Source organism: Nuphar pumila, chromosome 3, assembly GCF_984573655.1.
Source record: "Nuphar pumila chromosome 3, dmNupPumi1.hap1.1, whole genome shotgun sequence".
NCBI lineage: Eukaryota > Viridiplantae > Streptophyta > Magnoliopsida > Nymphaeales > Nymphaeaceae > Nuphar > Nuphar pumila.
The window spans coordinates 111787207-111859295 of NC_143251.1; the positions used below are offsets into that span (position 1 = coordinate 111787207).

Consider the following 72089-nt stretch of genomic DNA (forward strand, 5'->3'; position numbering starts at 1 on the left):
TGAATGGTGTAAATGGATTAACACACTTTTCGCAACACACTTAACTATGCCACATCACACGTGCGCTACATTGGCCTTGGCATGAGCGCACTATAGAGTGCAGCCCATGCCACTTTGAAGATCCTTAGATTTTTAGAGATTTTTTTTTTTGAAAATATTGCGCAAGCGAAAAAAATCATAAGAGAAAAATAGTTGAAAATTTTGAGCGAGTTACATAATGATCAACAAAAGAAACTTTCCTTCACTATTGATTTACAAAATGAGACCAAATAGGATGTACATCATTTCATTTACAAAAAGGGTTTCCTAAAACAAGGTAGATGCTTTTTTCAACCAACTGCCAAGATCACAAAATTCAAAGTAGGGGTCCAATCCTCCACAGCACATCGGATGATGTGTGACCGTCGTGCTGGGCTGGCCTATTGAATGTAATAGATCCGTGGCATCAGCATAGCCCCCACTTTAAAAGAGCCCTAATGCACGTAAGGAGGTTGGATCAGGAATAAGAATCATTAAAACAAAACATTATGGTGGAGGGGAAAATATTGCCTACTAAAGTATGCTACTCTCTAGCTGAATCTCATAGGTGCAAGCTCATTTCATTAATTTGTCCCACAGATGCATTTAGCATGATCCCTTTACTAGGAAATGCACTTTTGATCGAACAGTCTTGACTAAAAAACTTAATTTTCTCAACCGTGCAATTTTTACACATTACCATTAAATTTTGAAGCCTTAAAAAGGTCTGCCTATACAATGTGTAGTGTGGTTAGTTAGTTTTTTTTCAGAAATTAACTTGTCTAAGAAAACCCAGAGAAATTCTAAACTTGGAAATTCATGGCTGATATCCATTTTATATTTCATGGATTGCTCCCTGAAATCTTAAGGAGAAAAAAGGGAAAATGTTTAAAGAAAACGTATTGATAGGCATGTGAGATTGTGAGGAGATGTAAATGGGTTGGACTCAATTCTGATCTAGGCATTACCGAATCCGAACTAATCGGATACCGATGGAGTTCAACTAAAACCGAGTCTGCATCCAACTAACTTATAATCCAATATTTACATATATTTGGATTAGGATTTTACTCTGATTCGGACTTAGATCTGGATGCAAAACTCGATATCTAGTCTGGATTTATTTATTAATTAGATCTAACTTTGGCTACCCGAATCCGACTAAATGGATTCGGATTCTATCGGATATCTGTCCTGAATCCGAACCATTTACCAAGTGATGCCCGCAAGTTGCAACAGTACAAGTGTACAACTAAAACACACACACACACACAGGGAGTGCGCACATGCAGCACATGCGTGTTTCCAAATACTTTGGGCCAACGTCCTCTCGGGCACATCGACGCCGACCCTACCCTACTCTCTCTCATCACTTTTTTTAAAGTCTTCAAAACACCAACTTCGATCTCCCCTTCCGAGTCCTCATTTTTGCGTTTTTTCTCTCTTAATGTTGTTAGGTATTGCTGCCTCGATTCTCATTGGTTCTTTTTTCTTGGTTTCATGCAAGTTAGATTGGTTTTTAGCATCTGGGCTGCGCGGTTTAATCCACAACTCTTTCAGGTTGGTCGACCAATCGAGTTTTTCGAGGTAACCATTGTGAGATTTTTCACCATGGACGCCGTCCCCGTCTGCAAATCCGTCTACTTGAGCTCTGTAAGTCTGGATCTTTTAGAATTTTTGTGACCATTGTGGGTTTTCTGTTTAATTTTTGGTTTTTCAATGCCAGTATAGGTAATGGGATCTGTTTACAGTGTTAGAGGAGGCCTGGAATTTGATCTAAATGGGTTTTCCCCCCTTAATTTGTGGGAATTTTTGGTTCGAGTAAATGTGGCTGGGTGATTTTTTTTCTTTAGCAGGGTGAAGTTGGTTTTTTGTATACAGTGATTTTTCCTGGGTTTTTGAATGGATCTTCTGGTTGTTTGTTTGAGATAATTGCACAATCATTGGTGATCATGTGCATCTTGTATCAATGCCGCACGGCCAAAATTTACTAAGTTGTTTGCCTGTGACAATGTATCATAAACATCGAAAGAAAAGTAAATGGGGATGACACAACGGGATCTGTTCTTGTATTCTAACTAGAGGCCATAGATCTGCCATAACGTTGTGGAGGATCTCATCTGGTCAAGGGGATCTTGGTGTTGAACTTTTAAAAAAGTGACTGCTTTTCAAGCATAATCTAGCTTTCAATTAGTTATTTCTCTTCTAGGGATGTGTCCTCTCTTCTACATTTCGTTTGTTTTTTTCAGTTTTGGAGGTAGTGAAAACTGGGTCTACTTGTTTTGGTTTTCCATCAGATAGTTAATCCTGAAGTTGTTTAGAGAATGTGGTTTTGTTTATTCTTTGAGTGGTCATATTGTTTTTCTCAATTGTTGTGCTTTTTGTTCAGAAAATCAAATCATGATCTGAATCAGTGATCCAAATTAGTTTTCCACTTTGCGAATCCCGTTAAAATATGAGTAACTTTTATTTTCTTGCATTAGGTTATTTCAGATTATAATTTTCTCGGGCTGTTTTTGTTTTTTGATTTAAAGGATTTGCTTGTCGGAGGAGGAAGAAGGGCTGGCATCTCTTTGTGTACTTCTTTGAGAAGTAACCATATTAGTTTTCTTAGGCATACTTATAAAGGCAGAAGACTCAAGAAAGCTGGGGGAGCACTTAGTGCTACATGCCGGGATGAAAAGATTCTTGTGGCAAATAGGGGTGAAATTGCGGTACGTGTGATTCGAACAGCTCATGAAATGGGAATACCATGTGTTGCTGTTCACTCTACCATTGATCAAGATGCACTCCATGTGCATCTTGCAGATGAGGCTGTATGCATTGGAGAAGCACCAAGCAGCCAATCGTGAGTGATTCTCTCTCTCTCTCTCTCTCTCTCCAGGTATTGTAATTTTTTCTTTAAACTTGGGGGAGGTAACTGCCTTTACTGTTATTTGATGTGCTTCTCTTTAACTTTCATACCTTAATTTGTTAGTTTAAGTGATTATGCATGGGGCCACAGTTTTATGTCTCCCATCCTCCTTTTCTCTCCGTGAATATTCAAATGAAACCTTGTTGGGTACCATAACAACTAGTCATTCTCTCCGAAAAGATGCTAATAAAGCAGTTTCAATACCATACTAACTAGAGTCATCTTTCTCTCTGAAAAGCATATGCTAGTAAAGCAGTTTTAAAAGAATAAATGTAGTACTTCTAAGTTCTAACCTCTCTGTAAATGTTGATAATTGGACCGTCTTCCTATGCATTTTCAGGGTGACCAGGAAATGCATGTCTTTGGTCATTTTTGCTTTTTGTCATGGTTTGGAGCCTTAAGTCCTTCTCTTTCTATTTATGCATCATTACTTTTTAATTAACAGTCTTTTTCTTTCAGAAAAAAAATTGAAGTTCCTTGGCATTTTTTACTAACTTATTTACATCAACAAATAGTCATATTTTTGCCGTTTCACCCTTCTTTAGATTGTTTCCTGTCACATTGTTCACTAGCCTGTGGGGCCCAAACTTTGTGAAATATGGGAAGCTTTAGATATTGATATCATATCCAACAACATGATGGAATAAGGGGTTTCCGATAAAGCATAATATGATTAATCAAATCAACATATGGTGAAAAGGATTGAGAGAACTGGAGCATTTGAAATGGATTTTCTTGAAAAATATAATGTATTGGCTATTCTGAAGATACATAGGAAAAAGAAACCTCGTTATGAAAAGGAAAATTTATGTTTTCTATAAAATTGATTCATTTATGAACATTTTAATTTGGCAATAGAGAAATGTAACTATTATGTGAAGGGCTGCTTAGAAGGGGCAATGATTCAGAGACGATGTGGTGCATATAGATGTCAAAAGACTTGTGAAATCCTTTTTGAAGGTTGTGGTAATTTGGCCTCATGTACTTTAGATATGAATTGCAAAATCAGTGGGTGCATGTCCAATGAAAACTAATTATAAATCACTTTCCAAAGGAGACCTTAAAAATGATGATCTTGATGAATAGGAAGCACCTATGAAGAGCTTAAGATGATATTCTTTAAAACCAAAGTTTGGTAATGACATTATGTATGAATCGTGTAAGGATGGATTGTTCTTGGTTTTATCATGGTACACCACTACACCTGCATATCAGAGTGAACTCATTCCCAAAAAATCTTTCCAGACCTTTGCTTACGATGGTGAACTTTGGTTGGTGAGTCTCCTCAAATCAACATCTTGTAATTGATGACTTGTCAGCAAAAGGGTAATATCGTGTTGTTGGGAGTTTTGCCTTGGAGCTGAGGAATCAATCCAACATGATTCACTTATTGCCCATTCCTTCAAACACTTTATTCTAGCAAGGCTGCATGAGGAGTGTACATCTTCTAAAATTGGAAGTCATGAAGAACATGCATAAGGTGGATGGATTTAGATTTGAGGCAAAATTGTTTCCAATTTGGTGTTTGTTGCTCTTTGTGACATGGATAAAAAGAATGGTGGATGTTCAAAAGCACTTCCCAGCATTATGTCTCCACGCATGCAGGTCTTCAAGAAGATATTTGAAATCGTCAACTACAACAATGCTTGGTGTTGATGAATCGTGGGTTGGATCTTAAATGTGGGATGGGCCTCTCCATGCCTTTCCCATATTCCATTAGTCTCATCCTACTGATCTTGCTATTCTGTTGGATTTCTTCTTTTGATGTTTCCATGGTGCTGACCCGTTGATTTTCCCTGCTTAATATTTTAATAAAGTTCTCTCTTTTTTTTTGATAAAAAAAGATTGTAGTGTAAGTAATCAAATTAAAACCAATTTTCTTACATTATAATTTGTTGTCATTTTAATTCTGAGCATGTTATTGCAATAATGTGTGAGGCGGTAATATTCTCTATCATTGTCTTATTCAAATATTTGACTGTTTGAAGATGAGACTGTGAATGTTCTTCACCTTCTTGAAACATTCTGTTTGCCATTAGTTCATTGATATTTTATTTTCTTTGGTGTTCTGACAGGTATCTATACATACCAAATGTTTTATCTGCTGCTGTGAGTCATGATTGTACCATGTTGCATCCCGGATATGGATTCCTTGCTGAAAATGCCACCTTTGTTGATATATGTAGAGAGCATGGTATCAATTTTATTGGACCAAATGTGAGTAATTATGATTGAGTTGAAAATGATACATGTTAGCTGTTTTTCAGATGAGTATGTCCATACCTTTATATTTTATAGAATGGATTTGACCTCATGTAGTTTGGAATTCCATAGATGATTTCCTATGTGTTTTCACGAGTCATTGTCAAAGGCCTGTTTCTGTCGAGTTTGACGAGGTTTCAGTTAGGAATCCATTTCATTTCACTTCTAATATGAGATCTGTTATGTCTTCTCTGAGCCTTTTGTGTTTTTTCCTCTAATGAGGATCTAGAAACCAAGTGGTGGATTTCGAATAGTGATTAATTGTCGTATCCTTTAGTTTCATTGAGGGCTCAGTGGCATTGCTTCAAGTACAAGAAGATTTTGGACTTACTTTGAATAGGATCTCCAGTAGTGATTATTTGTGATATCTTTAGTTTCACTGACTACTTCAGTTCAGTGTCATAGGTTCAGGTGCAAGGAGAAGATCATGGATTTACTTTTGAGTTTTGAATTCCGTATGACCCTTTTCTTCTGTTATTGCACCAATTACACCATGGACATGTTAATGAGATAAGTGGCAAAGAAGCACTGGCAAAATAAGAAAAACAAAGTGGAATTAGGCGATCTCCTAATACTAAGAATAAAAGAAAAGGATTTCCATTTATTAAGGGTTACCACTCCTAGAATTTGTATACTTTACAAATAACCAAGGGAGTTTGCATAGGTAGTTCTTCCTATAGAACCACACACATTGAAGTACAAAGTAGGAGTAAGTGACCAGTGTACCTGTGATGTGTAATGGAGTAGAATATGGGCCCACACACCTCACAAGAGGCACAAATACAAGCCACAATTGGGCATAATCACAAGAGCCAATAAAGGGCTAACAAAAAGGGCACACAAATGAAAATAAATATTTTTAATAATATTCAAAATGCACATAAAATGCATCGGATTACAAGGGAAAGAGGTCCTATATTTATAAGCAATATGAGAGAGAGAGAGAGACCACATATAGTTGTTGGGGAGCTCCCAACGGCTATAATGGTCAATGAGCATTATGCCCTTGACAAAACTAAAAAGACAAAAAAACAAAAACAAAATTACATTCTAATATAAAAGAAATAAAATATATATTTATAATATACATAACATATATGTATTCATATATATATATATGTGTGTGTGTGTGTATACAAGTATATATATGTACACATGAATATATTTTAACATGATGCACTTAGGTGCTACTATCATTGACAGAGACAAGTGGAATGGTGCTACTCCAGTATTGCAGAAGAGTGATGATGATTTGATGCGTTTATGGAGATTACTCGTTAGTGAGTATATCCTAATTCTTTGAATAGTCCAAATGAAATAAATACCTGACACTTGGGATTGGGTGTTGGGAAACCCATGGGCAACAGGTGGCCTGGGGCAAGATTTTGATGCTTGCAGATCGCTTCTGGCTGTGACCCAGCTTGTCCCTTTAATTGTCTGGGAATGCTCACCCACCAATCTGGAATGGGTAGCATTGTTCCCTCTTTCCCCCTGAATCAGAAAAAAGAAAGCGGTGAGTTATGTACCTTGGTTTAGTCTTTTTAACTTTGACTGGTGTTTCATTTTCTCCCCTTTCACTGGTGCTGTGAAATATTGATTTTTTCCCCTGTGACAATGCTCTTCTGCCAATGGCAATGGCCAAGATGGTCTAAAGTACTGCTGGTTCTCTTCTTAGTATCTCTTTTCTTTTTCTTCCCATCATTTTCTTCTATTCCACCGCAGCCAAGATTCGTGATGGCGATGGCAGATCTTGCTTTTGAACATGGTGTCTATTGCCTAGTAGCAATTATGAGCTTGAATATGGGCATACTGTTTAGGTTTCCCTTATCTTAAGGAGTATGAGATATTTGACATTTTGACCGATCTAGTCACATGTCTAAGTGTAGAATTTCCATCAAATTTACACTGCAGGATGCCTTGACAGCAATATTTGTCCTTATTCCTTAACTCTAAAGAAAAGGACACAAAAGGGTTTTGTCGTTCTGAAGGCTGATTTCATTTATTGATCATCGTGTACTTTTTTTACTAGTTAATTTTGAAGGCGCTAAAAAAAAACTTTTGGCAGCCTGATTGTTTTGCATGAAGATGGATAACATCAGTTCTTTTTCATTGTTATAAGAAGCACATTTTGACAATCATTGAGCAAAAACTTATGTTAAAATCTGCCGTATTTGTTATGCAGATAACTATACTTTATTAAATTTTGTGAATTCATATTGTTTTCTCATGACCCGTGATGGGATCTTTTGCAGCCAGACAGCATCCGTGTAATGGGTGATAAGGCTACTGCCAGGGAAACAATGAAAAAGGCTGGTGTTCCTACTGTGCCTGGAAGTGAGGGGCTTATACAGGTACCTGCAAATGCTTTCCAAGCATTTTTTTTATCTATCACTTTCTTAGGATTAATTTGCACCCTGTCATGAATTACTTTGCATTCACACTACTAATTCTGCAGTCAACAGAGGAGGCTCTTAAGGTTGCCCATGAGATTGGTTTTCCGGTGATGATTAAGGTGCAATTTCTCTCTTGATCTTGGTGATCTTTTCTCTCCTTTTGGAAGTGTTAGTTTGTTGTTTTTAGACCCATTAGCTGTATATAATATTTATAACTCTTCTGAATGTTGATATTCATGAAGAAGTGGCATATAGGTTTTATTTTTATATGGATGCAATTTGCTGAACAAAAAAAAAGAAAAAAGAAAAAGAGGAATTACAAAGAGAGAGGGACAGAAGGATTTGCACAGGATGGTCTTTCAATCTCTCATTATGCATGGAATTTTCTGACCTTGTATGCATTTTTGTCCTCAAATGTCATTTAGATATGCATCTTCTTTACACACATTCATGAAATCTTTCCTAGCAAAGATTCCACGAAACTTCATATTATTCAATGAAAACAGATTGCAAGAGTTGTTAACTTGGACACCTATGTCACATAGGTGCGGGTGCGGCGATGCGTCACTTTAAAAAAACTTGGGTGCGGGGGTGCGGGAGGGTGTATATATATATATATATAATTTTTAAGTTTTTAACACTAATGAAATAAAAACCAATTATCATAATGTCATCAAATCAATTCATCATCATGCATGCAATAAATCAAATTAACAATTTACAATTTTATTCTTCATCATAAAAACTAACACCACAATTAAATCAACCTAAATATATTATAGAAACAATCAAATAAGTAAAACAGAAAAGAAGTAAATTATACAATATACTAATAAAAGAAGCAAACAATGCATAATTAAATACCAAAAGTATATCCTATACAATGTATATGACGATGAGGTAATGAATCATAATAATTTTCTGCTTCATCATCAAATGCATCATAAGAAGGAAGACTAAGCTTAGATAAGTCCATGTTTGTAATATTGAAATCATGCTCTCCCTCTAAGTCACACTCTTCTGGGTTTACATCTCAAAATTTGGATGATCCTTGTTTACATTACAAATCCAATTTGAAAATGTTAAAATACAAGTTTATTTAAATGAAGAAACTAAGAAATAGTCAAATAACTAAGAGAGCAATTAGTACCTGTATTCATTATTGGTTTACGAAAGTAGTCGAAGATTAGAATGAACATATACTAAATCCTCTTCACGCTTGCTGGTGAGTTTGTTTCTCTTCATGTTGTGGATTTGAGAATATGTGCTCTAATTTCTTTCACAGCAGGATGAACTAGAAAGCTGAGATAACAATCTCAATGCAAGACGTTGGAGAAGAGGTGTTTCTTATCCAAACATTGACCACTATGTGATAGGATCTATATTCTCCTCTTCTCTCGCAAGTAATGCCTGTCTATATAATCTCGAAGATGAAAATTTTTCAAACTCTTGTGTGACTTGATTTAGAATATGTGATTCTGGATAAAGTCTTGTCATACACATATTTTTATGCCTTGATAGTTCTGGGTCTAAATTTGGAGGGACAAGACCAATGCCACCTTCATGCACCCTTTTGCATAATATTTTGGATTGAGAGAATGTGCCATGCAATGCAAAGGAGTGTTGTTGTTATCCCATCTTCTGACTAAAATTAAATGAATATGATTAAAAATTTTGAATCATCCAATGCATGATTTTTTCCTTTATGCTCGAAAACTACAACTTATATTTTTTCAATCATATTATCCACCTTTCATAAACTTTGTGAGGCATGAGTTCATCCTTATCAACTTCTCTCAACATTTATCAAATAGGTTGCGTAAATTGAAGGAAGTATACGACTCTATCCCAAAACTCATCATCAACAATGAATTTCTTAATTTATTTAGCCTTGACAGCACGATAGAATGTCCAATTTTCATTAACCAAAGCATTCTTCACTTAATCATTTTCACCATCACAATGATGAACGCAAAACGTGTTTCAGCGACCTTCAACAATTTCTGGTTAGAATGCCTATTAAATATAACATTGACATGACGGTGGTTGACAACGAAATTCTTAATGCTTTTGACATTTTTTTCTAATTCTTCAATCCATGAACATAGCATATGCTGGTGAATTTTCTTCTTCTTTGGGGTTGCATATGCTTTTGAGGGCCAGATTCAAGTTGTGTGCTACACCGGGAGTCAAAAAAATATGAGGATACTTACTCTCCAAACTCAATGTTGCACTTTTACAAACTGGAGTGTTGTCGGTGATGATTTGCACTACTTTCTGATCGCCTACTTCTTTTATTACTTCTATACACAACCCTTTCAAATACTCAACATTTTTATATTGCCCAGATGCATCAATTGCTTTCAAGAATACTAAGTCACTAAGCGAAGAAATAATGAAATTAATCAATATACGCCTTTGAATATTTGTTCACTCATTAGAAACAATGTAAACTCTATTTTGTTTTCATAAAAATTTCTTAATCTTTAGCAATCTCTCAACATTTGCCCTCTCTTCTGCAAGAAGTATGGTTCGTAGTTTTTCTGAGCTTAAAGGTACATAGCCACTCAAGTTACAGTTTATTAGTGAAGTAACTAAATCCTTCTAATAAGGATTTCTAGCTGTATTAAATGAAAATAAACTAAAATAAAAATACCTCCCTACTTTTTTATCCATCTCCTCTCTTCCATATGTATTGAATGATGCTTGTATCGTTTCTTTTTTTTTTTACCTCCTACATCAACTTTTTTTTTTAGCATCTTCTTGGTGGCTTAAAAAAGATATACTAATTACACAAGAATCACTTATTGTTTTCATCTTCTCATATTCATCTTGTATTTGTCTTTGCATTGCCTCATCAACTCTTTTGTATTCTGAAATGCTATGGCCTGGTATCTTCAACAAATGAGCCTTAACTCTTGTGTAAGACCCAACAAAATCTCTTTCACAAAGCTTGCATCAAAATCTCTTGTTTCCACTACCTCTTCCAGTTTTTGCAAGCTTATCCACATGTGCCTATAGTGGCCCCCATCATTATATGTTGCAGCTAACGAACCTAAATCAACACTCCCAATATAACTACCAGCAACACTAGCAGCAAAACTTACATGTGGGGATGAGGTAACGCATGAGGATAACGCAAGCCTTTTCCCTTTATTCATCATTTTTGTCCTAAAAACAAAAATATTATATTAAAATCAATTATATACACAATCAAGATTGATAATATTGAATGCAAGGTTAATAACATATACAATAAGTTTTAAAAAATATAGTAGTAGTACGTAAAATTTTGTGTTGGTTGACAACCAACTAGGGATATAAGTAGTCCGGAGGTGGATCCAACCAATACCTTGTCCAACTAATCTGATAGTACTCGGAGTTAGAGTCTGATTTGGATTTGAGATGAAAAAATCTCATTTTTACCTGAATTCTTACAGATAATTGAATATGGATATCCATCAAATCCAATTATCCATATGAGGTAGCAAATTTCAAAATTGCATCCTAATCCAATTATAATCTAATATAGTTTTGTCTTACCGATTCCGACTAAGTGCAACTGGATTTGGTTGGATGTTGGACAAAATCCAATCTGTTGACAACAATACATCACCATAGTAATTGTCGGAGTTGCAATTTGGGGCTAAGAAACAAGATGAGCAGCGCGTTGTTCCGCTTGGCTAGGATTGTGAAAACTCAGTTTGGCTCATTAATTGGGTTCGGTGAGCTGATCTATGAGCTAGCTTGTTTAGGTAAGGCCAAGTATGAATTGGGAAAGCTCAGTTCGGCTATATATATTATACATAAATATATTATATTTTAAATGTATATTATGTATAATGTTGTATATTATATAGGTTTTATACATGTAAAAACTCTTAAAGATAACTTTTTGAGAAAACGAGCCAGCTCGTGATTAACTCTTAACAAGTCGAGCCCAAGCAGGAATGTATCCTTAATGAGCCAATCCCAAATGGGCCAAGCTCCATTCTCTTACCAGCACTAGCTGCAATCAATTCACATCCTTTTTTTAATGTTTTCTGGTAAATATTTTTTCAAAAATGACATCTGAATGGACCCTAAAATGCCGGCAACCATGGTGTTTTGGATGCCATCCATCGCATGGGTTTAGCCGAGATTGAGAGAGAGAGAGGTACACAGAGGGGAAAGGGGAAAGCGATTGAGAGAGAGAGAGAGAGAGAGAGAGAGAGAGAGAGAGAGAGAGAGAGAGAGAGAGAGAATGATGACATACCTGGGTTGGAGACAGAGAAGAGGCGTTGTCGGAATCTGGGTTGGAGACGGTGAAGAAGCGTCGCCGCATGGGGGTGTTGGAGATAGAGAAGATGGGTCACAGGGTCGGGGTCGGGAGGAGAGGGCAAAAACTTTTTGCCCTAACCCCCCTCCCAGCCCATTTCATCGGGCTTTTTTTTAAGTCCAAAAATTGGACATTTATGACCATGGGTGCATTGACCGCACCCAGGGTCAGTTTGACTGCACCGGGTGCTGCACCCGCACGTGCACCCGCGTCGGTTGCGTCGACGCGGGTGCAGCACCTGGCTGGCTGAATCCCTGTGACATAGTTGGACACTAATAAACCTATAATATCACTAATAACTGATAACTGATTTCATGTGCATGCATCTGCATACACATATGCATGCATGCCAGGAACTCTTAACATGGTTTTGCTGAATTCAATTTTATTAAATGAGAAACCCTATAGAATAATTACATTTTGGGGTCTTTAAGACAGGAATCATATCAGCACTGACAGAATAAATTCATCTAATTTAAATGATTGCCTTTCATTATTTTGGAGATGTTTCTTGCAAGTTACTTATTTGCTGAAATATCATATGCAAGTTTCTGTATTCTGTGTTTTTGAACTTGGTCCATCAATTTATGCTTCCAAGGCAACGGCTGGTGGAGGTGGACGTGGAATGCGTTTGGCTAATGAACCTGAAGAATTTGTGAAGCTGTTACAGGTATGCTGATAAATTTATTTGGCTTCATTTGTGAAACATACATGGGTTATGAAATATGTGTTTGGTCTTAGGGATTCTGCCATGTAAGAAACTTTGTGCTATGGTGATGGTCTGGTTTTGTGATCTTAAAAACATTTTCACTAGCCTTTTACAGACAGTGGACTAGTCGCTTCATAGTTCATACGCTTCATAGTTCATACATATGATGTTCTTGCAGTCAAAACTAGCTCAGTCTATGCATTATACTTATTGGGAGAAATGGTTGCAAATTTGTATCATCTACTAATTTTTATCCTGTAAACATAATCACGAATTTCATTTCAAGATCTAGTTTGTAGATATCAGAGTTTTTTCTGAACATGATTCTTGAGCATATTCTATATGCCAGTAGTAGATACATACTATATATTTCATAAAAGGATTAATATACTTTATAATTCTAGATGCAAAGGGGAAGGTAAAGAAAAAGAGAAAAGAGAGAAAGATATCGAAAAAGCAGATTTTAATTGTATCTTGAAATTAAAATCCTGATTTGGCAGTGAACAGCAGAGGCAGGTCATGCAGTTAAGAAGTCTTATTTCATTCTTTTAACTGAATATATGCTGACCGTTGTCTCCTGAAATCAATGCTACTTTCTTCCACATTCTGTATCCCTAATTAACCTTCCAGAGTCCTGATGATTGCAGTGGAGTCTAAGTTGCCTATCTATTGTACCTTTTGTTGCTTTGGTGGCCCGTACATTTATCATTTCTTAACTCATAAATAGATACATTTTGTCCTCGATCTTATTACGTCAGGAATTCGGTTAAAGTTGATGCTTTTAATATTTATTTTGTCACAAGTGTTACCATGAAAATCTTGCCAATTGAAAATCATTAAATCTTTTGGGTTGGGGTTGTGGAGCTTAAAGAAAAACCCATGATGAAGTGTTCTCATTATGATTGGTACCTGCAGGATGCTGCTACCATTGCATGAACGCTTTTTTTAATTGTTGTAAAATTCCAAACATATTTTATGATTCATTATAATACAGAACTTTTCCGGACAAAAACCGGTATGGTATACCCCTGAAACTAGTTTTGAGGGTGTATCATATGTATATCTTATGTCTTATGTATCTTATGATGCAGATGTGTGTCCAATGGTACACACCAACATGTGGCGTATCTTACATATGGATAATGCCAAAACTTGACATTTTCTAGCAGTACCTTTCTCAATTTTTTTGGAGCCAGCTTTGGTTGGACCTTTTTCACTTACAAGGGTTGTTTTTTACCCAAACACATCCTAAATAATTTTCGTTTTTTGGTTGTGAGAGCTAGAGTTTCCAAGGGTTAGGATTTTCGAGGATTGGGGCATGAATAGGAGGTAGAGTTCAGGTAATTGAGGCAAAGAAGGTGATTTATAAAATCTATAGCACTTTATGTTTGCTTATATAACTTACATTGTGTTATCACACATGGGCATGATTTATTTGGTTTTGATACTTGCACTATTGGATAATTTGTATTTTCCTTATTAGTTATGAATGTCATTAATAACTTACTATCTTACTTCTTGAATGTTCAATGTTCTTTGTGGTTGCCTACTACTTTCTGTGTGATATTTTCGCATTGTTTTCTAGTCAGTAATATTGCTTTTTGCATTATGATTTTTTTAGAATTGTTTCTTATTTTTGAAATTTACTTAGAAATTTTTAAAAAAGATTTTTACGATATGTTATGATATGGTACTTCTTTTTAACATTTCCAATTACGAGTTACGATACACATTTTGCAACCTTGCCTTTTTATTTTTGTTTGTTAAGGCGTAGTTGTTGTTGTTGTTGTATAGAATTGTTTCTTATTTTTGAAATTTACTTAGAAATTTTTAAAAAAGATTTTTACGATATGTTATGATATGGTACTTCTTTTTAACATTTCCAATTACGAGTTACGATACACATTTTGCAACCTTGCCTTTTTATTTTTGTTTGTTAATACTTGTTTATATACAATATAAAAACAGAAGTTCTTGCACATGGTTTGTAGATTTGTTTCTAATAGGATCTCTAATGTTACAGCAAGCCAGAAGTGAGGCTGCTGCTGCATTTGGTAATGATGGAGTTTACTTAGAGAAGTACATAAAAAATCCAAGGCACATTGAGTTCCAGGCAAGTTTTGATAGGACCTATACACGTCGAGTAGTTTCTTTTTCTATTTATTGGATTCAGTTAATTTAGAGTTGCAGAAAAGTTTCACAAACTATACTTTTTTGGTGAATTTATCTTTACAGTCCTTAACAATTTCTAGTGTCTCTTATTGCTTATCTACAGGTTTTGGCGGATAAGTATGGTAATGTTGTTCATTTTGGAGAGCGTGATTGCAGCATTCAGGTTCACTCATAAACTATTCTGATTTAAATTCCTGCTAAGAATAAATTTGGTGCCTTTGAATAACATTTGTATCTACCACTTTTTTTCATCTAGAAATAGCATTTTAGGTTTACTTGTTGGTCATTTCATCACTTTACAGTCATTAAGGTTTGTGGACCTTCAAGTAATGCTTATTGTCCATAGCTCAATTATCCAAGATAGGATTGTTTTGACATAAAAAAAAGAGCAGGTGGTTCATTCAGCATCTTGCTGGGAATGGTCGTGATTCCTGTTCTGGAATTCTCTCAGGCCATTTTTGTTTTTGTCAGTTAAAATTTCTGCCTTGTCACTTTTGCATGCTGTCTTTATTATTTTGTCTGTAGAATGCCACTTTCTTAGACACCCTGAGTTGTGGAGCTTGCTCTATGATGCTCTAACTTCTGATGCCCACTGAACATGACCAGGAAGGGAAAACACTATCCAAGTTTTATGAGATAGTTGCTCATCTGTTTAGACCCCAATCATTTGGCAGTCATTTAGCCAATCACAGTAATTGTTCTGGCCATAGTTGCCAGAACGGGAATAAAAAACGGGAAGCAGTACAGAAATCAGAATTGGGAAGCGGTCAATCCATTTTTTTTGAGGATTTGAGAAGCGGAAAGTGGTAGGGGTAATTGTTCAGGAAACTATAATAAATTATGAGAAATAATGATAAAATGATGGATGTAAGAAGACAACTTTTAAATAATGAAGTTCTTTGAAGAAAAAAGAATTGTCAAAATGAATAATTAAGAAATAACATCCACAATTGACAATTATATCATCTTATTAGAAAACTACCTAAGATCATTTAATAGAATAACTAAATATAAAATGGCTAAAAATGTAAAATCTTTAAAAACTACAAGTTCATAAGTTTTTTTCGGAGTTTGGATGCAAAGCATTGAAATGATAAAAGAATTGTGCAGCAATTGATATGTAACTCATCACCCATATTACAATTATAAGAAACTTCAACTAAGCGTAACAATATAATCATTTATTATATGCTACCTTTAAACAATAAGTATTGTAGAAAAGTGGACAATGTTTATATATATATATATATTTATTTATATATATATATATATTTATATATATATATATATTGTATCATATGTTAACAAAACAACTTCTAACAACAACTAATTATCTATTGCTAATGCTTTCATATTAATGTAGGTATGTGGAGGCATGAATATAGTAATTGTAATATAATAAAGCTGCATATAAGATACATAAAAGCTACTGAGTTGTTGTGCAAAAAGTAATATAAATTAGGTTGATAAGTTATTTCTCCTGTACTCAATAATTCAACAATTTGAAGTTTTGAACATATATAGCTATATTATGAAACAAAGAACAAATGGTTGCAATTAAGAGAGAGCACAACTGTCCAACGTGCGTACAGAAAAACATATCAAACTAAGTATTGTAATTCAAAAAATAAAAAGAACTGTTTTTTCTATCAAAATAATAAGACTAAAGTCAAAAGTCGTGCATTTATATTCTATATACTATGTAAATATTTGAATTTATTTGAGATGAACAAGAGAAAAAATAGAGGTTTGTGGCTACATTAGACAAAATCACACTACACATGGTGAGGAATTGAAATTCCTATATATGAGTATTTGAATTCCTCGACTTGGAAATTAGAATTCCAATGAAAATAAAAACTAAGCCATGGGAATCGGGATTCCTATTCACATCACATGGAAGTCACGATTCCCATACATAGGAAGCGTGATTCCACACCGCTTCCAGTTCCTGCTTCCCGCTTCCTGGGAATCGTGATTCCGACCTTATAGTAGTGCTTCCGGTAACTATGGTTCTGACTATTGTACCTGGGAAAATTTGCTGTATGGCTTTATGATGTTTTGTGATAATGGAGAAAATAGTTTTTTACTATCAACCTTTCTGCATCTGTGTCTAGCATGCAATTTCGTCTTGTCAGTTCTATTTTCTTCTTTAAGCTCTAGCAACCAAACCTTAAAGTCAAATGAGAAGCAAGTGAAATTAAGTTTGAGTTTGTTCGAGTGTCATTATGTGTAACACTACTTGAATTTTTTAGCACTCAATATCTATGAGAATAATTCTTTTATTTCTTACTTTTACAAATTCAAATCGATAGTTCTTCATCATCTATGATTATCATCTTCCCTTCTTTTCTGTTTATTATTCTTCTGATCATGCAAGATAGTCTCTCTTTACTTCATCTTATTTCCCAGTGGTAGATTACTTGGTTGGTTTTATTTCTTCTTATGGTTGCTGTTATAATTATGACAGAGGCGGAACCAAAAGCTTCTAGAGGAAGCCCCCTCTCCTGCATTGACTCCGGAATTGAGGAAAGCTATGGGCGATGCTGCTGTTGCGGCAGCAGCATCTATAGGTTACATTGGTGTTGGAACAGTTGAATTTCTCCTGGATGAAAGCAGCACATTTTATTTTATGGAAATGAACACTCGGATTCAGGTATATTTGTGCAGCTGATGTATTACTTACATTGGAATGAGTAGTAAAATCAGTGTTCTTCCACTGGTCTCTTTTTTTGCAAATACTTATTTTGTTTCCATGAACTTAGGTTGAACATCCAGTTACAGAAATGATCTCCTCCACTGATTTGATTGAGGAACAAATTTGTGTTGCTCTTGGAGAGAAGCTTAAGTATAAGCAGGTAATGTAGGAAAAGCATGCTGATTTTTCTTTCTTCATCATGTGCTGAAATTATTTTTCTTGGTGAATTTTACCATAAGATAACTGGAGCCCTTTATCATAAACAGGATGATATTGTACTCAGGGGGCACTCAATAGAATGCCGCATCAATGCGGAGGATGCTTTCAAAGGATTTCGGCCTGGACCTGGTAGACATTTCTTTTCTACTGAGATTGATATGATAATCATTTATCATAGATATTGTAGTTTCTAGTCAGCTCATGCAAATCTCTATTAACTAAGTTGAGGGTTTTGTGGAATTGAACTTTCCTGGGTATTCATGATGGTTAATTCTCCCAACCATTTCAGGAACGCACCTCAAGTCAGCTGAAGCTCCTTGCACTTGAGCTGGCTCATAGTCTTACTCAAGTTTATTGCCAAATTTGATTGAGTTTCCAATTATTTTTAACAGCATTTGTCATCAATTTTAACTGTTCTTTTTATGCTGGCATACACTATTCCACCAATTCCCTTTTCTGTTAGCTTATTTATCTTTTGCTGGCCTGTGATTCCCATATGTGGTGGAGCTCACTATGTAGATTATCTACAACAGCTTAAACGTACTATGCCAGGGGCAACTACCCATCCACACCCATCAATAAGTTGGGTTAGTTTGTGCTCATCTGGCTCATCTGATGATCCAGTTAAACCCTGGATGGAATCAGTCACTTGGGCATATCGCAGCAAACTCTGGTCCCAGTTGTATATAATCAGTTGACAGAATTGGGTGAAATTTTCCAGCACATGCAAGAGGAGCCAAGTCTTTCTGATCTCAATGAGTGATTGTGCATGCGTTTCTTGGACCTCACCAGGAACATTTCATGCATGAGGTCTTACGTGGACTCAGGCTGCTTAGGTGTATCATTCCTTACCATTGGTTACGACTCATAAGGTTGTAGCTATGATGATTAAATTTGAGTATTGTGTTAATCAGCTTCTGAATAATTGTTTTGTTGGTTTTGTGTGAGACTGCAATCAAAATTGCTACTCTTCTCTAGTAAAAAGCAGCACTTGCATCTTTCATTGTCGCTGCTATACTGCTGCATTGTAGGGATGTTTTTTTTATAACATTCTCATACCTTAAACTAAATTTCTGATACTTTAGGAGCATATTGGTTTCTTATACTATTGGTACATGAGATACCAGCCAACATTTTGCTTTTCGTAATATTCTAGACTTTGGAGGGGATAATACTGTGGTAGCTCTTTTATAACAAGGATGATATTGTGGCTCTTCTTTTATAACAGATTCTTTCAGATTCACACTGAAGAGGAAATGCCTGTGAAGATATTTCTCCGCGCATCTTGATTTTTGTTATGAATAAGATGATCTTACAAATATATTTCATCTCTACTTCGTAATTTATATATCTTAAATTTGTCATAACCAACAGGGAGGATAACATCTTACTTGCCATCTGGGGGGCCATTTGTGAGAATGGACAGTCATATTTATCCAGATTATGTGGTTCCTCCCAGCTATGATTCTCTTCTAGGAAAGGTACTGCCTTCTTTACATATAAAACTGCACCATTTAAGTCAAGCTTGGTCAGCTGCTTTAGATTTTCTTAGGTGAAGCCCTCTTTTTTTTGCTGGTCTGTAGCTCGTTGTCTGGGCCCCAACAAGAGAGAAAGCAATTAAACGGATGAAAAGGGCTCTTGAGGACACAGTAATAACAGGTTAGCATTTATTTATTGTTTCGGATATCTCTTGGGGGGATCAGGATTGGTCATTAACATTTCAGTGTTCTAGTATGGTGGCATAGGGTCTATTATTGACATGTCTTAACTCTGATTACTCCATTGGTTGTAAGGTACTGTATTTCTCTGTTATATCACTATTGTGATGTGTTTTCTCTTGATGAATCTTTTGTTTTTTTTCCCTTTTACAGTCTTATCAGATTGACATTTTTTCCTTTACTGAATGAAACAAACACAGTTGATTATTCAGATACTCTCTGTAGAACGGCGAATGCTGCATTTTCTTTTGGAATCGTCTTTCCTTTTTCACTTGAGAAGTTTGTAAAGTAGAATAAATAATAAAAATGTGACACTGTTTATCGCACCCCTGCAAGGACATTTGTAGTTTTATTTCTTAACATTCTTGAATTTGTACTTTATATTTCTTTACAGTATCAATGATTTGACTTAATGTTGTGAAAGGTGTTGTCACATGTATTGGATGGATATGAGATGCATATTTATTGTACCATATTGTACAATATCGTAAGATAAAGAAAAAAAGAGTTCAGAATATTATTTTTAACATTTAATGAAAGCAAAATTTTTAGAATTTTAATAAGCTTTAAATTCTGAAAAAGAAAAAAGAAAAAGACCATTAAATATTTAAAATTCTATTTAACCACAAAGAAAAAGAAAATAAGCATTTGCAAGCAATATATATGCATGTTGTTTATGTATGGATATGTGTGTCGAGCAAAACTAATTACATCACAATAATAAATAGAACATAAATGGATATGTAGGAACCAATAAGGTGATGTGTTATGTCAATGTTAAAGATAGTCATATTAAATACAATGCAATAGAAATAGATGATTAGTGCTTATAAAGATAGATAAATTTCAAGACAGAGTAACAAACTACACCATGTAAAATTCTAAATAAAGTGCCAATCATTTAAGTATTGGTTTAAGAGGATAGCAAGTTTTAGTTTCCTCAATGTCTCTTATCACTTTTGCCGGTCACGAGAGAAGCAAAAATGAGAAGATAGATATTCTCTAAGATAATTTTCTTCTTCCATCACTTCCCCCTCTATTTTGGTCCTCCATAGTGACTTAAATGAACTAGGGAATTTTTTTCTCTTGTTTTACAAATAGGATTAACCGACCTTCGTAAATACGTAGTTGTTCAAAAAGATCTTGTCAAAATGGAAGGAGATTTTAAAAAATATTCTAATGGCTTGTAATGTATAATAGGAAAGGGAAAATCTCACCATAAAAAAAATATTTTTGGTAAATCTCATCATATATAAATAAATTTAAAAATATAAAAATATTTAAACATAAAAAGTCTTGCATATGGGGGACACCGTTCATATGCACATGCACAAGCACATATAGTAAGTTTAGATTTGGTAATCACTATATCTTGCAGTTTTTTTCATGAACTTATGTTTTTAAGATGACAAATTTATGCTTTTCTTTTTTATATTTGAAATATGAATTATGTTATATGTGTTGTTTTATTTGTATTCCTGCAATATATGTACCGTGTCCAACTGTCATAATTCCTTAAAATTCATGTGTCACGGCTATATCTGTATTGTGTGCTTTACCTGTATCTGTTACATGCTAATGAGATTGTTTTGCTTTGATGTAAACTCCCTGCTTCTCAGTCTAAATTGTTTTCTTATTTGGACAGGGATTCCAACAACCATTGAATACCATAAACTCATCCTTGATATTGAGGTGAAAGTGATTATTCTTTTTTCCTCCCTGTTTTTCTTGTATTTATTTGTAAAATCAAGCATGGAGCTGATGAGGTGGTGATTTTGAAAAGAGATGGTTGTGCAATTAGTATGTTAGAATTCCAATTCCTTCTCCACTGACTTTGCTGATTGAATTGAACTGCAGGACTTTAAAGCAGGCAAGATTGATACTGCTTTCATACCAAAACATGAAAAGGAACTAGCTGCTGTAAGATCTTGATCCTTGTCACTTACTGTCCTTATTTTTCTCAACTAGGGTTATCTTGATCAGATAATATGAGTTTGTTAGTCAAACCAATTCAGACATAGGAAGTAAATCTTGGCTATACAAGTCATTTTCATGCATAAGGATGGGTTTTGCCTGGGGCTAGTAAACAAGCCAAGCTTGGCTTGTTCAAGCACAGCTTATTAAGGTTGAAAGTTGAAACTGAGCTTGAGCTTGCGATGAGCTGAGCCAAACACATGCTCGTAACAAGCTGATCTTGTGCTGGCTTGTTAAGAGATTTTTTTTTCTAAATGATAATAATAGAATTTGAACATCCAACCCCCTTGTTCCAAGCCACACATCCCAACCATATATATATATATATATATATATATATATATATATATATATATATATATATATATATATATATATATATATATATCATGTCATTGCCTGCCATCCTTTGGTCTGTGTTCTAGGCAGTGTCAATCTTCCAGTGCAATAAAGTTGTAATTCACTAATTATTCCTGATGCTCGCCAAATCTGAGAAAATCCAGGGGCTGCTTGCCTTTGGTACTTTAGTAGTATGGCAGTAGTTCTGTAATGCCTTTTTCCTATTGCATGGGAAAGTATTTGGTACCTTCGTGGGTAAGGAACCCCCTAGTTGGAACTCGTAGTGGGATGTTGTTTTGACCAAATCTAACCCCTTGGATGTGTTTAGCATTGTCAAAATAGTAGGAATAGACTTTTGGATCATATTTTTTTGACATAAAAATATGATTTTATGATGGTTGAAAAATTGGTATATTGTAGGCTGTTGGAATAACATGATCCAAACACCGATTTTATACTAACACAAACAAGTCGATCACATCTGGAGGGTCAGTTATGTAAAAAACATTAAAAAAAAAGTATTGCAGTTTTTTACTAGGGGATACCTGCCTGAGCTTCCGACCATGATTAAGGTGTGACTGGATTGGGCCAATACGTGACCCAAACAACTGTGCTATATTCTATGACTGTGCTTATAGCCTTGACTTCAACAGGCCAAACTGCCATTCAACTTAAGCCCGAGTTAGAAATCTGTTGATTGAGGTCACAGTCAGTGTCAAGTTGGACTCATAAGTAGCAACAGGACAGACCCAGGTCTATCTGAAGTTTTGAGCGGGGTATCCCATACAAGATTTAATTTTTCAACTGCATGCACTTCTGTTTTAATTGGTTATGCACATATGTTCATGTAACTAGGTTCTTTGTTAAGACTGTCAAGGAGAGGTGTTGAATATATTGATCTAGTTTGAATTTTTTATTCTAGAAGGGGAAACTTTTCTACTTTTTTTGGGTTTTCAATGGTTCAAGGAAGTTATAATAATTGTTCTCGTGTCTTATTTTCTGAAGTTGCAAAGATTGATTCTCAGCAAGGTCAAGTTTTTATTGTTTTCCCAACAAGAATTTGACTCTCTCTCTCTCTCTCAGCCACAGAAGTTGGTCGTAGCTACAAAATAGATGGTTGGCAATGAGGCTTAGTTGAATCATGAGAAGCTGTTATGGAGGTTAGTGGAATGCATTAACATGTTCATGTTAAGGATCAAAACAATTTTTGACAGATTGAGAATGTTAAGTTATTTTTCGTTCATTCTTTCCCTGTCAAGATCTTTTTCTTGTTGTACATCTTAAGGTTGCATTAATGGCAGGCTATCTTGCATAGCACATGCACAAATACACACACACACGTGCCCAAGATCATCCATGTCGTTCATCTTGGCATGGTTCTGTTAATCAAACATGAATCATTGCTGTAATGGTGCTCTAGTGAGGGGTCAACTGGTAACCCTTCTGCCATTGTCAAACAGATTACCAACTCTATGAACAAAGATACAGCCACGAAGATGCCCCTTTTCGGTTAATTTCATGACATGCTCTCCGGTACTCCCCTGAAGCATGAATTTTTTTTGTCAGAGCTGTAGTTGGTGCTCTGATGAGGGTTGATTGGTAATCCTCTTGCCATCCATGCATTGAGCACCGATATAGAAAGACCAGACTATTGTTGATAAAAATGTATCTGCCAGGGCCATTGTCTCTTGTGGTTTGATTAAGCATTGAAATATTTGGTGTTTGGCCATTCATGCATATCATATCGGAAAAATGGCTAGTAAATGCTACAACTTTTTCAGTAGAATTGAACTATACCCTAACGAAAGGATCTCCGGTTCAAATTCTACTGGGAGATGTTTCCCAGCTTCATTATCCAAAGAGAAAAATGAAAGAAAAAGTATTAGAAAAAGTTGAAACAGTAAAGGGTAGAGGACATGCAAGTTGCATGATGTCACACTTTTCAAATGTCCTTGTATTCTGCAACTTGCATATGAAATCCTGATAATGATGATGTATTTGTAACAAAGTAGTAGACTAGGTTCAATTAAAGACTTGATCCATGATCACTGTTTCAAATGGTCCATCATTGTAACATTTGTTCTATCGACCTGACTGTCCAAAAGAGCTAGAAATCATAGGTGCGGGTCATGCTGACCCAACTGGACCTCAGTTGGATTCATCATGGTGCGAGGACTAGCGATCGACTATTAGATCTTTTTTTGGACAAAAAAACATGGTTTTGTGAGCCAAAAAATGTTGCATATTGTGGGTTATCGATTTTTCAAGGCTCATAAAATCATTGCCTACTCAAGTGCCTATTCTCACTAATCAAACCATGTCAATTACACCTGTAAGGTTAGTTTCACAAAAGTAAAACACAATAAAAAAATGAAAAATATCCCATCATTTGGACGTCACTGTTCTCATTTCCTTTGGGGTTAGGCATCTTGTTTTTTGCTGTATTTGATTGCTCCTGCAGTGCTTTGCTCAAACTCAAGATCGTCATTCATAAATTATCTTTTGTATACCTTTCTCACGCCTGTGTATAACTGTTTAGTTATACATTGCCGGTCCCAAGCCCGGATAAAGGAGGAGGGTTGCGGTAGGCCTGTGACAGCCAGCATAAAAACTTTGTCATATCCTATGAAAATGAACCAATATGAGAATTTCGTTGGGGCGTTCCCTACTGAGCGACGCGCTGTACTCTCTAGGCCCGGAGGCAGTGATAAATGGGCAAGGGTTGCTAGGTCGTCGCCCAGAAGCGACGCGTCACACCGGCGCCCGGGTGTGGTGTCAAATAGGCAAGGGTTCCCTCACTTTGTTGGACGGGTGGGGGTAAAGAAGTTAGTCCAAGACCATAAAATTAGGTTAGCCACTTGGAACATAGGGTCTTTAACTGGTAAGTTGGTAGAGTTAGTAGATGTTATGTGTAGGAGAAAGATTGATATTTTATGTCTTCAAGAGACCAAACGGGTAGGTGAGAAAGCTAAAGTGGTAGAACCTTGGGGATATAAGATTTGGTATACAGGAATAAATAGGAATAGGAATGGAGTAGGGATTGTTATGAGTCATCAATTTATAGATAATGTAGTTGAGGTCCGTAGGAAGGGTGATCGAATTTTACTTATTAAATTAGTATTAGGTACAGATATGATTAATATTATTAGTGTTTATGCACCTCAAGTAGGTTTAGATGATTCCATTAAGCAACAATTTTGGGAAGATTTAGATGGAGTAGTACAAGGGATATCTTATGGAGAAAAGCTTTTCATCGGCGGTGACCTTAATGGACATGTAGGCATTAGTAGGGATGGATTTGAGAGTATCCATGGAGGCTATGGTATAGGAGAAAGAAATGATAGTGGAGAAAGGATTTTAGATTTTTGTTTGTCCTGTGATATGATCTTAGCAAACACTTGGTTTAGGAAGAGGGAGTCTCACCTAGTAACATTTAAAAGTGGGGTTAATACGAGTCAAATAGATTTTTTCATACTTAGAAAGAGAGATAGGGGTTGTTGCATCGATTGTAAGGTTATACCGGGAGAAAGTGTAGCTACACAACATAGAGTCTTAATTTTAGATCTTAGAATTAGACAATGCCGCAAAAGGGATAGACATAGGATAGATCCTAGAATTAAGTGGTGGGCACTGAAAGGAGCTAAACAAGGAATGTTTGTAGAGCAGGTAGTTAAGGAAGCTGATTGGTGTCTCGAGGAGGATTCAGAATCAATGTGGAATAAGATAGCGGGTGGCATGAGAAAAGTGGCTAAGGAGGTATTGGGTGAGTCTAAAGGCGGTGCACCACTAGGTAGGGATACATCATGGTGGAACGATGATGTCAAATTAGCTATTAAGGTTAAAAGAGAGTGTTATAGAAATCTAAGTAAGAGTCGTGATAATGAGAATTTGGAGAAGTATATGATAGCAAAGAAGGAAGCTAAAAAAGTTGTTCGAAACGCGAGGGCTAAGGTATATAAGGAGGTTTATGACAAGTTGGATACCAAAGAAGGCGAGAAGGATATTTATAGGCTTGCAAAGATGAGAGATAGGAAATCGAAGGATTTGGGTATGGTTAGATGTATCAAAGATGAAACGCAAAGGGTTTTAGTCAAAGATTGGGAGATTAAGGAGAGATGGAAAGATTATTATGATAAGCTATTTAATGATAGTTATGCTCAAGATCTTGGAGACTTCTCCATTCCTTTTCATGAGATTAATCGTGACTTCATGCGCAAGATTCAAAAGAAAGAAATTACAGAGGCTTTGAAGAAAATGAAATCAAGAAGGGCAGTTGGCCCAGATGGTATACCTATCGAGGCTTGGAAATGCTTGGGAGAGAAAGGTTTAGAATGGTTGACAAATCTTTTTAACTTGATTTGGCGAACAAATAAGATGCCTAATGAGTGGAGGAAGAGTACTTTGGTGCCTTTATATAAGAATAAGGGTGATATACAAGATTGCACAAACTATCGTGATATAAAACTCATGAGTCATACTATAAAACTTTGGGAGAGGGTGATTGAGTCTAGGTTGAGGAAGGTTGTCATGATATCGGAGAATCAATTTGGTTTTATGCCTGGAAGATCAACTATGGAAGCTATACATCTTCTTAGACAACTTATTGAAAGATATAGAGAGAGGAACAAAGATTTGCATATGGTTTTTATTGATTTAGAGAAGGCATATGATAGAGTACCTAGGGACATTCTCTGGTGGACAATGATGAAGAAAGGTGTTTCTCTCAAGTACATTAGTATAATTAAAGATATGTATGAAGGAGTAGTAACCAATGTCCGCACTTGTGGAGGGGTGACAACCAATTTTCCGATAACGGTTGGGTTACATCAAGGATCTGCTTTAAGCCCTTTCCTATTTGCGATAGTGATGGATGAGCTTACGAGATCAATTCAAGAAAATGTACCGTGGTGTATGTTGTTTGCTGATGATATTGTTTTGATTGATGAGTCTAGAGATGAGGTTAATGCTAAGTTAGAATTATGGAGACAGACATTGGAAGCTAGAGGTTTTAAGTTGAGTAAGAGTAAGACTGAATATATGGAATGCTAGTTTAGTAAGCAACGAAGTAGTGATGGGAGTGTAGTGAGGCTTGGTGAGCAAGAAATACCGGTGAATGATTATTTCAAATATTTGGGATCCATCATTCAAAAGTATGGAGAAATTGATGGAGATGTAAATCATAGGATAAAGGTTGGGTGGATGAAATGGAAAAGTGCAACTGGAGTGTGTTGCGATCGTAGAATGCCATTGCGGTTGAAGGGAAAGTTTTATAGGACGACTATTAGACCCGCTTTACTATATGGTACGGAATGTTGGGCTGCCAAGAGACATCATATTCAAAAAATGAGTGTAGCTGAGATGCGGATGCTTAGATGGATGTGTGGAAATACAATAAAAGATAAGATTCGGAACGAGGAGATACGTAAGAAGGTAGGTGTTGCACCCATTGAAAATAAGATGCGAGAGAATCGTTTACGGTGGTTTGGACATATTCGGCGAAGGCCTAATGATGCTCCAGTTAGAAGGTTGGAGAAATGAGAAAATATATTAGTTAAAAGAGGTCGGGGTAGGCCTAGGAAGACTTGGATGGAGATGATAGGAAAGGATATGAATGCTTTGAACCTCACCGAGGACATGACATTGGATAGAAATGATTGGAGGAAAAGGATTCATGTGGAAGACCCAAAATGAATTTCTTTTTTGGTTCATATCGCTGACCCCAATTGTTTTGGGATGAAGGCGTAGTTGTTGTTGTTGTTGTTGTATACCTTTCTCACGAAATGTAGGACCCCATGTTGGACTCATTTTTATATAAGCCAATGATGATTCTAATCTGAGTCCATTTCCTAGGACATTATTCACAGGATAACAAATGAACAATGAGATATTTTGCCAAATCTGCATTCAATCAAGGAAACCTGAAATTTACCGGAAAAGTTGGAGACCAAGATAATATATGATGTAATTAGACTATGTGGCCGGATTGTTCAAAGAATTACCAACTGCCACAAATTTTATTCAGAGAAAAATATCCTGGATAGATAGTCGGATCTTCCAGGGGTCCAACTGATTTTCTGTGATTTTTGGCGAAAAAATGTGGAGTGGGGACAAATATCAAGGTGAATTTCTTCCGTGTTTTTCATCGGAAGCAGCGGCGATTTCAAAAGAGGAAGAGATAATTCCTGGGGATTATTTCCTCCGCCATTCAAATGGGCCAGAAATCAAATGAAAGATATGTGATCATTGTGAACAAGAACAACAAAGATTAACCATTGGCCCAAATGACTATTCAATGGTTTTATGTATGAGTAATACTTCATTACTTGCGCTTGCCTTTAAGTAAACCTGATGCAGAGATAGATTTATCATGGTTCAACAACTTTAAACCAACGCGTTTAAATACTAAATATATTTCAGACAAGGATAAAAAAATGAAACGATCCAGTAGAAAAGGAATTTTTACATCCAATTTGTTAAGACAAGATCTGTTATAAATACTAATGTGTTCTGAAACAAGGATGAATAGTCTATGTTGTACCAAAATGTAAGTGTAAAAAACGGTTTTCGACAAGCAATTTATTTGATGGAAAACATGATTCTAAATGAATCATGCTCAACCCATCCATACTGTTTGATCTACTGGAAAATGTATGCGTAACATTTAAAAAAAAAACATTTCAAAAAGAAAATGCACCAAGTGAGATTGCAGCCATTGATCCTCATTAGACATAAATAGTGCAAACACGCTCCCATATTCACACATACAGAATTTAAATTTTTACCAGCAGTAAGAACGTACTGCATATGAAATGGAGTTCATCAATTTACCAACTCTTGCACGGCTCACTTGATACCAGGGTCCAAATTTTGCCAGGAGAGATCGACTATTTACTAGAAAAGTTTAGAGTGATTTTTTTCCTTTTTCTTATTTGATTTCTTGTGAAGAAACCACTTCTATGGTTTGAACGTCTTGTTATGGGCTGAGAGGTGTCATGTTGACTGTGCACCTAAGTTAGTGTAGGCAACGGAAAACTCCACAAGTACTCCCCCTTACTCATCCGGGTTCGCTTCCCCATTTGCAAAGGCCTTACAGCAAAGGACACACTCTAGGTCACCTTTTTCAACTTGAAAGCCTTAAGATGATCTACCAAGCCAGGTGTATGGAGCTCTTGTGGATAAGAGACTATGGACTCGTTCATACCTCTTTAAACAAACCTTAGGTATAAGTTAAACTGCATCTGAAAAAGGAAGCAAAACTTAGAGGGTTTTGATGTTTAGGAAACAGAAAATGACTATCTTTGTAAAATGGTGTGATTTTGGAAATGCCTCACGATTTGCCAAAATATTTCTCATGCCAAAAATTTTGATTCTAGACTTTTTTAGAACATTTTTACCCTTTACACAAGCAAACTTGATGATTACATCATCTGAAGGTCGCAACATCTCGATAAAAATGAGATTTGCATGAACATTCTACAAACCTAATGAAATTCACATTAAGTATTTGTGAACATGGCTAACTCGAATCTCAACATAAGAGTTTCACATTTGAAATACATGAATCTTCTAAGATTTGCAAGTTCGATGGGAACCTTTTAGAATTTAAAAATTTGTGCTCGACGGGTTCACTCTATATATTTGCGGCAGTTCTAACATTTATGTAGACATCATGTGAACCTTCTTTAAATAAAAAATCGCTTAAAGTTTGGATGTACGTTTGTAAATATATGCTCAACCTTTGCACATATGTGTTGTGAATGTCCATAATTTTGCATGTTTTCTTATTTGCGCTTGACAAGTTCACATTACAATTTGTGGATGTCACGACCTTTGTGCATTTACTATGTGAACCTCTTTTAACTAAAAACTAGCATAAAGTTTGGACCTACGCCCGTAAATGCATGTATGACATTCACAAATATGTATTGCTAATGTCCTAACCTTCACATGTTTTCTGATTGCAGGATTGTGTCACACATTTATGAACATTGCGACCTTCACTCAGATACCATGCGAACCTTCTTTAACTTAAAACTTGTCTAAAGCTTAGACATACTTTTGTAAATGTCTGGCATGCATTTCACAAATATGTGTTGTGAACCTCCTGTTAGTGTAATATCAATTTATTTTAATGTGAATGTCATTTTGTGAATGTTCTTGCCTGAGCATGCTTTTTGATTCATATATAAAGTCATCGGTAGTTCTTTTTTTAATTTTTTTGTCTCTCATTAGAATCCTAGCCCTTTTTCCTCTCTCCTTGTGGTAATTTGTAGGCATTTCATCTTACAACATTCCGGCGAGGTTGCAATGACTTTTTTGCTAACCTTTCTATCTTCTGGCCCCTAAAAACTTAGAATGAAAAGTGAATTTCATAGGTTTTCTTGTTGGATTAAGTTTTTTTTAAGTTATATATTTCTTCGCCTTGTAGTATTTGTGTTTGGTTGTTGTCGTGAATGATTATATTTGGTTTTCTATGTTTTATTTAATATTTGACACTTTGTTTTGTTTTGGGATAATGATAATAGGGTTGACTGTGCATAAACATTCAAATGGGGTAATAGGGTTAGGGTTGAACTAACTAGTTTTCATTGTGAGACAACAATCGTGGTTGATGTAAGTAGTTATGTTAATTGCATATATGAAAGCTATTATATGTATGACCCATTATTACATGTTATTTTCATTTTATGCACGATATGTTGTGTGGTTGGTGTATACAGTTAATTATGACTTCAAAAAGGGTTAAAGTATACTATTGTCTCATTGATGACCCTTATTAGAGATCTATAATGGTGTTAAAAAATATTAGCTTTAAAAAATATTAGCTTTAAAAAATATTAGTTTTAAAGATTTTATACCTTTGATGTCTCATAAAATTTGATATGTCGAAGAGTATCTGAGCTTCCATTTTAGTTATTTTACAAACATAAAAAGTCAAAAAATAACTATGTTCAATTTTTATGAAGATAGATGATATAGACTCTATGTTATGTAGCAGTGATAATTACTTAATTATTTTTATCATACTACATAATGAAGTTAAACAAATAGTTGAAAGTTATCTTCAAGCACTAGTTGATGAACAAAATCATTATCGAAGGAGTGTTACAAAGATGATGGGAAACATGTGGAGAATATGCATTTATATTAGGCAATATCTATTAAGAGCAATCATGAGGCAAGCATCCACTTCTTTAAAACTGTTGGCAATATAAATGTTTGTAATATTCACGTAGAGGACATGTAGTTACCCCAACCAATTAGGGTTATAGATGGCATACGTGCATGCAATGAACAACTTGCACAAACAATTAATGTTGTACATGATCAACGGATATGTGCAGAGAATATGCAGTTATATCAACAAATCAGTGCTATTGATGTTTACTGCAATCATGCAGATAACATCTAGCCTTCCAATGTAGATGGCATAACAAGGTATAAGTTGTTGAATTGTATAATCTATGCTTGAAATGTAGGTGTTATGACATTGGTCTTATTATTTTTATAGTTAATTATGAAATTTAAAAATGCATGAATGATGCATCCATGCAATCAAATGAAGAGATGAATATAATGTCTTATGGTTTAGTTTATGCATATGAACAATCAATTAGTGGTATCAGTGATCATGTAGACAATGGAGAATTGAATAATGATTATAACTATACTGTGTCGAATGAGGGTGACTCTCAAACAATAGGAGAAGACCAAGGCACATATGACATGTAACAATTATTGGCAAATGCAAATGATGCAAAAATGATAATTGAAAAGTCAAACTCTTGGTATGTTATATAAGCTATATGATCATTTATTGGTCAATAAAATTGATTTTTTCTACTAATGATATGTAGTTGAATATGTTATCGTTCAATGGATTTTCATATAATAAAGAACAATTAAAAATCATTAAAGTAAAGTCATCTAAAATGATTGGCGAGTTAAGTAATAAAAAACTTAATGACCAAGAATCTTTACAATGGCTAACAACAGACTCGAATGATGAAGTTATTGTTGTCAACCAAAGATTTAATTATCTATAGCATTGTCATAAATTTTTGAAAGATTATATGTTTAGGCATAACTACAAAACAAAAATCTTGAAGAGTTATAGCAATAGAGTGATTGTTGTATGCATGAGAAATAACCCGCAAACTAAGATTGATTTCTCCTGAAAAATCTATTACACAAAAGTGTGCAGAACAATATTATTTAAAGTGAAAATATACGAAAGATAACATATATGTGGTGGTTCATTAGGCAACCTTCAAGTGAAAAAAGTCGCTTATGTGTGGATTGCAGATGTTCACAAATACATGCATTATAACCCAAAGATGACTCCAAGAGAAATCATTAATGACATTAGTCATTAGTAAAATGTGAAGATTAGTTACAAGCATACATAGCATGGACGGGAACGCACAAAAGAAGTGTTATATGATACATATGAATATTTATTCAAGATGATTCCTGCCTGTTTAGATTATTTGATGAAGATAAACTCAAGACCTCTAGGAGGTCACTATGACTAATAATAAAAATCAATTTAAGTGTATTTTTTATCCTTCTACCCATGCATCGATGACTTTTAAAAGAGTATCTTTCAGTTCTTATGATAGATGATATATTCTTAAAAGAAAAATACATGTGTAGATTATTGTCGATGCATAATATTGATCATTCTGGTGATATATTTCTTGTAGTGTGTGCAGTTGTAGATAAGGAATTCAAAAAGTCATGAACATAGTTTCTGAAGTGTCTAAAACATGAACTCATAGGTTACAACGAATTTAAAGAGAAAAGAAAATTGATAGTTATCTCAGATAGGTACTTAGGGCTCGTATATGTTGTCCTCCACATATGACATAGTTGTCATATTAGATATTGCATGAAGCACTTGATAGAGAACTTTGCTAAAAAATTTGATGCACCACTTAGTGCACTTTGGTGGAGCGCAACTTGAGCAACTAACTCACAACAATATACATATTTTTTAAAAAAATAGGACCAAGAACAAGTCGCACAAGATTATATTGTCATCAATGTGTGACTAGAGTTTTCAGTTGTATCTCACTTTTCAAGAAAAATATGAGTATTTAATATCTAATATAGCATAGAGCTTCAATTCATGGATTTTTCTTATACATGACAAGCCCCCTAGTGCTTCTTATTGAGAGGCTTTGTATCATATTGATGATACTAATTGAGAAAAGAAAGAATATCGAACAAAAAATGTTAGGCATTATTGTGCTTGAGGTAATAGAAAAGTTAGAGGCACTAAAGAACAAAAACACAACTATGTATGATTGTTATACATTGTCACCGACGTTGGTACGAGGTTCGCGATTGATGTCACAGTTGCATTATTGATCTTAAGATGAGGAAATGCTTTTGTAATGAGTGACATATGAGTGAGATTCCATGTAAACATGTGATTGCATGCATTCTGTGTGAGGGCAAGTTGCTAGAAGATTACTACAACAAATATTTCAAAGTTGATTCATATATAGTTACATATCATATGTTTGTATTCTTTCAAATTATGGATAATGTCCCACACAATCCTCAATTAACTCTTATTGCAGTTTATCTACCAAAGGTGACCCATAAACCAAGGCAACCTAAGGTGAAAAGATGAAAAACAATACCAAAGTATGTTGTGTAATACAAGTGCAGTATACACGTTGTAATTGGTTACAATAGGAGGAAGCATGCATAATAGTATGTTTAAGTACCTCTTGTTGCAAAATATATGTGTATTTGTTAAGAATTGTTGAATAAATTGATTCTATGTATTTATTGTGAGTTTTTTAATGAATTTATCTAATTTTTTATTGAGAACTAATGAATTTACTGCCTATATGTCTTCTATGTATATCCTAGATCTTTTGCAATATGGATAAAACACCTAAAGAGAAACATGATAGAAAAAATGTTGCAGGCAAATAACTACTTGTAGAAACACAACAAATTTTGGTAAGATGTATAATGAAACATGTTTTGTATTTACGTATTTATTTATAGCACATATACATGTTTATGTTCAATTACAATTGGCCATGAAAATATGTGGATGAGAACCAGTCAAATCAGCAACCATAACAAGAGGAGCATGAGTATGATTTTGGCATAGAGACATTGTTGACCAATGATGTAAGTGTTAGGTTTGTATATTTTTTATTTGTATATATACATATATATTGATTTAAATTAAACACGAATTTATCACAAATGTTGATTATATAGCATCTAGAAGTATTTATAACCAAAATTTAATGCATCTATATATGAGACCAATCAATAAAAAAAGAATTATCAAAGACCATTTACTTAGTTCTTAGTGAGTCCTGAAAGTGATAGTCCTATTTTTCTCTCAACTCATAGAAACTAATTGCTTAACGTTATTGTTCACGGTAAAGTATTGACAAATCCGATGGGCAATTTGGGGCTCATTCTTTCTTGGAGAACTATAACTTATGATAACCTTTTACAGAATGTGATAAAGGATATTTCATAGTGTATTGAATCTCTATTATAGTGTATACTTGCATTTACATTTACATTTACACTACATATGATGATGTGTGATTATATCTTCAACCTAATTTATGTTGCAAGTCTTAATTTCTCTCAATTGAGGCAATCAAAACTATGTTCTTTGGGAGATATACATGAATGCAATGAAGGCAATAGAATTTCATGGCACAATGAATGCAAACAAGGACATTATAAATATAATATTAATTATTAACTTATTTAATAATGTCATTAGTTTGATCTTATATTAGGTAGAATTCATGTTGGGTTTCAGTTATATTATTTTACATAGTAATTTGGCTACAACGATTATACTGAATGACAAGTTTATCCCCTGCAAGGGATTCCTCAATAAAATAATGAGGAATTACTTTTGTACATGATTGTTAATTCAATATGTATATATACATGTTTTTGATACTATAATTATTACATGTATGATTATGGTATATTTATGCTAATGTACGTGAAGTACTTGGGCAAGAGGATGCAACTCAGACTCACGTAGGTACAATGTCATGTATAGTTTTGTTGAATGTTTGAAATGTAAGCAAATTAATTGTTTGATACTAACTTTTTTAAGAGTACATAAAATACGTAAGGATGTCGATGGTTATATACTACGAGAAACTAAAAAAGGCGATGCAAGCAAAGGCCAAAAATAAAGTAGATGTAACCATGACAATGACTTCGATAATTAATCAGGTAGAGCTAGAGGTTTATGATGAAGTTGCTCTTGAAGAAATGTGAAATGTTTTGAGATGAATTGTTGTGTACTTTAATTCATAAAAAGGCATGAAATATTTTGTAAATAGCAAACATTTTTTATACTGTGATTGATATGTATGAATATATTGATAGTTATAACATACCTCTTATAATCTTGTAATTATTTATGAGATTACATGTAATTAACAAGTTTTTATATTGTGTTTAAATATATAGATATATTATCAAGGTTTAAATATGTGGATATATTGGCAAGGTTTAAATGAGTGAATGTATTGGTATGACTTAAATGAATGAATATATTATTTTTTTAGAGTGCATTTTTTATAGAAAAATAAGATTTTATCCAAATAAATGATGTTCGTGCATCAGAGTGTATGGACATCAAGATATTAATAGCAATTTTTTAACCTCCCAATTTGATAATGTTTACATACTCTGATATGTGGACATCAGGACATTCACATAGTTGATTAACCTCCCAAATCGGTGATGTTCACATATCTGAGTATGCGAACATTAAGATATTGACACAGTAATTTAACCTTTCAATTAATTGACATTCACATATCTCATTGTGCTAACATCAAGACATATGTTGACATCACTGAATTGAGAGGTTAAGTTATTGCACGAATGTCTTAATGTTTGCACTCTAAGATATATGAAATTGTCGAATTGGGAGGTTAAGTTAATGCATGAATATTTTGATGTTCATATACTCTAATATGCAAACATCACCAAATTGGAAGGTAAAGCAACTATGTGAATGTCAAAACCTATCAATACATTCACTCATTCAAACCATACCAATATATTCACACAGTGTCAATACATCTCATGTGTTTGTCAAAATACTTTAAAACCTTGTCAATACATTCATACATTTAAACATAATATAAACATCCACTCCTTCAAACCTTGCCAATACATCCACACATTCAAACACAATATAAAATCTTTCAATATATTCATTCCTTCAAACACAATATATACCAATGTTTGTCAGTATTGGTATCAGCCTTGAATCGTTGGGCCACTCATTTAGTTGTATCGGCTGATATCGATACTCAAGTGAATCATTCAATATTGGCCATAAAATAATAAAAAAATATTATGTGTCAATCATAACATGACATGTGTTAAAATCATTAAAATAATAAAAATAATATTTTTTAGTATTTTTTGAATTTATTTAAAAATAATCAGTTCAAGGGGTACAATGTATCGATTTTCTGTCGATACGATGCATATTGACTCATATACACCAATACTGATAACATTGGTATATACATCCATACATTCAAACACAGTATAAAAATCCTATTATCTATATAAAATTTTATGTTTCTATAAAAATCATAAGGAATTATAACATTATAAAAAGTATATTATAAGTAATTATCAACACATTCATAAATATTAATCACAATATAAAAATGTATGTTACTTACAAAATTTTTCATGTTTCTTTAAAACTTAAGTATTACATAGCCAAGAAATTTATGGGTTGTGCCTCCTATGGATGATGCAGATCATGCATGTGCGCTAAGTGTAACGCCCCAAAATCCAGGACTTGAAACTTTTTGTGAAAAGTTTGAAAGCTTTGAGATCATTCGTTTATCAGAGTTTTTAAATAGTAATTCAGTGGAAAATGATGTTTGAAATAGCAAGTCAATGGACCTTGGGCGCATTACAGCGTAAACCTTCCTTTTTGAATTTTGTACAACCATTAGAAGCTAAGTTGTAACGCCCCAAAATTCAGGACTTCAAACTTTTTGTGAAAAGTTTGAAAGCTTTGAGATTATTTGTTTATCAGAGTTTTTAAATAGTAATTTAGTGGAAAATGATGTTTGAAATAGCAAGTCAATGGACCTTGGGCACATTACAGCGCAAACTTTTCTTTTTTAATTTTGTACAACCATTGAAAACAAATGGTTTCAAAATACAATTTTAATAATTGAGAATTTATACAACAAATTTGTAACTCATTTTATTTATTGAAACAAAAATAAAGAGGGTTTAGTAATACAATTTTAATAATTTAGAGTTTAATCAAAAGAGAAATTTTGAAAGACACTTTATACCAGATTTACCAAAATATCCTCAGGAGCACAACATCAGGAAAAGAGCCTCATCTTGATCTTATCACATCATTGTGCCATCATAAGTTGTATCACATGTACACCATCTGCTCATGAAATGGGTCAATTTCACAAAAAACTGGTAGGTGTGCAAGTGGGACAATATAGAACTGAATTAAGCAATAATCAATGTGCAATACTTTGTAACTAGCATGATTTACTTAAGCAAGTAGCCACTTCTAGCATAAGCAATAAAATATGCAATTGAACAAGTATCCTTAATATGAGCATTTGAGTTATGTAATCAAGTGAGCTATGAATTATTAGTAAGAGTTCATTTATCACCAGATACACAAGTTTCATGCCAAGTAGATACATTAAGTAATTGCACAACAAGTAGTTTTATAAATCACCAGATGTAAGTAGTTTACATGTTATAAGTTGTAAGCAATGTAAAACTCAAAAAAAAAACTTAGATTCGGGTTAGATCCGGACCCGAACCCAACGGAGGCACCGCCTCCCTCGCGCCTTCTAAAGACAACGAGGCAGGGGAGGGGTTTCAAATAGAAACCCCCTTTCCTCTCTCTCTCTCTCTCCCTGACCCCCCCTCTCCTCGCGCCTGCCGAGTAGCATCCATCGGCGACCCCCTTCCTCCATCGAGCTTCTTTCGGCAACCCCCAGGTACGCTCCCCTCGTTCTTCTTCTCTTGTTTCTTCTGTCTCTCTCTCCCTCGCTTCTCCGTTTGCGCATGGAGGGGTTGAGCCACCTCCCTGCCTCCCTCAATCGCAAGGGAGGGGCAGTGCCCCCTCCCTGCAATGTGTTTTACGAGGGAGGGGGCCAGCCCCCTCCCGATGCCTTTGTTTGTAGGGGAGGGGTCGAGCCCCTCCCTGCATGTCGTATTTGGCGGGGGAGGGGTCGGTCCCCCTCCCTGTGTCTCCTTTTGGCAAGGGAGAGAGTCAAGCCCCTCCCTGCTCCTTGTTGCGGCATGGGAGGGGGTCAAGCCCCTCCCTACTTCCTGTTATAGCAGAGGAAGGGGTCAAGCCCTTCCCTACTCCCTTTTACAGCAGGCGAGGGGGTCGAGCCCCTCCCTGCTTACGGCAGGGGAGGGGGTCAAGCCCCTCCTTGCTCCTTTTTTCTGGTAGGGGATGGGTCGAGTCCCCCCTCCCTGCACCATCGTTGTTCAGGGGAGGGGTCGAGCCCCCTCTCTGCTCCCTCTTCAATGGCGTCAGGCAGGGGATTCGCCCCCTGCCTCCCACTTTGTGTCTAGCGGGCAAGGGCCTCGCTCCTGCCTCTTTGCTCTTCCAGCAGGCAGGGCGAAGCCTTGGCCTCCCTCGTTGCCTTCATCAGGCAGAGGTGCAGCCCCCTGCCTCTCTGTGGTTGCTGACAGCAGGTTAGTAGAGGCTCGCAGCCCCTGCCCCTGCTTCTTTCGCATTCAACAGGTTCGCAGGAGCACGCTGCCTCTGCTTCTACTTCTTTCACGATAGAGCAACGACAACGTTCCTGTCGTCTCTACCTTTCTGGTTGAGATAGCATGTTGGCGTCTTGCTTTTACAACACATACGATGGATCCCGCTCGTACCTCGTGACCTGACCCATTAATCGCTTACACCCACAGACGTCAACAAGCTCTCAACTCCCCAAGGTAGGGGACGATTGCACGGAGGACTTGGACAATTGAATTGAGTTCAATTAACTAAAAAGGATAACTAAATAAATATATATGCATATATATATTTATACAAGTAAGCATTTAACTCAAGGACGTGATTTCGTGATCCTTGTCCTTTACTTTCTGACATGACTTTACTTTGCTGTCGCGCTTTGCACCCAGGCTCCTGCTTTTGCAAATGTTTTGTTATTGCCTTGCCATTGCAGTTGACGCTCAAGTTTTCACTCATTGCATGTTCTATTAAAGGCATCCTTATGGAGGATGCAAGAGTCATTTACCACTCTTTCTCTTGCGACAAGAGTTGAGTCAGGATCTTAACGATATATCCTCGTCTAAGGAGAGGGATCCCTAGCAGAGATCCTGGCTTTTCGAGTGAGCAGTCTTGCAAAGTAGACTTGAGAATTTAGGGAGCTGCGCAAAAGCATCAAGATTGCCCAAATCGAAGTATTTTGGAAGGATGTGATTGGTTGGTTTTGTTCGTCTATTCGACATATCTCGAGTACCCTTTAATTGGGGCTTGAGTGAACTTCTTAGCAGAGGTTCTGTTGCGAAACCCATATCTTGTCTATCAAGGCCGCTATCGAGTCATGCAAGGCATGTAGATACCACGATAGTGGATGAAATTCTTGAAAATCGCATGCCAAATGTTGGTACAAGCTGTTGGCTGCTTCAAAAAATAAAAAACGTCAAAAGTAAAGTTTGAGAAACATTACATCTTTGTGAAACACTTTTGTTGAGGCTCCTATTGAGGAACTATACCCCTTTCACCCTAGAGTACTTGTAGTTGGGCACTACACGCTAGTACTGCGATGATCGGATGAGACGGTCGTGCGACCTCGAATAGTGCTAAATGCACAATGTTGTAAACACATAAAAATGAGATCGCCTTCATAGGTAAGATGCTCATTTGGTCAAAAGACCAGAGCATATAGAATGAGTCGTCTGTTAATTTACCCATGACACACTCATTCACTTCTTGTAGTCTGTCAAGGGAGAGGATTGATTGATACAAAACTCCAATGGATAGGTTGTTAACAACTACCCCACATGCAAAGATCCAACCTTCCCAGTCATTGGAGTTAAAGGAAGGGACTACCAGACATTATCCTAGGTGATAGATCCCATGGACTTCTGCAGAAGTTGGATGCATTCGTTGCCAAGTACCTGCCTTTGAAGAATCCTCTCTCGGCTAAAGTTGTCCCCTTAGGAGCGGACTCAACTAGCTATTCGGGTTATTGAAAATACATATAATAACAGACGCCCGAACTAGTCTCAGTTGTTTGTACGATTTGTCTATGCGTACCCGTAAGCCAATAATATCAAAACATAAAGTCTGTTCACACTGGTTGATGGGTCATAAGACTTGCTTATTGTGTAGTAGTTCACAACTTACAATCAAATGAATCATTATGCTGTGTTTGACAGTTGCACTGCTTACTTGCTTTGAACGGCTTACCTGTTTGAAATGACTTACCTGTTTAACTGCATATCTGCTTTAAATTGCTTAGCATGCTGAATTAAATGCTCTTAATTCAATTTCCTGTAGTCTCTCTCATGTACCTACTAGTTTTTCATGAAACTAACTCATTTTATGGGTGCAGGTGATGATTAGGTACACCATGGGCGATGACGCGATTGCAAGATGACTTCAAGACTTCTTTTTTCAGCTCTTAGCTCGCGTCCTGGATGTTTTGGGGTTTTATAACAGATTTTCCTTGGGATATCCGGATTTTATACTATTTGGGAACTTCTTAAATGAAAGTGGCTTTTCCAAGTGTTTTGCAAGTGTCATGTGTAGTGAGTTTTGGTTCTTTTAGCTAACATGCCCAACGTTGTCAGTTTGCCTTTCTAAATTCAACAAAAGAATTATCTTCCGCTGATTACATAAACAAACTCTAAAAGAAAAGAGATTTTCTTCTAGTCTCTTGCTTGTTTTCTGAAAGGGTCGCAAGTTTGAAATTTTGGGGTATTACAAGCAATCATATGACAACAGTTATATTAATCACAAGATGTAAGCAGCTTATAAGACAAGCAACTACATTAGTCCTAGTTGTAAACAGTTCATAGATTACAAGCTGTAAGCAGTTACATTAGTCATAAGATATAAACAGTTCATAGATTACGAGCCGTAAGTAGTCATAAGATGTAAACAACCTATAAGACGAGCAGTTACATCCGTCATAAGAGACTCAAGCCAACAATTGCTACATTACAATAAGCACGAATAGTTCAACCAAGTAGTAAAGCAAGTCACATGTATCATATTGCAACTGACATAATGCTATTATCATAAGCATTTAACTAGTACAAGCAGCTAGTTATTACTAGCAAAGAACTAGTGTAACACTACAACAAGCATGCATAATTTAACGAGTAGTATACTAAACTATTGAGCAAACAAGCAAGTCATGTCACAACATGCACATCACAAATAATGTGAATAGGTTAACTTATTTTTCGATATTAGCTAGTCAAGAAGGTACGCGCAAGACACAAAATGTAGAAACAACTGAGACCAGTTTGGGGGTTTATTATGCTATGTGTTTTATGATACCCCGGATGACTGATTGAGTCCGTTACTAAGGGGACGACCAGTGACCGAGAGAGTAAATTCTCAAAGGCATAGGTGGCCCGTGGATGCATTCAAACTTCTGCAAAAGTGGTCTGAAAGCTATCTTTTGTAGCACATTTTTCTTTACTCTAATGACTGGGGAAGCCGAGTCTTTTGCCCGAAATAGCCATTAATCGCATGTCCATCAGAGTTTTTGTACCATTCATCCTCTTCCTTGATGAAGTCAGCGGGTTGAATGAGCACGATGAGGGTCTCTTAACCGCCGCCCCATTCTACATGCTCTGGTCTGTTAGACCCACTCGAGCATCTTGTCTGTGAAGGCAAAACCATCACCATTATGTGATTTATACGCGCCATTGCACATTCGAGGCAACCACACACCTCTCATCCTACTCATCTCAGTACGCAACATACCTGTTCAAAAGTACAACTATGATGTGAGGGGTTAACTTATTGTGAGGGTGAAAATATCACCATTTTATGGTCTCAAACACGTGCCATTGCACGTTCAAGGTATACATAGACCTCTCATCCTATTTAAAAATACAACCACGATGAAAGGGGTATGGATTTCTTAAAAGAAATCCCCATAGTATTGTTTTTCAAACATACATGGTATAATCATTCAAGTTCAAATTTGACATACTCTGATCTTGTTTTACCGTCACGAGCCTCTTGCCTGTTAGGCAATCATTAACAATACATTATTATAATAATGTGCCAAAACATATTTTGAGGTTACCACAGACCTCTCATCCTACTCCTCGTAGTCCAAATGTATCGTATATGTTTAAAAGTACAACTATGAAGAGAGGGGCATGGATTTCTCAAAAGAAACCCAACAACATAATCTCATAGAAGTGATGCAACAAATATCTTATTTTGATCATAATTTATCTTTCGCACAGTGGATACAACACTTGTGCAACTCGCACGAGGCCAGATCGCTATGGATCTCTCATTTGTCTATCGCAGTATCTGTATGCTATGCATACCTTGCAATATTGGTCTTGATAAACGAGATAAGGGTTTTTATTAAAGAACCATACCAAAACACATAGTCGTGCTCCTAATCGGGATCATCTGAGTCATAACGGATACACAAACCGAAGTTGTAAAACACCTCTCCCAAATTCATTGATTTGGAAGAGCTAGCCGCTATCTTGCAAAAGACTTTCAAAATCTGCTTTGTAAAACTATGCATTTTGAAAATGGGTTTACGCCTAAAAATCATCTTTTTGGAGAACCTTAATGCATAAGCAAAATCTACGCGGTACAAAACTGTACCTCGACCAAAAAGATGGGCAAGCAAGTAAATATGTAAGCAACGCATGATGTACGAAACTGTATTTCGGCCGAATATCTAAGCAAGCAAGTAAATATGCAAATAATGCATGAGGTATGAAACCATACCTCGACCAATAAGTGTGCAAGCAAGTAAATACGCAAACCAAATAAGTATAAGAAAAATAAAGTAAATCTAGGCATATCTAGCATGACTATTTTAATCATTTCAACTTAATTTGGTTCATTTATTTCTCTTTTTGCACAACTTTCCTCTATCTTAGGGGTTTGCGAGGCTGCGAGCGCCTACGAGTGCAGGTGATGACAGACTCATGCTGTGGGGCGCGAGCGTGCTCCATTGAATAAGCTGTGAAGAACACTTGTTAGATTGAAAGTTATGGTTCAAAAGAAATATAAACCAGTAAGGAGACCATACCTGCCTGCAAGCAACAGGGAGGCAGGGGAATCCTGCTGCCGGCCCGAGCCCACCCCTACTTGAAAACCTAAAACAGGCAGAGCCTGCCCCTGCCTATGCGCTGGAAAAATCGAGGGCGACAGGAGCTTGACCCTTGCCGACCCGACAGGCAGGCAAAAAGTGATAGAGGCCTAGCCCCTACTGACCTGCAGAAAGGCAGACAGGGGCAGGGGCTTGGCCCCTGCTGACCTGTCGAAACACAGAAGACGGCAGGGGCTCAACCCCTGTCAACTTGCCTACAAGAAGAAACAGGAGGCGGTAGGGGCTCGACCCCTGCCAACTCACAAAAGCCCAAGCGACAGGGGCTTGGCCCCCAACTGGTCTGCCAAAAAACACAGAGGCAGGGGTAGAGCCCCCCCCCCCCCCCCCCCCTGACGGAAAACATAGAGAGGTAGGGGGCTGCCCCTGCCTGACTAAAGCATATGCAGGGAGGCTCCACTCCCTGTCTGCCAGAAAGATTGCAGAGGCAGGGGGCAAATCCCTTTGCCTGATAGAAACAAGGAGGTAGGGGGCGGAGCCCCCCTTACCTTCCAAAAGATTACAAAGGCAGAGGGCTCTACCCCCTGCCAGACGGGATGTGGCAGGGAGGCTCCGCTCCCTGCCTGCCAGAAATCTTGAGTGGCAGGGGTCGTGGCCCTTGCCTAACAAAAAAATAAAGGAGAAGAAGACATAGGACGAAGAAGATGAAGAAGGAGAAGAATAAGAATAAGAATAAGAAGAAGACGAGGGGGTATGGTCGTCAGGTCAGAACCTCGCCTTGCCTGCAGAACAAGTAGGAGAACAAGGAGGGACTGAGCCCCTCCTCTATGAGCAGGAGGTGTAGGGAAGGGGCCGAGCCCCCTCCATTGCCACCCACACCCAGGGCAAGAGAGGGAAGAGGGCCTGGCACCCTTGTCTTTGATGCAGACGGGGAAGAAAATGAAGAAGAAGTTGAAGGAGACAATGGGGAGTGAGCGAGAGAGGGAGGTGTACCTAAGAGGGTTGACAGAGTCATCGACGCAGCTGTCGGAGAGAAGAGCAATAGGAGGTCGCCGACGAGGGCCTCGGTAGGGGAATAACTCGAGGAGGGTGAGAGAGAAAATGAGAAAGGAGGGGACAACGTCGGGGGTCACCAAAAAATGTGGAAGATGAGAGGGAGAGTGCATTTTTGGCAGCCGGTGTCGCTGCCAAAAAATAAAGAAAGGGGGATGAGGGTGGTGGTTGCCAGGTGGTCGATGCGTGGGGGAGGGGCTCGCCGGCTGTCCCTCCCCTGCGTGCTTTATTTAAAACATGCAGGCGGTGAGGCGGTGCCCGACCGCCTACCTCTATTTGGATTTGGGTCGGGTCTGGGTCTGGATTTGACCTGGGTACACAAAAAAAATTTATGTGAATTTTACACTAAGGTCATAGAGCTTCTTATACTTCATAATGAACAACTCTTCCTGATCATGTAAAAGCTTATCTCTTGTAGCGAGCACTTCTTCCTTTATAGTATGTAATTGATTTTAGCTCGTCAGAGTTGCATGCAATTGAGAGATTTTAGCCTTAGAAATTGCTAATTTTGCCTTGAAATCCATTCAATAAGTTACAACTCTTACTACACTTGAAGTCTTATGCTTCAGACTCTTAACTCCAAATTGTCCATGCTCCTTGCATGTGTAAACAAAGTATATATATAAGTTCAATACTGAAATTATAAATATCAAAGTGTACAAGGTAATTAAAATATGTAATTATATTACCATCTTATTGCCCTTCTTGATGTTGAAACTGCTAGGTCACTATTGGTTGTGAGCATCTACATACCTCAGGCTAACACCTACATTAGAGTAATATGCAATGTCATCTCCATCGTTGCGCTAGTTTTGCAGTTCATTGAGGAGCAAGGTGAGGTAATTATTCGACCGATCCTTTAAACAACATGAAACACTTTTGCACACAAATGGAGGGTGACTGAATAGTGGCTGACCATAACCAAACTACGGCACCACTCGGCTCACCAATTGTCGATCGACATTATTCATATTGTACAATCATATGTCCCTTTTTTGTGAGCTCTATCACATGGACAACCCTCTATGTCATTATCTTTATTTTCTCTGTAGGGGCACCATGTTACCTACATAAGAAAGTTTTATTCATTAATAAGTGTATTATATTATTTATAAAGTCAAGAATATCTTGTTTCATGTAAACTCACTTGAGCATGCACAACTTCACACACCAGAAGGCTTTTCCTATGGTATGACCATTCTCTCTTCCATTCGTTCCCTCTCCATTCTCCTCTTTGTCTTCGTTCTCTCTCGTACGTGACCCGCTCCACAATGTCATATGTGAAAACCTATGCATTGGGTAACACTTAAGAGGTCTTTTAATGGATATGTGCTCTTATATCCAAACATGCAAAGTGGACAAGTTGTGGTACATAGATTACATCAAGGATCACAAATTCATGTTTTCATATAAATCAAATCAATATAACATTTTTGTACTTTCAACAAAACTAGCATGCCAGTTAAGTTTTTCCTTCTCTACTTCACCTAGGTCTGACTTGCATAGAATCATCAAAAGTGTATTTGATCTAGTTGGTCATTTTGGTTCTCTCACAACATTACAAACTAAGTGTGCTTAGAACCAATATAACTGATGTATCAATGACTGTGGATCATTTACTATTTGCGGTTGTGGATCCTGTAATGACAATAGAATTTGCATAGAATCAATAATTTATCATAATTTATTCACTGAATATAATATTAAAATTGATTTATTATAGTATACTAGTTATAACTACACACGTCAACAAATAACTGATCTACTATTGCATACACATCAATAATTGAATACATGATCATAAATTATAATATATTGTTGGTTATCTTACATGCATACTTCATATACACTTATATATCACAATTTAATTATTGAATATAACATTAAAATTTATTCATTATAGTATACTAGTTATAACTATACACATCAACAAATAAGTGATCCATTGTTGCATACACATTAATAAATTTAGAAAATACCTATCCATAAGCATTGAACTTTGTAACCCATTGCGACCTCTTCATGGGAGCATGCACTTTCTCCTCCCTCTTTTAATTGCCACCCTCTACCTCAATTCAATCATCCTCTCTCTTCACCCTCTCCTCTACCTCAATTTCCTCTCTTTTCTAAGGATCCTCTTCTGCCTCTTACCACCAATACTCTCACTCTCCACCTTAGCCTTTGCCTCCTTTATTTGTTGAGGTTTCTCCTCAGCCCCCTCACTGCCCACACTCTCACACTTCACCTCAGCATTGGCCTCTTTATTTGTTTTAAGTAGATCTTCTATCTCCTCCCAAGGATCTCATGCCGCATTGAGAAGACAAAGTTATGCTAGCAGGCACAAGGACTCTTGAGCGTAAGCAGACGCGGTCTTGATCCAACGCACATATGCATTGATGGTGTAGTGCACATGTAAACACCCCAAATTTTCATCATCCATTCTCAAACAATCCTCATCGGGCAGTGTCAACCCTGTTATGTCAGTATAGAAGTCAAACCTCGGGTCAATTTCAGAAAATTACCATTTCACCCATTTTCATTAGGAAGATTACCATTTTACCCTTAGGTCATCCCGGACCCCAGTCAGTCGGAGTCAACCAAGCTTGTTGGTCAGTTCAAAACAATTAGAATATCAGTCATCTCAAGCTCATCCGAGCTCATAATGAATAGACCATTTTCATTTCTGACCATTCCTGCCGAAATGAGATGATTTCTTCATAAATGAGCTCATTTCTCACTCAAATCTAAGCCAATTGTCTCTGAGTCAGTCGTTCCCAATCAGTCATATTCCCCAGAGTCTAACCTGAGCTCACCAGAAGTTCAAGCGCTTCAGTTTCAGTTCAAAACCATTTCCAAGTGTCCAGGAGCCCATTTTAGTCAATTTTAGCTCTTTTAGCTGAAACTGAGCTGAGTTCGGTCAATTGAGCTAGTGTTCGAGCTTCGATTTTAGTTCATGTCAGTAATACTGACCTTTGTTTTAGCTCAAACCTAGCTTAAGATCGTAATTCGCTTCACTCCAGTGACCATTTCTCTAAAAATGACAGTTTTTCATGAAAATTTAGTCAGAAAGGTCATTTGAGTCAGTGTCTGGCCAGTTCATTTGAGTTCTGAAACTCTAAAACCCAGCTCAATCCAACTCATTTCAGTTCATTTCAGCTCGAACCTTGATTTCCAGTGTCACTCTAACCTAGTAGAGTCCAAAAATCATTTCTTCAACCATTTTTGCAAATTTTGTCAATTTTAACACTTTTTGATCTAGTACAACAGTAACGCCCCAACTTTTTGTAGTAAAAATTTTGGAGTAAAATTTTTTTTTTTAAATAGCGAAAGTGTGTAAACAAGAGTTGGGTACATTACAGGGTAAAACAAAGAAGTATTAAAAACATACCATTCATTAATTAAAGCTTTAATGTCATTAGTTACATCTCATAACATAAATGTAAATCTACTAATCAGAGTTCAAACATAAAATACTGAATAAATGAGATCTCTTGGCTTTATCCAAAACGACACCTCGATGCTCTGATTAATTGCTACCTGAAAAACATTTAATGCAGAAGGGTCAGACTCCCCTGTCTGCGTAAGAAGCATTATATTTATATGTGGTGCTCAGTGTCCTGTGTACAAATATGTGCAACATCTACAGATATAACTAGCGTAAAAATTTGCATCATTCTAAGAAAATGATTATGCTTTCTAATTCATGATAACTGAATTAAAAGTACATTTAGTTACATTAGCATAAGTTGTAGTTCCACAAGTTCTACAGATGTCATATCAACAGTTCATAATTATTCAGAAATGAGTTTTTCAATCGACTTAAATTATTTAATATTTATCTTACTCTTACCCTGTGGGTACGCACAGACATAGACCTCGTAGCGGACCGAGATCATACGGGGGTCTATTAATTAATAACCTGTATGACTAGCCGTACGGATATCCAAAGGGGACGGTCCGTGACCGAGAGAGAACTCCCCAGTGGCTAGAACAAGAATTAGGATGCACCCTTGACACTTCTGCAGAAGACTTGGATCTACCACCTAGGACGCATTGGTAGTCCTGGCCCCCTAACTCCGTGGACTGGGGACCGAGTGAGACGCCTAGCTCTCACGAAAACAAGAATGTCCACGAAGCTTGTACCACCTACCCTCTCCAAGGTAGACCATGGGTCCGGTAACATACACCGTCTTTCAGGTGTACCCAGAGCCCTGGGAAACCAGTAACATATACCGTTTTCAAGTATACCCAGTGTCCCGAGAAACCGGTAACATATACCATCTTTCAGGTATACCCAGAATCCCACATTTAGGTTATGTGTGCATATCTTCTATTTTATTTATTCTTTTGTGCAAGTCATTGCACCATAGGGGATTTTCAAAAACCCCAACCCACACTCGGGGTGATCTAATTGTATGCACATTACCCATCGAATGCCTCATAGGCACAAACCACAATTTCTCAAAATTTTGGCTCAACTATGAGCTGAGTACTTGTACTTAAGCATTTTAAAGTTTCATTTCTAAGCTTGGGTGTACGTTCCGTACCCCACAGACCATGCACTCATAAGACATGTCACAAGTACAACTTTTTGTATGTGCTCGTATGACACTACAATGGTCCCGCAAGACCGCAAGCTCAGTTTTGAGCTTTCACATGATTATGACATGACAAATACCCATTATTAGGCAAATATTTACAGAACAAGCATATATCCATCGGCACAAGACATGTTATAACATTTACATGCAATCATGATTCAATTATATGCAATTCACTTAGCAACATATGTGCCCATATGGCACCACAAGGATTTGGCACGCTTCATTTCAATTTGTACTACCGTACTTTTATTTGTGCAACTATACCAAGCTTAGGCCTTTAGCCACAGACAATTCATATATGAAATGAGCCATCGCACCACAGGGGATTTCCAACAAATCCCGAACCCGTCTTAGGATTCACACACTGTATATACATTTGAGTTAGGGTGTTATAAGCACAATTGAGTAGCATTACTCCGATCATGGCTCTACTCGGAGCCCATATTTTCCAACATTTATTTTCAGCTGTGGAGTATGCGTACGCGTCCACAAAACTAGGCATTCTACGTGGCACAAAGACTATTTCATTCTTTTCAAGATAATGTGCTTACTCAATTGTTATTCATGCATCGGTACGACCCACGTAGCCATTGACCCGACATATATTGACCAACTGATCAGCGGGTTTCGTGGCCATGAAATGACCCGAACCAGGCTAGGGTCAAGTTCTAAGTATCAAGTTTGAAAAAAAAGGAACCATTTTTTTTTTCACAGTGAAGAACAATGTTCCAGCACTTCTTTCCAATAAGTCCAATGTTATTGAATAATAGGCTCACTTTGTTAGGTAGCATGCGTATGTGTGTGTATAGACACGGACCTGCTATATGAAAAATAGTTGCAACTTAGTGACTATGTTGGGGTTGTGTTTTCAAGTCACCTTTGCCTACAGGAGAGCAAACTAAATTGAAAAACCAAACATTTAAGGAGCCCTGACACATATTCCAAAGCATTCACACACAATATTGATAAGTCTGTACAAGCAAATTTTTGGCAAAGAAGTCAGTAATCTCTTTCCAAGAACCTTTCTTAGAGTTTCACTTTCAACAATTTTTATATTATTGCGTGAATAAGGCCAAAAACTTACTCCAATAAGAGACATTAAGCATACCACATTCATAAGATAAAAATGGATCTAAGGAGCCAGATATCTTTAAATTTCAAATTGCTGCAAACTAGGCTTAAGCATTGTATAAATACAAGATTGCCTAATATTGATCTATAAAATCAATGGGTCAAACATATTTGAAGGATACTCATAGGAACAATTTCAAATATAACTTTCTTTCCCCTTTTCTTTTTACTTGTATCATTTTTTTTTCCATAGACCCAACCCTACATCGTGGAATGTATGATGGTTAATGTCATTCCAGCATAACTCAGTATGCTGGCTGGCACATACACAGAATATTCTGGACGTTCAACGTCCCCCCCCTTGACTATAGCGACAGACACATAACATGGTTGCTCGGCTCAGATCAGAATTATACATTGTTTTTTTTTTTTATAACAAATCCACAAATTTAAACTACCAATAATACATTGACTAATTTTTTTGATAAGAGTCTATCAATCACAACTCATGCTAACACACGTATTCATGTTTTCTTTGTTGTTTATTTTTTTTTTGGCATACCTCAACACGTGAATGATAAAAGTTTCCACATGTTGGAAACACAGTTGATACCCTTTACCCATTTGCATTGAAATGTAAAATAGATGATAAAACTTTCAATGTGCTATGATAACAACATCTAACCAACGTTGAACCATGCGTGATATCGTTGTATGTATTTCTTTTTTTTACAAACCACCATGATAATCGAGGACCAAATGATAAGAAATAAGTTAATTAGATTCTGTAAATCGGCTACTAACCATCATACTTGAATTAAAAAATTTGATAGAAACTTTTTATAGTCCAAGGATTCAAACATTTTTTTTTTTTAATAACAGTCCAATGATAATACATGAATAAAATTTATGACAGTCTGGAATTTTTTAAAAAAAAATATATAAATGTCAATATCTGATCAATATATATATATATATATATATATATATATATATATATATATATTACTTGTTACTGTAGACTTATATATGGCAATTCTAGTTTATGAGTTAAAGATCAAAACATGCTAACTGATTATGATATGTTTTTGCAGACTTATACTTAGTTCTGATTTTCCAGAAAAAAAAGAATCAGACATGCCAACCAGTTCTCACGTAATACTACGTGATTTAATTTCCTTAGTGTACCGGCCAAACAATACACAGCAACCGAAAGGTCACAAATAAAATTTTGTGTTTTTGCATGGCAGGTTTCTAGTCCAGCATATATATCTAATGTCATACCTCCGAACCATACATGACTACGTGTTCCACACGACTCTAGGCAACTACACAGGGAATGCACCAACATTATGCATTAAACAGAAATAAAAAGTTTATCTTCTTTTCAGCTTGTATGTGATGGATGGTGTCCTTCTCTAATGGAGTAGGACAACCCACGACCATCATGCCACATGACGCCGACCACTCCCCGTGTCGACGGTGCCATCCAATTTCAAACGACGACACCCCATCGGATTGGTACCGCAGAGCCTCTAACACGTACATAAAAATAAAATGCTCCTTACTTAGTTCTACAATGAACGGGGGTTCAACACCCGTATTCGCAGCCCTCATAATGGTGAACACGCCATGTGTTGATGGTACCGTCAAGAGGGAAGTGATAGGGTGTTAACCGCATTTGGGTTCACAAAACCCCGATCACACACACAAACAAACAAAATGCCTCTTACTTTTTTTTGGAGACTCGCAACGGCAACAACCACACCTTCTTTTCTTCGTTGAAGCGGCACACCACGTCTCGCTAATGGAGGTCCACTCGCACAGCAAAGGGGGCTCGACCACCACCATGATGGGAGAAGATGGAAAGATGTTGAGAGAGAGAGAGAGAGAGAGAGAGAGAGTAAATGGTGTCTAGAGTGGGTACTTGTTCTCTCTTGAGCCCCTCATTTAATGCCCCTTACTTTGGGGGAGTTATTATTATTTTTTTTTAAACTCCAAATCTCCATCAAATCCCACGTTAGTGGGTGGGTGATTTCCATTTCCAAGAACGCCCCCCCTCTCCTTTGCAAAAATCTCTCCAACCTCCTCTATATTTTGCTTTAGTGGTACCCCTCTTCACTTTTTGGTGGGATTCCCCATGTTTTTTGGAAAAGGTGAAACCAAGAAGCTAACTCCCACACGTTTATTGTGGGAGATGGTAGGGGTTTAACCAACCCACGATTTTACCTTTTTCTTTTTTCTTTTTTTTTTCAAAGTAAAAATTATCACTTTTTAGTGCAAAAAGGAAAAATCTATGCACAAGGGGTTTTGAACCGTGGTCATCCACCAAAGGGGAAACAAACCCCACCACATATGCTATATTGTTTTTCGTTGCAAAGTGTGTGGATTAAATTGTACTTAACCCTTCTTGTTTAGTTTTGAGTTTTTTTATGTAAAAAGGCAACAATTTACCTTTCTACGTGGGCACCCATGGGTTTTGAACTTGGGTTGTGGCTGCACACAACTATGCGTCCTACCACAACACCACACCACTACTTACTGTTTACTTTTGCAAAGAAATTTTTTTTATATCTTATTGAGACGTTTTCCCCCGTTGGTGGATTTCTCTCGTTACTACGTGGATTTTTTTCTGCCATTTGTTTCAAACTTGTACCCTCTCACCTTAAATGTGCTTCGGATCTCACGCTATCATCTTGAAACCATCAGGTTTTCCTTTGAGCCTCGTGAACCGGGTCAGATCATCGAATCTCGCTAAGGTCTGGATCCAAGTACTCCTTTCTAATATTCGTTACTGGGTTCATTCTACTAACCCTTAGGTGTCAATATCGCATAGAATATTATAAAAATCCTATTATTACACATAAATGCTCATTTTTATTCATCAACGATTTCTTAGAAATTCACGGGTTTTACAACAACTGCCAATCGGGGTCTAACATCTAAAATTCTTCATTTAGGGTTAGCATTTCGCATGTCATTTCTCATCATTTCATATCATTTCTCAGCATTTCATAACATTTCATCACATTTCATTTCATTTTCGAAGTCCAGAACTCCAATTTTATAAATTTCAATCCAGATCGAGTTTTAAAAGTTTTTAGAAATTAATTTCAAACCCTGGGTTTTCAAAATTGACATTTTTACCTCCGAGATTCTAAATTTGGAAATATTTTCTCGAGAAAAACAATCTAGATTTCTTTCAAAAACAAATTTTCAAATTCTACACTAGATTTGCTTCGCAACGAGGTATTGAACTTCAAAATCCAAGCTTGTTTCAAAAATTGCCAAAAATAGCTCATTTTGTCTGAAAATTTTCTGAAAATACTATTTTACCCCTTATGATTTTCAAAAGTGGAATCTGGACCCGCTCTGAGATGGTCCATCTATTTGCATTTTCCGTTTGAATTTATATATAAAAAAGAAAAAAATACCTTTTTTATTTTATTTTATTATTTTATTTTCCTAAGGTGGGACCCACAAGGGGGTCGACCACCCTAGCTCTCAATCCAGCCCATTTCCTTTCTTTCTTCCACCATTTTCTTTTTTTTTTCTTTTCTTTCCTTCTTTCTTTCTTTTCTTTCTTTCTTCTTCCTTTTTCTTTTCTTTCTTTCTTTCTTTCTTTCCTCCTTTCTTTCCTCTCCCAGCCATTCACGTGTGATTTTTTTTTTAGCCTCCTTCTTCCTCTTGCCCCCTCTTTTCTTTCTTTCTTTCCTTTTCCTTCTTCCCCTCTTCTTTCCTTTTCCTTCCCTTCCTTCTTTCCCTTTTCTTCCTTACTCCCTTTCCATTTCTTCCAAAGCAAAAGGGGCTGCAGCCATTGACGTAGAGTCATTCATCAAAGCCATCTAATATTATTAGAAACTTAGGGTTTAGATTATTAAAACCTAAGTTATCAAAAGAAAAAAAGGGAAAAGCCATACGGCTGCCCATCTCTCTCTCTCTCTCTCTCTCTCTCTCTCTCTCTCTCTCTCTCTCTCTCTCTCTCTCTCTCTCTCTCTCTCTCTCTCCTTCCCTCCCCTTGGCTGCTGCAGCCACAACAGCGACTACCTAAGACACCAGCCCACAACAACTCTCCCTGCAGCATCTACTTCCTTGAAGCCCCCACGTCAAGGTGCAGCCATCTTCAGCCTTCAACAAGGCAGCCAATGCCATCACCACCAAAATCAGTTCCCTTTGTTGCAGCAGCCACCTCCACAGCAGTATAGCAGCTCCAGCATCTCCACCACCGCTTCAACACCCCCAGCACTTTGGAAGCCTTCTCTACAATCGGTTCCAGCATACCAAGCCAAGGTAATAAGCTCTTTTTTTTGTTTTGTTTTACATGGACTTAGGGCTATACGGATGAGGTGGTCCATCCGTTCAATGGATGAAGCCCCTCATTCCAAATAGCTAAAACAAATTTAAAACATGCCTCTTCGATTCTTTTCTTTTTCTTATTATTTCTCGTAAATGTTTAGTTTGTTTTTCATTCATTTAGTTATCTTTTTAAAAGTTTTATTGATAGTTTGTAAATTTAAATCCATGTGTTTAGTCCAATTATAATTTTGTGTTTAATTTTTTGTTTAAAAATCTTAAAAACTTTATGGTAGTTAGGTTGATCTGTCTGCGTTATTATGCCAAAAAACCAGGTTCGTTTGGGCTTCAGAACCCTTTTAAATCAATCAAACCCTACATCGGGTTTTCGGTCTTTTTGAATTTCCAGTTTGCGCTTTAGCAGACAAGAACCTCCGTTACCACCCTCATGGGAGATCCGAATTGCTCTCCAAAAATCACAGTGGATTTATAATCAAATCTACTGATGATCTGGAAATTTTGAAGTTTTTCCAGTTAGTTTTGACCTCTGTCAAAAATCGGATTTCCCAAACCTCTGGGAAAATCTTGATTTTCCTTTGTCAGGGTATAGATAGACCCTAATGCACCAAGTCCACCCAATCCGTAGCTCGTCTGCCAAAACTTTCAACATAAAAGTTATTCCTAACATGTTTTTCTGTCATTTTCCAAAATTTTGGTATTTTTGGAACTTTCTCAGTATTTTTCCCGAAAATTTATTTTCTATCTGACAGATTCCAATATCCAGAAAAACCAGAGATTCGGGTCTCTGATAACAGTGTGCGCATTTTCAAACCATAACCCGAATCCCAATGATGAAAAAAGATTAAATTTTTTTCTATTTGTCAGAGACATTTTCTCACAATTTCAGTCTTTTTTCCATATTTTCTACCGAAACCTGTCTGTTTCCCCTAAATCCTAGAGTCGCCGGATTTCGATCCGACTTGCCGGAGTGGTACAACTCCGACCATAGGTCAAAACTAAAAAGTGTAAAAGGCAAAAATCTTTTCCTAACTGTCCTCTATCACCCCATAAAATTTGGAAATTTTTTATGGAAGTTTAATATCTTAAATCCCCTTTAGAATCAGCATTTTAGGCAAAATTTTGATTTTCTTAGGATTTTAACTATTTTCCATATTAAAAAAAATACAAAAAATATATTTTCGAAATCCATTCTGTTTTTAGGGTTATTTTAGGTGTCCATGCCAAATTTGGCTTAATTACAAGTTCATTTGATTTACATGTTAGTTTATCTTTAAATTCAGAAGAAAAAATCATGTTAAATTTGATATTTTATGATATTTTCGTCATTTTAGGGTTTTTATCATGTACATGAGCATGTAAAATCATATTAGGGTTAATTTTAATCTCATTTGCATTTCATATTTTTCAATTTTGCAAAATTTATTTCAGAAAACCCTGGTTTCAAGGCCATAGTCTTGTTATCAGGGGTATTTTGGTCATTTTAACCATAATTTCGAAATTTCAATTTCTGATTTCATAAATTTTCATGCATATCATCATATTTCATCATATTAAGTTTGATTTATTTCATTTGATTTTCAAAATTCCAAAATCTACAAAAATTCTTTTCAGAAAACCCTGATTTCAAGGTCATCAAGGGCATTTTGGTCATTTTGACCCCAATTTCGAATTTTCAAGTTTATTTTCAAAATTTATTCATTATTTATCATGTTTGTATCAAAGGGGGTATGAATTTTGGTTTATATCTGAATAATATCCGATAATTTCCCATATTTTTTGGATAAATTCAAAAAAACATACATTTTTGTGCTAACCTTGTTTTCCAGTTTTGCAGGAACATTCAAGAAGAAGATTTAGTTGTTTTTTTTATTTATTTTATTCAATTCAATGTAAAAAAAATCAATGTAATATTTGGAATAAGAGTTACTTTTCCACTTAGAATAGAGTTTCATTGCATATAGTTTAATTTCTGCAAATTTCAATATTTGATGTATGATTCATGCATATTTATTTCAAAATCACTATGGTTTACACGAATGACACATGCACAAGCTCTTATGGAGTTTATAAACTCGGTGGGATTCATATTTATGGCCATAGTCAGAATACGAAGAAAACCAAGATTTATGATCTTCATATTAGCCACATTCAGCCTACACTCTTAGGCTAACTTCAAAAATGCACTGCATTTCTCCAAGTTTCAAAAGGATTTCCCAATTTCTCAATTGAAGTTCCATTTTCAAATTCATATTCATTCATTCATATTATTCAAATTGCATTGTTTTCAAATTCATTTTCAAACTTCAATTTCAAAAAAATCAATTTTCTCAAGGATTTACCAAGTTTTTCTCAGGATTTGATTTTCTCAGAATCCTAAGTTTTCAAATGAGATTTCAAAGCATTTCCCAAGTTCAAATAAAGATTTTCCAATGTTTTAAAATTCTCAAATTTTAAAATCCTAAGTTTTCAGAAATCGACTTTCTCAGATTTCCCATTTTCCTGAGAATCCAGTTTCCTAAGAATCCATTTGTATTTCAAAAGTCATTTTCCAATGAATTTCTTGATTTTCTCAAAATTTTCAAATCTATTTTCTTAGAGAAAGCAAATTCCAAATCTCAAAAATCGATTTTTCCAAGATCCAACTTTTCCTGAGAAATTTCTTTCCAATGCAAATTTCTGACTTCAAAGAAATTCAATGATTTTCCCAGGAATTCCATTTCAAGCACTTTTCCAGTCATTTTCCAGTTGCATTTCAATTTTCCAAAGCAAACATCATGTTTTTCAAAATTTGCATTATTTTCAAAATTTCATAGCACAAGCCTGATTCTTTGTGCATTCTAGGAAAAATAGAGCATAATTTAGATATTTGAGTCAAGTTAGAGCGCATAATTGATCCTTGGTTCAATTACCTCTGGTAAAGGCGCCAGGAACGGTTGAACCTTGTACCGACAGGCGGATCCCATTCCACAGAATTTTCCTGCAAATTTTTAAAAACGGAAGCGAGTAATTTTCAAAACAATTTTCAAAACTTTGGTCGAGTTTGACTCGCGAAATTCGTTTCTCTCTCGCAAGAGAGGGGAAAAATTTTGCGATGATAACAGCACGTAGGTGCATCTCACTGAACACTTGCAAGTGTCTGGATGGCTAGCGCACACAAGCATAGTCTGTCGCTCGCGCATGTAGGCACGATATCCAGAAGGCGCTCGATGCATCATTGAGCACACAAGTGTTGTCTTGTATGTGCACATATGCACACTCCTAGCAAAATGCATGCATGCATCACACGATATATGCGTACTCAAGCGCGCAGTGTTGTTGCACATTCAGGTAGCTGCTTGTAGGCTAGCACTCGTAGGTGCCTCGACAGAAATGCACACAGTTGAGTGATCATGCATATATTTTACACTTTATTTGTACTATTGTATGCATGATCTAGTGAAAATTGCATTAAAAACTCATTCTTATTAGCATTGTTGAGAAACTGCTTTGAAATTGAAAATACAAGAAAATCGCATATTCCAGAGATTGCCCTGCATTTTTTAGTGTTTTACCTCATTTAGAATTTTCTAACTTATAGTTTAATTAGATTAGGAGTTGGTGAATTAATTTTAATTAGTTTAGAAGTTGTTTTTATGGAAAACATGTTTTCAGAGGAAGACCTGTTTTAGAATTTCTGAAAATTTTTGGGACATCTATAGAAAAATGTGTTTTGACCTAGGAATTAGTATAAATAATATTTTTAGACCTGCAGCCCACGTTTTTCCCTCTTTAAAAAATGCAGACCGCTTCTCCCTCTTCTCTTCTCTTCCTCCTCCTCTTCATTCCCAATCGGTTCTCCCTCATTCTCCTCTTTTCCTCCTTTTGATTCATCTTGATTCTAATCTTTTTCTGTTGTCGGTTCTTCTTGCCTTGATCAATGGAGGTGTGGGTTGCTCAAAGGAAAAACTATTTTTCTTCTCAACCCCTTCATCGAAAGCAGATCGTGAGGTTTGCTTCTTCTCCCCCATCTTCGTAGTATTTAGGATCATTGCATGCATCATAGTTGATTTTTTTATCATCCTCATCACATATAGCATGATTTGATTTCTATCTTGTTTTATTTTCATCATATTAGATTAGACATATATTGCGTTATCGATATTTTAGTGATTGTCATTTTCTGAAGTAGTTGTAGCATAGCAAAATCTGCTTAGTGTTAGTTTTTTTTATTATATTTTTTTATCTGCCATAATCAGAGATAACTGGCGTGCACTAATCAAATGGACCAGGTTGTGGATCGGTTCATGCCTTAAAAAAATAATAAAATAAAAAATTATAGAATCTTTCTTTTAGCCAATCCAGAGCAACGTACACGATCACACAAATCACGCTCGATCAGATTATTGCGGGGTCAGATATAACAAATCTCATCTGATCTGATCTGCGTGCTCTCTCTTGATCACGTAGATCAGACTCGATTACCGTACGCCCCAATTGAGTGCCCGATTAGTTTGCTGGCAGCAACCGCACGGTCTCTCTAGCACCCAACACAACGTGATCTCCAAATCAGGATCAATATATGGTCTGCATGCTCATCGTGCCTTTGCATACTGTATCATCTCGTGTATTTACAGTTTTGTTTCTTAGTTTAATGTAGCATGTTAGTTAGCTTCAATTAGTTTCTCTTAATAATTAGATTAAGATTTCTTGTCGTTCATTAAACTTCTTGCGTATTTCATTAAGTTTGGTTTAGTTCATTGTTAATTAAATTAAATTAGATTGTTTAGTCAAGTTCATGTCAACATTTTCTTGAATAATAGTTGTTTCAAATTGATTAGTTATTTTCATAGTCGTTAATTAGTTAGTTGTTACATAGTTTCAATTTGTTATTAGTTGTCACATTGAATAGTTGTTTGTTAGTAGTTAGTTTCACTATTTTGTCTTTTAGTGTAATGGTTTGTTTAGTATAGTTAGTCATTTCTTGTCAGTTTATTTCTTGTTTTTGTGATTTTTATTCACACTAACATTAGATTTTTTTGTAGTTTCTCTTTTATTTTGTTTGTTTTGTGTCTTTATTTTTTTAGGGAAGCATTCAAACGTGCGATGAACCCTCAAGGAGCCCTCTGAGGTCTCGAAAAGGTCCCTAAAAGGCTCTTCAAGCCCTTCAAGCAACCCTCAAAAGAAATGAAAGATTATGGCAACAACAAAAGGGATGAGCAACTTGAGCATTGAAGACCTTTTTCTTTTATTTTTAGTTTAGGGTTTATTTTATTTAATTAATTTCATTGGGTTTGTAATAAGGCCACTTTATTTTTATTTGTTTAAGCCCTCAGCAGAGGGCCGCACTCTCATTTATTTAATTAATTATTTTTATTTTCAAGGCAATAAAGAGTAGATTAGTTTTATGTGGAATACAAAGTGTTTCTTCTGTTTCTTGAGATTGACCTGAACTCCACTATTCGTGTGAGCAGATTTTTAGTATTTGGTGTTTGACTTTCACACTGTTTTTATTGAGAATATTATTTTAAAAATCTATTTCATAAAACTTACACCAAAATTCTGGCATCGTTGCGAGGAACGGCAGAAGATATGAGTATTCACTTTATTGGCTATTGTGTGTTCTCATTTTACTTAGGATTGTTAGTTTCCATTTTGTTACTTATTTATGACTGCTAATTTATTTTTCATGTTCATTAACTAGGATTGCTAGTTTGCTTTTGTATTTAGGATTTTTAGAATCACGTTGCTTGTGCGCCATAGCGACCAGTTTACTTTTCCGGCACGACCCACCTAGTAGGTTTTTCATATATGGTGATTGTGCATGATTGGTACCGTGCTCATAGTTTGCTTTTTCACAAAATATCTATTTGGGTGCAAGTGTGTGGTGCATGTTTACTGTTTTTTTGCTTTATTTTATTTTGTCCACTTCATGGTTTGTTGTGTTTTGATCACATTTGCGTATTAGGTAAGTAGAAAACCCCTCTTTAGGATGGTTGCTATACCGGTCTACTCTCAGGTGTTTGCAAGGGCAACGCTCGCTTGACCTCAAGCTTGTGGACACTTTAGAGGACCCCAAATCTCTTGTTAGGAAAGCCCACAGACCCGACCCCATGGTTGAGGATCAGCAATTGACTCGTCCTCTTAGGGAGTACTCCATTCCCAATGCTTACACTTACATCATGAGACCTGATGTAAGAGCAAACCATTTTGAAATCAAGGCCAATGTCATTCAAATGATACCCTCTTTTTATGGCCTTATCAACGAAGACCCCTACCGTCATCTCAATGAGTTCCTCGAGATCAACTCTATGGTGTGGATCAATAATTTTGGGGATGGCGTGTTAAGGTTATCATTGTTCTCGTTCTCCCTCAAAGACAAAGCTAAGCATTGGCTAAAGGCCTTAGATACAATTCAAATTACTACTTGGGAACACATAAAACAAGAGTTTCTCAAGAAATACTTCCTGATTGGTAAGATGAACCAATATCAAAAAGTCATCACCAGCTTTTTGCAAATTGAGGAAGAACAGTTTCATGAGACTTGGGAGAGGATGAAAGATCTTTTCTAAAAGTGTCCCCACCACTAGGTGCCTCGCTAACAACTGGTGCAATACTTTTATGATGGCTTGACCGAGAATGATAGACAGATTGTTGATTCTGCGTATGGAGGCACATTCATGCTCAAGAGCGAGGATGAGGCATGAGCCCTATTTGAAATGTTGAGTGAAAATGCTATGTACCATGCCCTGTCCTCGAGACTTGATAGAACCATATTTGTTCCTAGTGGTCCTAAAAAGAGAGGGATTTATGAATTGCAAATCAAAGTGGACCAATTGACCAGGACAATTGATCAATTACTAGTCAACCTAGCTTCATTAAATCACGTAGAAAAAAGTGTGTGAGTTATGCGTTAGCCCTGCACACTATGTTTCAAACTGCCCTGCAGCGCCACTCTATTTTGAATTTGTTCAAAAGCAAGTGAAGGCTACCCAAAGTTTCTCCAGATCGGTGCACGATCCATATGCACCCACCTATAACCCTGGATGACGAAACCACTCCAACTTTGCGTAGAGTAATCCACAAGCCCCATCTCATATGTCTTCCCAAACACAGACCAGACTGAGTAACTTCTCACAAGGTTACCCACGTTCCACATTCTCTCAGGCCCCTCCCCAGCTTAGCTTGTCTTCTCCTCAAGAGCCCACAACGAGCCAGATCTTTCAGGAGAAGCTTCTCGAGGCCTTCTCTGACATCAATGCCAACCTCGGTTTCCATACGCAATCGATAGCGAAACTAGAAACTCAGATGTGATAGTTGGCTGAGGCCTTGAGCAAGCGAAGCAAGGGACGCCTTTCAAGTCAGTTTGTTGTCAACCCGAGGGGTAAAGAACCCATGCACCATAGCCTACATATCACAGAGTCTTATCAAGAGCAGACCAACTCTATTATGATCCTTCAAAGTGGGAAGGAACTCCACCCTACTCAGAAGAAGACTAGAGAGCCCAATGATAGACCTATTGACCAGTCGATATCTCCTACCAGGCCTAAGGAAAGCGAGCAAGACCCACGACCTATGCCTTCTCCTTCGTATATTCCTAAAGCCCCATTTTCTCAAGCTTTAAAAAACCTGAATGATTTTGGCAAGCAGGAAGCTAGAATGCATGAAATGCTTGACATATTCAAGTGTGTTCATATAAATCTCTCCCTGCTGGATGCCATCCAACAAGTATCCGCCTATGCAAAGTTTCTTAAGAAACTTTGCATGCAGAAGAGAAAATCGAGATCGCTGCCCAAGAAGATCTTATTGACTGAGCAGGTGAGCTCTGTGTTTGGACACCAAGCCCCACCTAAACTTAAGGATCCAGGGGCATCGATCATCTCTTGTGTCATAGAAAATATGACCATCGAACATGTATTGCTCGATCTTGGGGCAAGTGTGAATATACTGTCGAGTTCCTTTTATGACACTTTTAGGATTAATGATTTAAAGCCCACGATTACCATCTTACAATTAGCCGATAGGTCTACCAAGCTCCCCCATGAAATCTTGGAAGACGAGTTAATCAAGGTCGATAACTTTTATTTTCCTATTGATTTTCTCATTCTGGACATGGAGGGCACTGATGTCGCTCACCAGACCCCCATCATTTTGGACAGACCATTCTTGGCCACTGCCAACACTCGTATTGATTGTCGTACTTGAGAGATGGATATTTTTTTTGGCAACAAGTGTAACGCCCCAGAATGCCAGTTTGGAAAATCCTTTAGATTTTTAGAGTAAATGTTTTTTTGAAATACTTTGCGCAAGCAGAGAAACTACAAGGAAAAAACAAGTGGAAACTCTGGGAGGGTTACAGAGTGAGCAACAAGAAGAAACATTTTATTTATCATATTTTACAAGATGATACAACATTTTCCTTTTTACAAAAACAATTGCCAAGATCTTCAACATTCTAGAAGTGTAGGTTCAGTCCTCCACCGCACATCGAGCTCCATCGCACCATGAGAAGCAAAACACCTGTAGCCTCATAAAACGGGGTCAATACTCTTGCAAGTTGGTGAGATAAACCAATCACAATATACCAATTGTAGAAAATTGAAAGCAAAGCTATCATGCAACACGTAACATTATCATTCATTCACCATGATTTCACAGGTATAACAATAAGCAAATATAGAGATAGTAAGCAAACTGAAAGCAGAGCCATAAGTGATAACAACTAGTAATAACATGCTTTTAAAACATAAATCAATGCAATTAACCGAATTATGCAAGTAAATAGTACAAAGTTACATGCATCACTATGAGACAATTTGAAAACCCTTGACCTAAGTGAGTGATGTCTTAACATTTCATAATCAGACATGTGCATAAGAGGAAGGGTATATGAAAACACGTATCTCATACATAAGTGAGCTCCACTCACGAGGTGGGGTCATCGCCCACACAAAATTCTCCAAGGAGTTCCAACATTCACGAAGTCTCCTAAGACCATTATAACTTCACCATAAGCCTCGAGTCCCCTTGTACTCACGGGACGCATTGAGTGCCTAAAATGATTCGTGTGTCCACAATAACAAAAACGAAAGTATGTTAGTATATATCTGCATACTTGTTTTCGTTCTAGGATGTGCGACAATGCACAAATTTTGAGTTAATTCATAGTAACACTACGACACTTAACACATTATGCTTCACTAAGTAGTTTATGAGGTGCCAAAGTGCAGGTGAAGTGCGATAAGAATAATGCTACATTTGCATCAATTCGAGCGGAGTGTTATGATTCGACAATGCTCTAGGCTTCTTATATATATATTTTTCAATAATCTTTTATCATTCCTTTACACGCTTAATAAGGTGTCACCATTTGCAATTACACAACATTCATCACATGATATGCAATCATTATCATAATTAATCAAAGTAGCAGGAAGTGAGCATATATGTGAATCATGGTGAAACAATTTGATTATCTGAAATAATAAAACAAAGGCAACTACGACAAGTGAGAAACAATAAAGGATTACACTAAGAAGTAAACAAAAATGCTAAGCACTAACATACTACGCAGGTATCTCAGACATTTACGCAAATGAACAAGAAGATACAACTCTAATATCATAACCAAAACAGGCAATAAGATCAATGATCTAGCTACTAGCATGATTATGGAATCAACAATTATTATTCAATGGCATCAATGAGTATTTCAATGAATATGTATCCAGAGCAAAACACCTCTAGAGTCATATCACACGAGGTGTGAAAGTACGCGGGACACCACATTTTTGACATAAGTGAGCTCAACTCACGAGGTGGGTCTATCGCTCACAACTCCTCCTCAAGGAGTTCAACAACCACGAGTCTCTATGACATGGGTGTTGCACTATCATCGACATGCCTAATACGTAATCAATCACCGCCACATGCCATTATTCCATGTTATTTCACAATTGAGGGTCATCCTATCCACGCAACTAGAAATCATGTGCGCGAGAAGTGCGTAAGTGTCAAGTAGCATAAGCATACATTGGGAACATAGTGCCCGATTTATTGAACCATTTCTTTCAATTAATTCCAACTAAGAGCGAAAACATTACGCAAGTAGCTCCCTTATATTCTTTTCATCATAACACCGCATATGACATTAATTTCCTATTTGTATTTTGCAAGCCACACAACCGCATCCAACGCCAACAAATAACGCACATAAGTGACATATGTGCAAGGTCTATGTATGGTGCGTACGTTTTATCTCGTAAAGGTGGAATTATGTGCAAAAGTGTGACACCACCACTATGCCATGTGCAAGTTACCCTTCATACACATTTTTTTGAAAACATAACTGCATACCTCAATCCACAACGCTAAAATGACCATATTAATAGGATTTAATGGGGCCACGGAATTACTGTCGTCTAGGCTCACATGCAGTCCAATAGGCTGCAGCCATATGACCAGTTATCATAGCAAGAACCCTGGCACAAAATGGTTCTCATGGGTGGGGGAAACCAGCGAAGTGAGTGCGGGTCTGGTCCAGACCCGACCCACTTGTTCACGATGCCATGGTGCCATGGAGCACCACACAATGTAGGGCTTGGTTAGGCAGCCCTACTGATCCAAAAGGGGTGCAGTAGCCTAGCCGTAGGGCAGCTGCAATCGGTTGCTGCAATCGGCTGCTGCGGGGACCCGAACCACCTGGACTGAGTGACCTTGGTCCAGGGGGGAAAGCCATGGGTACGGGTTGCGACAACAAAGGATAGCCCAGGTCTGGACCGACTGGTCCAGACCCATGTTGGGCTTGCTCAGACCTTGAGCAAGGTCTGGACCGGGTGTCCAGACCTAGGTGTGGCCCTACCACCATCGAAAGGAGAGGTGCAGGCCCACGGCCTGCACTCGGTTGTAGCCCACCTACCGCAACTTGGTTACAACAGGCATATGAATGTCAGCCTTAGCATGGTGGAAGGGCGAAATGCCCTAGACCAAACCCAGCTAGGGCCAAGGGCCCTTGACAGGTCTAGACCAGATTCAGTCCAGACCGTGTCAGGCCAAAAGGGAACCGAACCCACAGCCACCCAAAAAGGGGCTCGGCTATGGGTCGCGTAAGACCCAAAAAGGGAAAGAGGAAGGCGCCCAGGCTGACCCGATGGTGGTCGGCCTGGGGTCACCCACTGCTGGACACGTCCAGTAGCCTGGACTGGTCCAACCAAACAGAAAAAGGGAACAGAAGAGATGGTGTGGGACCAACTTGGCTCAGCCTCGGCTAACCCAGACCATCAGCATCTGAACCCAAGAAGGGCTGGCTCGATTGGGTAAGGTTGTTGGGTAAAGGGATGGCCCATAGCCTCCTTGCCAACCAAATAACCCCTTGGCAGCCCAGGCTCGCTGCCATAACTGGGTAGAACCGTAAGCTACCAATCATGCAAACGAAAGAAGGAAAAAGAACGAAAACAAGGGGAAACACAAGAAATACAAAAATGTTTCATGCTACCCCACACTTGCAAACACTTGAAGGAAAAAATGATAAGTAAAACTTACAAAAACAAGGAAAGACATGGGAGCTTGCTACACAAAAATCACAAACATGAAAATGTGAAAGTGGTAGCTCACCTCCGAAGGCTTTCAAAAGATGTAGAGGAAGCCTCGGATGAGAAGCTTATGAGTCTCCACGAAAATTGTGCTTAGCACCCCCACACACACACCCCACAATTTTGGAGAGAGAGAGAGAGAGAGAGAGAGAGTCGCCCATTAGGGTTCTCTCTCTTTCTTCAAGCCTTATGTATATAGATTAAACACAATGAATGGCTAGGATGCAATGAGGAAAGATGGAGAGTTGGGGTGGCTCACGCCCCCCCATAGCCGCCCACTCCACCATTCATTTTCCTCTTTTCAAAACTTCAAAAAGATTTTCAAAAATGCCACTCATTAAGGTTTGCAAAAGCCATTAAAACTTGGGAAATTTACAAGGGGGGCCCTAATGCTGCCGCCCCTTACTAACCAATGGAAGCGCGTCATTTTGGCTGCACTTGGGTTCTTTCAAGAATGCCATGGGTTGCCGCCCACTTGGCCAACTCATGACCAACATTCAAATAGGAAGATGGGTTTTTACATCCATGCCACCGCCCAGCTGGTCCACCAAGACCACAAACGTCCCACTTGAGGGTCGACCAAGGGTTTGGGTCGCCCTAGTCGGACCTAACTCAAAGGTGATAAAATAAATAAATAAAAGAAAGGTGAGAAATTCCTTTTTAATTCTTTAATTAAAATCTACCACATATTTTTATTCTTAAATTCTTAATTACCACTAGATTTTCAAAGCTCCTTTGTAAAATTTCCCATTATTTGCGAGAATTGCTCTCGTTACGACCCCTATACTATCAATATGCATTTTCCAGTAATTCACATGCAATAATGAGGTTTTTTTCTTATCTGGGTCTCAAATTTGAGGATTGGCTAATCTAATATATTATGAATTTACTATAAGGTTCTCAAAAATTTAAATTTTCATCTCTTGCGAAAATCGCTCTCGTTATAACCCACATCTTATCGATATACGCTTTCTAGTTTTTCACATAAAATAATGAGGTCTTTTCCTCATTTAGGTCCCAAATGAGGGGATAAACTAAATATATACATTATGATTTCACCTTAGAATTTTTAGAAATTAATTCATCCGGAATTGTACTCATATCACTTTGCACATTTCACTTACGCGATTTCGGATCTCGGTCATTATGAATCGAAATTCAAAGCAGAATTCAAATTATATCCAATTATGTGTGCGATAACCTCATAAACATACATAAATATACACTTCACAATCACATAAGCATTGAATTCCTCAGAAAAATTTATGGGTTTTACAACAAGTATTTGCGCATAAACATTTTTGATGTAGCCACGAGAGTGACAGAAAATGATGAATGCTTCCATGTGATGGACGTTCAATAGAAGCAATTCAATCCGTAGTTGGATGATTGTATAGGTAGATATTCGATTTATGGCTCACCATCGTGTGAGAATAGTCTTCACGTGGAGACTAAGCTCATTTTTAGTATGCTAGAGAGCCATTGCAGGGTCTAGAGGGGTAGAGTTGGAGAAAATATTGTAGGCAGGGTCATAAATGAAACCATTTTTCTCAGACCTCCCGATTGAGCACGACTCCGATTCCATTGATCTCATGGATGATGAAGGGCCACCAGAGATTCGTCTGGTTGAAGACGTAAAATTTAGCGCTCTATGAGAAGCAACCCATATTATTGTTGTGATATTAGTAGTTTTATTGTTTTTTTGTTATTTTCTTTGTTCATGAGCATGAATGTTAGATTATGTATGCATTACATTTTGTGCATTTTTATGAGTTGTAAACATTGAGACATGTAGAATCTTTATAGAGCTAGTATAGAGTGACATCTCATGTGCATTCATATAGTTTCATGCAATAATGGGGGAATGCCACTGAGAACAATGTCATTCAAGCTTGGGGGAGGGTATAGTTTGCACACTCAAAGTTTTTATGTCTTTATACTTGCACATTGATGAAAATTCATAAAAAATGGGCTTTTAAGGAACAAGTTTGACCTTATATGAATGATTTACATAATCTAATATTTTTAGAGACCTTTTAAACCCCCAAAAAAAAACTTTGACACTAATCTAAAAAAACATGGTTATTTATATGGATTTCAAAGAAATGACAATAGATGCATGTTAGACTTTATTTTGAATCACAAGTATGAATATGCACAGTTTATTTTTAAAAACTAAGCAAATGAACAACATTAAAAAAAAAAGAGCTCAAAAAGTGAAAAGATCATACATTTAGTTGTTTGATCTCTTTGTATTCCTTAGTAGCTGAGCTCAGACACAAGTTGAAGTGTTTGAGTTCCATGCTGAAAAGGATAATAAAGGAAGTCACTTTTTTGTCTAAGTTAATATTCTTGGCCTATTTTGTTCAATCAAATAGAGCCTGAGGGGTGTTTACACCTGATGCCCAAAAGCCATCTAGTTTAGGAGCCATCAACCTAAAAACCCGTTACATGGACTTTATGGAGAGCCTAATAGATGTTGACATTGCACATGACAAGAAACAAGCTATATGTAAACTATGATAATGGAAGGTCTAGTGACTCAAGCAATTAAGTTCAAAGAATACTTTGTATTTGGTGCCCTAAGGTTGTCTGACATGGGAGTCACTAACCCAAAGCTCGTTACACGGGTCATGAAAACTGGAAATTTGATATAGTGCTCAACAAGAAAAAATAAAAGTGTGAAAAAATTGAAAATCTGGAAAAAGAAAAAGAAAAAGAAAAAGAAAGAAAATTAAGAGTAAGAAAGAAAAACTTCACTGCTTAGGAATAAGTATTGAGAAAACATGTGCAGAAAGCATATGAGTGAGGATAAGTAGATAATGACATGTATATATTTGATTTTCTGATAATAAAGCATAAATGATTATGATATTTAGAAAAGTAAAAGAAACAGTTTTACTCTGTGGTGGCATGTAAAAGACTCTAATTATGTTTTGAAAGTGTAATGACATAAAATATTTGTGATAACAAACTCCTTAGTTGCCTAATGCTTGTTGAAGTTATATTTTTATGCATACATGACAGAGATGCTTGTGGGTAGCATCACTGCAAACCCTCACGAGACTTTACTCATCCACTGGGGTAACTTAGGGATTTAAAGGTTTTGTTGCATACGTTAAATGCAACCGTGATTCCTATGAAAGTGAGTTAGGTTTTTGTTTTGTTTTATTCATTTTTATTTTTTATTTTCGTTATTCAGGGTCAGTTTACTCGATGACTAACAAACGATAAGCATGAGGGAATTTGATCATGCATATATTTTGCACTTTATTCATACTATTTTATGCATGATCTAGTGAAAAATTGCATTAAAAACTCATTCTTATTAGTGTTGTTGAGAAACTGCTTTGAAATTGAAAATACGGTAAAATCGCATATTTTAGAGCTTGCCCTATATTTTTCACTGTTTTACCTTGTTTAGAATTTTCTAACTTATAATTTAATTAAATTAGAAGTTGGTGAATTAATCTTAATTAGTTTAGAAGTAATTTTTAAGGAAAACACATTTTCAGAGGAAGACCTGTTTTAAAATTTCAGATTTTTTTTTGAACTTTCATAGAAAAACATGTTTTGACCTAGGAATTAGTATAAATAATATTTTTAGACCAGCAGTCCACATTTTTCTTTCTTGAAAAAATGCAGACCTCTTCTCCCTCTTTTCTTCTCTTCCTCCCCCTCTTCGTTCCCAACCGGTTCTCCCTCGTTCTCCTCTTTTCCCCCTTTTGATTCATCTTACTTCTGATCTTTTTTTGTCACTGGTTTCTTCTTGCCTTGATCGACGGAGGTGTGTGCTGCTCAAGGGAAAGACCATGCTTCTTCTAAACCCCTCCATCAGAAGCGAATTGTGAGATTTGATTCGTCTCCACCATCTTCACAGTATTTATGATCATTGCATGCATCGTAGTCGAGTTTTTTATCATCCTTGTCACATATAGCATGATTTGATTTCTATCTTGTTTTATTTTCAGCATATTAGATTAGACATATATTGCATTATCAATATTTTAGTGATTGTCATTTTCTAAAGAAGTAGTTGTAGCATAGCATAGTTTGCTTAGTGTTAGTTTTTTTTATTATTATATTTTTTTATCTGCCACAATCAGAGATAACCGGTGTGCACTAATCAAACGAACCAGGCTGTGGATCGGTTTATGCTTTAAAAAAATAATAAAATAAAAAATTACAGAATCTTTCTTTTAGCCAATCCAGAGCAACATACACGATCACGCAGATCACATTGGATCAAATTATTGCGGGGTCAGATATAACAAATCTGATATGATATGTGTGCTCTCTCTTGATCACATAGATCAGACTTGATTACCGTATGCCTCAATTGAGTGCCAGATTAGTTTGTTGGCAACAACCGTATGACCTCTCTAGCACCTAGCGTAACGTGATCTTTGAATCAGGATCAACATATGGCTTGCATGCTCATTGTGCCTTTGCATGCTGCATCATCTTGTGTATTTGCAGTTTTGTTTCTTAGTTTAATATAGCGAGTTAGTTAGCTTCAATTAGTTTCTCTTAATAATTAGATTAAGATTTCTTGTCGTTCATTAAAGTTCTTGCTTATTTCATTAAGTTTGGTTTAGTTCATTGTTAATTAAATTTAATTAGATTGTTTAGTCAAGTTCATGTCAACGTTTTCTTGAATAATAGTTGTTTCAAATTGATTAGTTATTTTCATAGTTGTTAATTAGTTGGTTGTTACGTACTTTCAATTTGTTATTAGTTGTCACATTGAATAGTTGTATGTTAGTAGTTAGTTTCACTATTTTGTCTTTTAGTGTAATGGTTTGTTTAGTATAGTTAGTCATTTTATGTCAGTTTGTTTCTTGTTTTTGTGATTTTTATTCACACTAACATTAGATTTTTGTGTAGTTTCCCTCTTGTTTTGTATTTTTATTTTTTTTAGTGAAGCGTTCAAACGTGCAGTGAACCCTCAAACAAGCCCTCGAAGATCCATCTGAGGTCCCGAAAAGGCCCTTCAACCCTCAAAAGAAAAGAAAGATTATGGAAACAACAAAAGGGATGAGCAGCTTGAGCATTAAAGACCTTTTTCTTTTATTTTTAGCTTAGAGTTTATTTTATTTAATTAATTTCATTGAGTTTGTGATAAGGCCACTTTATTTTTATTTGTTTAAGCCCTCTGCAGAGGGCCACACTCTCATTTATTTAATTAATTATTTTTATTTTCAAGGCAATAAAGAGTAGATTAGTTTTCTGTGAAATATAAAGTGTTTCTTCTGTTCCTTGAGATCAACCCAGACTCTACCACTCGTGCGAGCCAATTTTTAGTATTTGGTGTATGGTTTTCACATTGTTTTGATTGAGAATATTATTTTAAAAATCTATTTCATAAAGCTTACACCATTGAGGCAGAATGTCTCTGCAGTAAGTCATGCATGATGGACCTATTGCACACACAAACACACTGCAGAATGCAGATGAATGCTTAAAGTTAAACGATCATTCTTGCACTTAACTAGACAAAGTAGTTCAAGATCATGAGCGGATGACTCAATAATCGTTAGAGGCAATGTTTATGGATAGGAGATCGCTGATGGCGATCGATCACGAGATGTCAATGCACAGAAAGATGCGCGCGACAATGACACTGCAACTATAAGATCATAGAAGCTTAGGTTCGACAATGTTAAGTTCAAGGTAAGAAAGTGATTGCATTCATGTGCTGGTGATTTATAGATGATCAAGAGCAGAATTGCTCATCAATTCGTCTGTCACAATGCACAAGATACACTCTGTGTTGCCTTCAGTTGTAGAGGTTGCAGTTTGATACAACAAGATGAATATAGCGTGTTGGAGCTATCTGGCTAAGCTGATACATGACCTGGTTGCCGAAAACATCATCACAGTTCATCGTCTCTTATGAGCTAAGGAATTCGAGAAGGAGATGAAGAACGTTGAGAAGGAAGAGTGATAATGAAAAGAATCTCTCAACTAGATCACAAACGATCTAGTGAAAGTTTATCCTCAAGTGAGGCCTATCTCCAAGTAGAGCCAAAGGAAATCTTATTTCTTTCCACAAATCATAGGATTACATAATGATCAAAAATACAAATCACTCACTATTTATAGTGTTGACTTCATGAAGTGGCACCAAGGTCAGGTGGCCCATGCTTCAAATCTCATTGTTGACGCCTCTATTTTGTTTGTTGACACTGCGCCACCCCTGGAACTCTTCCTGATGCTGGCACACATGTGTGTTACCTGACCGGCCAACTACACCACTCGTTCACCCACGCTGCCCGTGCGACGGTTGTTCTGCCCTACGTTGATACTGTCTCTGATGTAGGTCTTTGGCTATGCGCACTGGCTAGTATCGCCTACCTCGATTGCTTGACTTTCAGTCGGGTCTACATCATAGTCTCTTTTCTTTACTAAGGA

At 36.6% G+C, this 72089-nt stretch overlaps 2 protein-coding genes across 2 annotated transcripts; both read left to right on the forward strand.

The window, feature by feature from the left end:
* The first annotated feature begins 1335 nt into the window (after positions 1–1335).
* Positions 1336–23046, forward strand: LOC149843315 (biotin carboxylase 1, chloroplastic-like). Its single transcript, XM_089999716.1, has 17 exons — positions 1336–1475; positions 1579–1671; positions 2553–2866; positions 5008–5149; positions 7447–7545; positions 7650–7706; positions 12504–12575; positions 14638–14727; positions 14890–14949; positions 17257–17442; positions 17552–17644; positions 17751–17832; positions 19078–19184; positions 19287–19362; positions 21067–21113; positions 21279–21341; positions 22818–23046. Exons 2-17 carry the CDS (start codon positions 1630–1632, stop codon positions 22845–22847), a joined length of 1560 nt encoding a protein of 519 aa, XP_089855842.1. The 5' UTR covers positions 1336–1475; positions 1579–1629; the 3' UTR covers positions 22848–23046.
* A 38433-nt stretch (positions 23047–61479) lies between these two features.
* Positions 61480–62289, forward strand: LOC149843316 (uncharacterized). The gene has a single exon (XM_090000883.1). The coding sequence runs from the start codon at positions 61480–61482 to the stop codon at positions 62287–62289; it is 810 nt and encodes a 269-aa protein (XP_089857009.1).
* The last annotated feature ends 9800 nt before the right edge of the window (positions 62290–72089 follow it).

Coding starts and splice junctions, on each gene's coding strand:
- LOC149843316 (XM_090000883.1), top strand. CDS start 61,480: ATGCACCATAGCCTACATATCACAGAGTCTTATCAAGAGCAGACCAAC.
- LOC149843315 (XM_089999716.1), top strand. CDS start 1,630: ATGGACGCCGTCCCCGTCTGCAAATCCGTCTACTTGAGCTCT. Junction 17,443..17,551: donor AAATGAACACTCGGATTCAG/GTATATTTGTGC, acceptor CCATGAACTTAG/GTTGAACATCCAGTTACAGA. Junction 21,114..21,278: donor AACTCATCCTTGATATTGAG/GTGAAAGTGATT, acceptor ATTGAACTGCAG/GACTTTAAAGCAGGCAAGAT.